Source organism: Vigna unguiculata, chromosome 7 (assembly GCF_037176805.1).
Source record: "Vigna unguiculata cultivar grain cowpea cultivar isolate G323 ecotype 2 chromosome 7, ASM3717680v1, whole genome shotgun sequence".
Taxonomy (NCBI): domain Eukaryota; kingdom Viridiplantae; phylum Streptophyta; class Magnoliopsida; order Fabales; family Fabaceae; genus Vigna; species Vigna unguiculata.
This window is the reverse complement of record NC_140798.1, coordinates 14,321,966-14,394,054: the sequence shown is the minus strand read 5'-3', so window position 1 is coordinate 14,394,054 and position 72,089 is coordinate 14,321,966. Positions and strand designations below refer to the sequence as shown.

Genomic DNA, 72,089 nt, shown 5'->3' with positions numbered 1-72,089 from the left:
ATTTGGAAGCAAAAGGAGGAAGCACTCAAGAATCAAGTAAACTAATGTCTACCTTAAACTCCACCTCCTAAAATGCTACCACTAGAATAGAAATCATTCATAGAGTTTAATCCCCACAATACCATAGAAAGCATAAGACCAACAAACTTGAATTAAGCCAAGAAAGAAAGCAAGAAAGAAAAGCTAATTAAGGAAGCTAAACCAAATGGAAGTAAAATGAAACATGACTGAAAGGAGAGCCAAGAAATGACAAGCAAGAAATTAAGGCAAGAAATAAAGGCTAGCACAATCAAAATGAACCTAGAATTGCACTAGAGTTGAAGAAGAAAACTGAAAAATAGAGAAGGAAAAGTGCTCATAAAACAGCCACTGTACTAATTGCAAATTTGTGCCATTTGAGGGAATGAAATCTAGTTCTATTGAAGGAAAATTTAAAGCAATTAGGAGTACACAATTAAGCAATCAATTATATCAATAAAGAGCACTTAAAACACAATAAACTCACACAAACAGCACTGAAAATGGTTTTTCTCAAAACTGGCAGTCTAGAAAATGTTGATTGATGCCTCAACTTCAGAGATTTTTCATATTTGTGAGTGATTCTTTTTTTTGTTATTTTCGTCTATCTCTTATCTTGAAGAGGCAAAAATCAGAAAAAAAAATTTGATCGAGCCATGTGTTCAGGATAAATCATAAACAGTAGGTGCGCGTTTAGTGAAAATTGAAAAATAGACTAGAGTAGAGTTGCTCACGGAAATGTGAAGATGTTCTATGAAATTCAAGATGAATGAACTTGATTATGATCTAGAATCAAGCATGAATCATAGAAGAACATCTAAGACACTCAAAAGCATAATCCAATCGGTGAAATGGAAGAAAAACAGTGAGACCTTTGCCTTACACATCCACAAGCATCACTTGAAGTTCATAGCTCAAATGTGTGATGTAGGACTTGGTTCTCATCAAGCAAGTGCAGAATTTAACAATATGAACAAAAATGAAGATGAAACAAAGTGCTTAAATATGACTTAAGAGAAAACACAACATAATGAACTAAAAATTAAAAGATGCACCGATTAAAATGAAGAAAAAACAGCAAGAATCAAAGAACAAGTGCTGGAAACAAAAAAAATGGAACCTAAAAACCCATATTCACCATTGAAGCAAGGAGTACTACAATTTGAATCAACAAGATTCATGTAGCCTCAATGACAATCGGTAGAAATGAAAGAAACTTGAAGAAACAACAACAAAAAGAGATGAACAAGACGAAAATCACAAGAAAAACACAAGATATGGAAGGAAACCTTACTCAAACCAACACAAATAATGAACAATGGCTTGAGTGGCTCTAGATACCACTTGATGGACCTTGGAGAACGAAAGTGGAGAGAAGCAAGTCCATGGTTGCAGCAAAAATGGGGTTGGAAAGGAGGAGTGGGCTCAAGTTTGGAGGCTCTTGAAGCAATGAAGATGATATGGAGAGGAAACCTAGAAGAGAATTCTATTCTAGGGAAGGAGGCTAGAGGAGTTCTTGGTAGAAACTAGTCTAGCAAAATGACTTTAGAGGCAATAGATGGAGTACTCTCAACACTTAGTCTATTACCAATCCAAAGTAACCAAATACAAGCATAAGAAGCTCTCATTTATAGTAGAGGAGCCTTCCTTAATGCAATGAAAATGAGAAAGGAAATGAAATGCAAATGTATGGCTTGCTCTCTAAGTTGCTCATGGAACCATTGGATGCAAAGGAGCTAGTATCTCGTGCTAAGTGTCCTCCTTCACATGTCTCATGCATTGTCACACTTGGAACCATGGGGAAGGAGTCTTTGGAGAGAAATTCTCGGCCAAGGCATAATTGAGTTTGAATTAGCATAATTTGCAAGCTAATCAACAAGTTTAATAAAGCATGGCCTAGCAATTGGCCCAAAATTAAAATATATTCTAATACTCTAATCATGCATCCTCTTGTTCTCGGGCCTTTTGGTGGACTTTGGGCTTGAGATACATGTGGACCATGGATTGGGTCTTGAGCATGATTTGGGCCTAGGCGTTGGCCCAAGCTATAAGCCTTGTTAGGATCACATCATCGAGATACACTCCCTTTGAGGTGATGTTTGGTCACCCACCTCCCACCATCCCTCAAGCATTGCACTTGGATACAACTAATGTAGCAGCTCATTTTGAGGTCCATTCCCGCGAGGAGATCATGAAGAAATTACACTCCAATCTCCTCATGGCTCAAAAGAACATGAAACGATGGGCAGACTCACACTGTCAAGATCTCAGTTTTGACGTCAGGGATTAGGTTTATGTCCGACTTTGACCTCGCCGCCAAGGCTCTATCATATGCCAGTACCTTGGCAAGTTGCAAAAACATTTTTTTGGTCCCTTTCACATGCTTGAGAAGATTGGTGTAGTTGCCTACCGCCTAGACCTCCCCCTTCTGCAAAAATCCACAATGTCTTCCATATTAGCATCTTGCGCCTTCATCGTGGTACACTTCCTTCCCCTCCACCACTTAAACTCCCTCTTGAGATAAAAGACCACTAACCCATTCTTACTCTAGTCATTATTCTAGATTGGAAGATGTCCTTTGATACCACCAACCCACAACAATTGGTCTTGATTAAGTGGGAAGGACTCCCTTTGGAAAAGGCAAGTTGGAAGCCCTGGTCTCAAATTCAGGCCCAGTTCCACCTTGAGGATAAGGTGACTCTCGATGGGGAAGGAGATGTTAGGCCCATTTCTAATACCACCAATGTTGGGCCCATCATAGAAGAACAACAAGACTCAGTGGATGCGCAAGAATGTCTAGAAGCTGCTGCCAGACCTCAAAGGATTAGGAACAAACCCCTCTAGCTCAAAGACTATGCAATCAATTGACCACGTGGCAAACTTTGTAGGAAACAATTAGGCAATAAAGGAGCATGTCTAACAACTTTTGTTTTTTACTTTGCACGTAGTGTGTACGGTGCTTTATAGGCACAACTGATGATTGGAAATAAGGATTATGACATTTGCCTCAACTTTCTCTAATATTTTCTCTTCCTTTTAATTATTCCTTTCTCTGTACATCATCTATCAAAGATCATGTCGGATTAGGGGCCACGATTCCTCACCCATCCTTAACAAGGCAGCAATACATTTATACCCATAATGGTCATTAAGAACATCGACAATGTAAAGGTGACAAATAAGATGAAACTAATCTAACATGGCAATTGAACTTTGTTGTGTAGATCCAAAATTGTCATTACATTTCCCCTTTGATTTCATGTGATTCTTCAAGGAATGACTACTTTGTGTGGAAATGAAGACGTCAATTTGCTTAAAGTAGGATGGATCATGCTTAATAAACCGTTCAGATCAATGAACTTTATTTTGTGCACCTTTGATTTTAACTTTTTGCATTGGAGGTATCATTAATGTCATTGCAGGACACACAATTTCAAGTAACTTTTGTTTGATTGTTACTTTTCCTGCAATGTCCACTTCGCTGAAACGATTGACCACCATGTCAATTTCCTTGTCAATTTATAACCTTAGAAGCGATTCAATTGAGAAATATTTGAAAGGCTTAATCTAGTCCACATTATATGAAGAATAGTCAGAGGAATCACCCCATGCACATATCGTGCTAATTCACAAGCACATGGTAGATCATACATTGCTTTCAACACCAAACCATAACTCCCACTATCAAATCCTATATGCATGACTCGTTCAACATCATCAACAATAAGTCCTAAAGCATGTCTTGATACAATTCCAACCAATCTTTTATACATGTTTCCCTTATACACGTCATTGATCAAATTTATACTTTTTTCAAAAGACGCCTTGATTTCATTATGTTGGAGGATGATGACATTATGAATTACATCCCAACACGAGCATAGGTCTCCCATAATGCTCCCTAGAACTTTCTTCAGGCTTTAGTGGGCAGACTCAACCCTATTAGAATTAACAAAAACAATATCATAAGTGAATAAGAAGAGATAACTAATGTAAATGACAATGAAACATACATGTTTAATGTTGTGTTTCCTAAATGCATAACTCGATTTGTCAATGCCTTTACAAAGAATTTTTTGTACAAAATTATCCAACTTTCATTGACATATTCATGGAATAAAGGCCATGAAATACAAACATGACGAAGGCGCTCAACACAATCAGTGAAGGTTGACTCATCTTAACAATACATTACATTTTCCCATGCTTCCATCACAACATCCCATGCGTCAACATAATTGACTAACATTTTGCACTTCGCTTGAACATTTTTTTAAATATAGAATCAACATAGGAGATTATAACAATTAGGAAATACAATGGCAATAACATTCATCAAAGCTAGATCTATGTCGCTAACAATTACTTGTGGACCACCCTCAGATGTCATGAATAATCCTCTAAGTCTTTCTAGAGATCAAGTAAAATTAGATTGTCGTTCATTATATATGAATGCAAAACCCAACAGAGAAAGTCAACCATGTAAATGTCACCCCAATTATCTCAAGTAATGGCAATCAATAGTTAGTTTTATAGTTGGTATCCGTCAAGAATACAATATTAAATGCATTCAAGAATTTAATGGAATCGGGATGTGTCCAAAACAAATCATTAATCACCTTAGATTTGTTTTGACATCTACTCCAATGGATGTAATTATTACGATCTAACAACATCATGAAGTGTTGTAATTTAGTTCTCAAACCTCTCAACGATCATTTATAAATGTATCTTGCATTATATACTCGTTTTTATCGTTGTGACATTACACTTATTATTTTCTTTGAAAGTGAGTAGAATATTTGCAGGCTTGACATGACTCTTAGACATATCAACAAGCAAAGAATGTTTAGAAGATTTTAACCTCCTAGCAATGGGTGGCCAACTAAAGTCTGAGACAAATCATGGTTATGATATCCGCAGATTACCTTCAACATCCAACCATCTCCATTACTAATTGGTTTGCCTCTCAATTTCAATGGACTATCACATTTTCTTGTGCCAGAAACACTAGGTGAACATCAGAGTTATACTTCTTATACTTACCACCCCTTTCACAACCCAATAAGACATATGTTTTCCTCTTAGGTTGACTAGTAGTTTTGTCAGATCTTATAGTAACAACAGCAAAACCAAGATCAAATGTTATCCCTCGAACCCACTAGATCAAATCATCTCGTGTGGAAAATATATGCTCAATCGTAAAATTACTTGTTATTTCATAAAAGTTAAAAGGATATCATACATCCTAGATAACTTTCACCACCTATAACCTAACATTAGTATCCAATACTAGTTTTTTGAATAATAACAAATATAAAAATAATCATGCAATAAAAAAATAAATATGAAACATAAATAAAAAATAATAATATAGCATAAATAAATAGTAAAACCGTAAAAAAATACTAATTAAAACAAAAAAAATAAAACAATAAAAAATATAAAAAGAAAATCAAAGTATTCATGAAACAATAAAATAAATATAAAACATCAATAAATAAAAAAATAAAACATAAATAAATAGTAAAACGTAAAACAAATACCATTTAAAACAAAATAAAAAATATAAAAAGAAAATAAAAATATTCATTCAACGATAAAATAAATATAAAACATATATAAATAAAAAAACAATAAAACATAATAAATAAATAGTAAGCCCTAAAAAAATACCAATTAAAACAAAACCAAAATTAAACAATGAAAAATATAAAAACAAAATAAAAATATTCATACAACAATAAAATAAATATAAAACATAAATGGATTAAAAAAAATATAAATAAATAATAAACCGTAAAAAAATATCAATAAAAATAAAATAAAAATTGAAGGAATTTGTACATTAAACAGAAGTGGATTTCTGGAAACAACAAAATTCCATTAAACAGAAGTGGATTTCTGGAAACAACAAAATTCCACTTCCATAAGCAAATCATAACTTTCGGAAGAGTATGAATATGAACAACACTTTCGGGATAGCAAAATAGTGAAAGTCGATATCCGGTTAATTTCACTTTTGGATGTCCGTCTTCGAAAGAGTGCGGACATAGAAACAGATCACTTCCGGGATAGTTAAATACTGGAAATGGACATTCGATTAAGGACAATTTCAGATATCTACTTCCAGAAACGTTGGAATTTGTTTTCCTATTTTCCGGAAGTTCACTTCCGTCTATGAGTTTTGTTTTTCGAAAATCACTTCAATGAATGGGACAAACCGAAAGTACACTTCTGGTGAATTTGCCAATCGGATGTTGACTTATAGAGAAGGTTAAAAACTATCAGGTCAATTTTTTTTACACCTCAAATATATACTTATCACACACCAAATAAATCTAAATCTAACATTAAAACAAAATGAATGCATACATTTTTTGCTGAAATAAAATGAATGAAGGTTCAGAGATGGTGAAATAGTAAGAAACTGACTCGACAATACACGACCAAATCAATGAATTGGAAAATTCTCCAAAAAACAACACTCTGCAGAAACAACACGATAACAATATGAAAAAAATTGGAGGTGAAAGTGAAAGGACAAAAGGAGGGTGCAACGCGTCATCAATTATAGTAAATACCACCTCACTTATTATGTTTGTTCATGTAGCCACCAAATTTTATAATTTAATAATTGCTTAATTATTACTTTTACTTAATTTTCTTTCTAATTTTACTTTAAATTTTGAAAAATATAAATGAAACAACACAAAACTTTGGAGATACAGGAAGAAACTCCGTACAAAAAATGTGTTAGTCTCACTTAATAGTGTAAAATGAGTTAAAATTTGTGACTTGTCTCCTTAAAGTATAGGTTGTCTTTTATTTTAAATTATATATATATATATATATATATATATATATATATATGTATATATTAAAAATTATACTTAATTGTATAAATACTTTTTTAAATTTTACTTAGTTAATTTAAATTTTTAATTTAATAAATTAAAATAATTATTACAGCTACATATTAAATTATTTTATTAATAATTGAAACTTAATTTATAAATATAAATAATAATAAAAATTATTTTAATTTTAATTTAAAAAAGGTAAGCATTTCGTATTATACCTCACTTCTTTTCTTCCTTCATTCGTGTAAATTATTATATCCCATTTTATATTTAATTAAAAAATTATTAAAATCCCTAGTTTTACATTCTTTTTTTTTCTTTTCTTGTGTCACGGATTCACTACAAAAAATAAGTAATCTTTCTTCCTTGGACACGGATTCACTATAAAAATAAGTAATTCTACTAAGGGTTTATTCGTTGGGGTTATGATAATCTTCGGTAAAAAATAAATTAGTTGAGGTTTTATAAACTCTCAAGTATCAGTTTTTTTCTTTTTAAATCCCAATAAAATTTAGATTCTATCTTCTTTTTTTTTATAATTATTGATTTGGTACCTCAACTTTTTCGTTAAATTTAATTTGGTATCCAACTTTTGGTTTGTTCAATTTAGTACTCCAATTTTATAAAGAGATTCAATTTGGTCTGCTCTGTTAAGTTGGAGTTAATATCGTGTTCGCACAGGACATGTGTCAAGCCATGAAATTTTTTTTTTAATTTTTCTTTAAAAAATTTAACTTTTTTAAAAAATATTTTTTTTTTCAAAAAAATTTAAAACTGCCATATGTCAGTTTATCATCGTGCCACGTGACAGCTTACAATCATGATGGTAATAGTTGTTTTCAATTTAGTACCGCAATTTAAATTTTTAGTTTAATTTAGTACCCAAATTTTTTAAAATGATCAAATTTCGTCATTTCCAATTTGAGACCAAATTAGTAACTAAGTTTAATTATAACTTATATATACATGTTAAAATAATTGTTTTGAATTTATACATCAAATCACTACACCTAAATATTCAAATTATTTTATTTTTTTACAAGTGTAAAAAATTTCATGTGTAAAAAATTACAAAGGTGAAAATGTAAAAAATAAAATAATTTAAGTATTTAGGTGAAATGTATATATTAGAAAAAGTTATTGTAACATGTATATATAGGTTGTAATTAAGCTTATTTACTAATTTGGTTTCAAATGGGAGATACCGAAATTGAATCATTTTAAAAAATTAGAGTACTAAATTGAATCAAAAATTTAAATTGGGGTACTAAATTGAAAACAACTATTACACTGCCACGTGTCATGATTGTAAGCTGTCACGTGACACGATGATAAACTGATACGTGACAGTTTTTAAATTTTTTGAAAAGAAAATAATTTTTTCTTAAAAAAAATATTATTTGAAAAAGAAATTAAAAATTAAAAAATTCCATGGCTTGTACGAACACAGTGTTAACTCCAATTTAACGGAGAGAACCAAATTAAAACTCTTTAGAAAATTAAGATACTAAATTGAACAAATCAAAAAGTTTGGGTACCAAATTGATGTTAACGAAAAAGTTGGGGTACCAAATTGGTAATTATATTTTTTATTTTTTTCATTTTTCCTCTTTTTTCTAATTTAAAAAAATTTAATTTCATTTCGTGTGTTACCTGGGAGGAACAAGAAGGAGAAGCGTTCTTTGCGAACCTCTCCACCGTTCTCTTTCGCGTTTGACAGTGCGGTGAGCGAATTCAATTCGATTCTCTGGAAGCCTTCCATTCTCACATACTCTGCGCGTTCTCTGTGAGCCTCCCATTATCACATACTCTCCCATTCTCACACAGCGTTTGACAGTGCGGTATGTTGAACGGTGTTTGACATTGCATCGACTCCGAGCGAAATGGACAACACACTATGCGAACTACCTCCCCCTCTGTACTGTCAAATCAAAGACAGATGCAATAAAAGTAATAAACACCATCTTTTGATTTCGTCTTTTGCTTTCAATTTCGTCTCTTTCTCTTTCGATTTCATCTCGTGCTTTTAATTTTGTCTCACTCCTATTTTTTCTTAATGATTTTCAATTTCAATTGGCGTGGTTTAAGTTTCTCTATGTGATGTGTGCATGAGTGTTTCACACCCTCTCTGCAAAATCACCGAGTGTGTGTTTTCCTCTAGTATTGTTTAATGTTATAATTGCCTTTGATTTTACAGGGGAAGTAGTAGTAGTTGTTGTTGTTGTTGTCTTCAAAGGTTGTTTCTCATCCATTGTTTTTTCTTTCGTAAGCACTTCTAGTGTCGGTTAATAAATAATGTTTTTGAGGGCAGAGCATGTAGTATTGCAACTGTTATTGATTGTCTTGTGTATAATGTACTTGATCAGTACTAGGGTGGTAGATTTGGTAGGCTGTTAATGGATTATTTTGGTTGGGTGAAATGAAGTACAGCATCAGGTGCAATGACAGTCTCATAAACCAAAGGAAAATTGTGCATCAATCATTGAACTAAGGTCAATTTTGGATCGCTCATTGAATTAAGGTCATGAAATATTTGTTCTCCCTAAAATGTAGGAAAAATTTGTGACGGAGAAAAAATAGAAACCAGTTTCGATGAATGCTTTTGAGCTCATATTTAGGTCTCAAAGCTTTAATCTTGCAAAGTTGTTTGAGAAGCAGACAGTAAGTAAAAGTTAGTATTCTTTCATGATTCTTAAGTGCAATGCATTATAAAGGTTTTATTTAAGTTAAAACTTACAAATCATTTTCAAAACTGTGAACTATTTGGTTTCTGGATCAACTTTTGATGGATTTATGTGTACCTAAGAGCCTGATTTGAATTCAGTTATCTCTTTATTGGCTAACAAAATACTATTTATGAGGAGATATAATTATTCTTCCAGGCTAATGGTGCTTGTTTCTTCATTTTGTTTAAACTCAATACAGAATGGGATTGTTAAGAGAGAAACACATTTTACGTCACAATGTCCTGCAAACGAAATCATGTCAAAAATTGAGGAAGTTGCCAAGCCTTTGTGATTAAGTGTTCACAAAGCCAAATATAAGGTGATAATTTATCTCAGAACACTTATTACCTGCATTAGTCTGCATTTCTATTCACCAAGAACCATCTCGCATGTGATCGATTATTGTAAACGAGGAACAGTAATACACTGAATTAGTCTAAAAACTTTCTTTATCATAATCATAAGGGATAAAATAATCGACCGTTAATTAAATGGTTTACTCAAGAGGAAAACAATGTTCTAACTTAATCTGATTTAAATTATGCAGATGAAGCTGCAAGGTGATAAGAGCGGAAGGGTCACCTTTCAGTAGCAACAGAGGTACTGAGCCATTCTTTCATTGCTGTAGCCCTTTTCTATGGTACTTAGTTGGTGAAAAATTGTGCGTGGCTAAGAATAATAATTCCGTTTTTTTCTTCTGTTACCTTATTCATCTATAAGAAGTTTAGTTTATATGTTTACCCTTATGGAAGAACTACTTGAACTGCATGTTGGCAATTGAATAAATAAATGTGTAGCATTTTTCATAATTTCTCTCTAGTATGTTCCCTTGACAATTTTGAAGAACCCAAATTGCTTACTTAAACAATGTGTTCTTTCCCAAAATAGACAAGCGTGCATGGAATCTCTCTTTTTTGTGCTTCTAAACCAAGCCAAGTTCATGGTTTATTTTCCCTTCATAACCCTTTTCGAGCCTATAAAATGCCTTCAAAATCTCACTTCTAATGTGCCCTTCTTCACAAAGTTTTTCCCTTCTCTCTGCAGTTTCATTCCAATTCATGTCTAGAGTCATGAAACCACTTTCTGTGGGAAGAATGATAGGAGAAGTGGTTGACATTTTCAGCCCAAGTGTGAGAATGAATGTGACACATTCCACCAAGAAAGTGGCTAATGGTCATGACTTAATGCCTTCTACTGTTATGGCCAAGCCACACGTGGAGATTGGTGGTGATGACATGAGAACTGTTATACCTTGTAAAATAATCACTCATTCACCATATCTATGTGTTAATTTCATCATATATATATATATATATATATATATATATATATATATATATATATATATTATTATGGCGGACCTTGCTTAGGATTAAGAGGAGCCATGGCTCTCAAACAGGTTTTTAATTTTATTGTTTATATATATTTTAAATTTATATATATTTATATATATATATATATGATTTATATATTTTTATTGTTTAAAAAGTAAAATAAAAACTAATTTTATGGACCTTGGTTAATAAAGGGATTAAGGTTTTATATGGTCATGAGGTTTATTCATAGCAAGTCATTAAAAAAGTCTGAAAATAAAAGGAAAGACACATGGAGAAATAGAGATCGGAGGAGAGAGAAAGAAAAATGCATACTCACAATATCTCATGAATCAGTATCCTAATATAATTTATATTTGTTAGATATATGATTTTCCCATTACGATATTTCTCCTATATTAAGTTCTTCCCCAAATTAATATGAACCATAACTATGATTTTAAGATTTTTTTTTATGAGATTGCCATGAACCCTAATTATATTTTTCTCAAATTAGTATAATCCTACAATACAAAATGTTGGGATTTTGTATTTTCCGCAGCATACAATAAATTAGTTAAATAGTTTTGAATTGGAATATAAATTAGAATATTCATTTCACGTGAATTCATTCAATTAGAAAAATTAAAAATGAAAAAGTGTAAATTGTAGTATGAGAATTGTTTAAGTAAAAAAAATAAAAAAAAGTTTTAATTAAAATAATTATATATAAAAAATCTAAATCGGCACTCTTGTATATTTAATTCAAGTTCCGCCAATAAATATATATATATATATATATATATATATATATATATATATCTATAACTATATATAAAGGGGATTCCCTCTTTTGTGTCCACATTTCATAATTCCAACTTTACCCTTTATAATTTAATTATTTATTAAATTTTTAAAAATTAACGGTTACTTTTACAAGTTTTTATAAAATTATTTACTTATCTCCTTTTTCTTTTTTTCTCTTACTATTCATCAACAGTTATTTTTCTCTTATTTTCTCCGTACATTTTATTTTATTTTTTATAAATATACTTTTATTTTGTTATTTTGTTTATTAAATTAATAACATTACAATATCATCAATTATTAATATAATTCAAAAAGTGCGTACACACAGGCGCGATAGCGCTTGTGTTTACACTAGTATATATATATATATATTCACTGGTTTGTGAATAATCAAACTTTTTTTTTATATTCTTTGTACTATGAATTCCGTTAAATTTACTAGAATGGTCTAAGATGTCCCTGGCACCACAAATGTCTCTTTTGGTTAGTCACTCTCTTACCCAATATTATGTTAGATTCTTATTATTATCAGTATTTCTTAATTTAAGGATAATGGTTATTATATGCTAGATATACCTTTACCACTATATGTAATAATATTTGTCAAGTTATATATATATATATATATATATATATATATATATATATATATATATATATATATATATATATATATATATATATATATATATATATATATATATATATATACACTAGTATTTCTATCCGTGCCGGGATATAAATTTTAAAATTAAAAATTATAGTATATTTATTAAATTAATTTGAAATTATAAAAGTATAATTAAATTTAATATAAATTTTATTTTATAAAATTCAATAATAATATTTTAATTGATTTTATAATAAAAATGTATTTAAGTTATTTATATATATTTTTAATAAAATGTATTATATATAACTATTTTAAATAATATATTAAGATTTAGTTAATTAAAATTAAGAAATCAAATTTAATTTTGAATGAAATATTGAGTAAAAAATGTAGAAGAATATAATAGTTGTTTCTCTAATAATAAAAATGATGGACGATATAGAAATTGTTGAGTAGATTTAATAAAGATACAAACATTAGACGATACAAAAGATGTGAAGAGTAAACGATATAAAGCTACAAATGATAGATCGTGCATATAAATGTAATGTTTAATTAGTCAGATAGTATTTACTCTTTTCATATGTGTCAGTTTGGTACTCACTTTAAAAATGTGTCAATCGAATCCCAACTTTTGAAAAAATATCTCAATTAGGTTTCTTTCACTCTTGTAAGTCATTTTAATTATCGATACCATTAATGGCGTTAATATTTTTTTTTCTCAAAGGGACCTGATTGAGACATCTTTTTCAAAGTTATGACCCAATTGACATCTTTTTAAAAGTGGGTATGAAACTGACATATCCAAACAAAAGTGAGTATTATCCGACTAATTACACCTAAATATAAATAGTAGATTCTTTAATTCTTTAAAGATACAAATGTTAGACTGCAAACAAAATATAAATAGTAAACGATCAAAACTTACAAAATGTAGACTATGTAGACAAATATAAATGGTACACTATGCAAAAATACAAAGGTTAGATATTTGATAGACTCTTCTATTGGAGTCCTTTTTTCATAATTCTTTTGGATTTTGAATTTCAAATTTTAACTTTGTTCTCATATTTTATAGCTTTTAAAATTTAGAATTTAAATTCAAACTTTATTACTATATATTTTGAATTTCAAATTTGACAATATATATCCTAATTTAGAAAAAAAAATATTGAAATCGAGATCATTAGTGATTTTTATATCTTTAAAAATTTTTAAAAATTTTAAGAATGTATAATTTTAACTTGTAATGATATACCAATGTCTATGTTATAAAAGTTATTTTTTAAATTATTGTTTAAGTTTGTGTAAAATGTCAAAAATATGTGAAAATTATTTTAAAATATTTAAAAATTCATATTTAAATTTTACAATTATTTATTTATTATTTTACACCATATTTTAATTATTTTTACTATTATTATTATATTAGGACTAATATGTTAATATATTATTATATTATTAAGAACCATAGAGCTTTTGTTCCTAAATATTATATTACTTGTTTATTTTCTATATCATATTTTTAACTTTTATTGTTTTTAATTGTGAATATTAATGTATTTCCATTAAATTTTTTTAATTTATCATTTTTCAGATTTTGATAATATATAAAATACGAACCTTTCTTATAAGTTAAAAATATTTGAAAATTGTTTAGAGACATTATAAGAATTTATTGAAAAACCTACACTATTTTACAATTTTTTTTTGAATGTTAAAATTTAAATTTTATTGATATATTTTTGGTTTAATTAGTACCACTTTCATTCTAAAATTTCAGTTTGGTAATTGCTTGTAGAGAAAATGTTACCTTATATATTTCGAATTCCAATTTTCACAATATATGAATCTTAATCTTGTAATAATATTGAAATTGAAATAGTTAATTATTTCCATATCTTTAAAAGTTTAAAAAAATTATAATTTTTATTTTTTACCTTATATTTTAATTATATTAATATTATTATATTTTATATTTACATTATTACATATTTTTATATTTTATAATATATTACTATATCATTATGGGTCATCAAATTTTTTGAATATTTGAATTTATATATTTTTATCAGAAATATTAAATTATTTATTACAAAAATTAAATTTTTGTATATATTTTTCATTTTAAATGTTAAATTTAATTTTTGTTATCACATACTTTTTCTTTTATTGTCTGTTACGATTTCAAATTTGAATCCAAAATTTATTAATATTATTATATGTATTATGATTATTTTTTCACAACTTAAAAATGATATTATTTTCAATGAATTAATTTTGAAATTTATTCTAAAAACACGGAAGGAATATATTACCTAATATTATCTACTGCTTGATGTTTAAAAATATCAACTATAAGAAAAGTTCAGTTTCGAAAGACATTAAATGAAAAAAAAATAGTTTCTAATGTAAATTCAATGTAATGTAATATTATATAAAAATATAAAATGATAATATTACATTAATCCTACATAAATATAAATTTATTCTTAAATTAATATTTAAATTTAATCATAAATTGATATAAAGTTAAGAATACAACCATAATCAGTACTATTAGATCAATCAGTTTTCAAACACATTAATAGAAGAAGATTTTGGTTTCCAATGCAATATTTTAAAATCATAATTGATATAAAATTAAGAATACAACCATAATAAGTAATATTAGATCAATCGGTTTTCAAGCACACTAATAGAAGAAGATTTTGCATTTTGTATTAATCATTAGCGATAAATAAAGAAGCTTATAACATCTCAAAAAACAACATGATGATATAAAATTTTTATATTTTTTATATACTTAAAATTGATAAATAATATTTTTCGGGAATGTCTTAAACTCTAATTATATGTTTGATTGATACTTCATGATTCATTGAGTCCCACAAATCATGATTGTTGTTGTTCATAATAAATAGTCATAATTCAAAATTCTTGGAAGACGAAAAGTTTTCCATTTATTCTTTATATTATTGACATTTATATTGAAAGACGTAAGTGTTGACTTATAAGTTTATTCAATAAGCTACATTGAAATTTAAGAAGATTTTTGAAAACTGTATAAAGCTCTCTTAAAAAGGTAGGTAGATTTTTAAAATATTTTCCATTTAAAATTTTAATACAATAAATTCATATATAACATTGCAATGAGAAATACAAAAAGTTGTTGGTTTATAATATTTAATGTTATTTAATGACAAAGACATTCATCTTTGAGAAGCCATAAAAATATATCTTGGATGTAGGTTGGAAGAAACTGAAAAGTTCTTTGAGAGGTTGAAAAAATATACCTTGGAAGTAGTGTTGGAAAAAACTGGAAAATTGTTTTAATTTTTCTTAACATCTTTATATTTTTTGAAGATGAAAAGTAGATTTTGAAAAATATAAATATATTTTTCAGTAAGCTAGGTAAAAAAAAAACAAAGTCTTAATTTTTAATTTGGTAATTAAATATATTTAAGGTAAGTAATTTTATTTGCATTTATTAATACTGTTACTAATTATTAAGAAACTATTAACTGATCAGATTTTAAGAAAAGTGTAATATGTAATGACTATTTTAAAAATAAATTAATAAAATACATAATTTTTCTGTAGAAGAGGAGAAAATATTAATACTTATATAAAAAATATTTGTTAGTTATAAATTTTTCTTCTACTTTGAAATTTTTAAAAGTCTATGTTATTATTAATGAGACAAATTCATGGAGTCAGAACTTTATTTTAATTTTGTTTGTTCAAAAATTTAAAAACTTGGATTATGCCTTTATAATTTGGTTTATTATAAAAATAAAATGTAGTTTATGATTTGCATTTACTTTACTATAAAAATTCTGAAATAGTAAATATTATCTTATCTAATAATATTTATTATTTTAATGAAAACATCGTTATAACTTTAATATAAAAATAACATTTGGTTTCAATTTTAAGAGGGGCAAAATTTTTCAATTTTAAACAAAATTAAGACTAAATTGAACAAAAATAATAAATATAAGGATCAAATTGAATATAAAACATTACTCTGACATGTGACACGCTTTTGGGTTGACAAGTGGACATTTTTTAAAATTTTAAAAAAATTACTAAATGACGCATGACAGTCACGGTTCATTACCGTTAATTACTTAAACATCATTGAAAAATAAAAGGACCAAATTAAAAAAAAAATTGATAAAAATTTGGACCGAATTGAAAAAAAGAAAATATTAGGACTAAATAGACAAAAGTAAACAAAAATAGGGATCAAATATATAACCTTTAATTTTTATATGATTGTTATAGTAATATTTTAATTAAAATTGATATTTTAAGTAATTATTTATTAAATTCAATTATAAATTATTAGATTTAATTATAAATTGAATATAATTTTTAGATTTAATTAAATAAAACATAATTATTTAAAATATTATTATAGTATAATTATTAAATTTTTTCTCCTATGTATGCTCTAAATATACTAATATTTAAAAAATTAAAATTTAAAAATATTTTTAATATTAGAAATATTTTAGAAAAATATACTGATACTTCTAACATTGATATTTAAATCTAAAATGTTTTATATTTTAATTAATATATGAAACAGAATAAGAATATAAAATGTTTTAGATTTAAATAAAAATTTTAGAAATATTAGTATCTTTTTTTCTAAAACATTTAATAATCATATTCTAATAATATTTTAAATAATTATATTGTATTTAATAATTAAATATAAGAATTAAATTATATATTTAATTAAGTCTAGTAATAATTGAGTTTCAAAATAATTAATAAAAATGTCAATTTAAAAATAATATTATTATAATATTTATATAAAAATTAAATTTTGTCAAGTTAGAATGATCAAAATTATTTAATTTAAAAAAAATGAGATTGTATTGAACAAAAATAACGAATATAGAATATAGAGACTAAATTGAACAAAAAGAAATAATACAACAATAAACTGACACATGACTCTGACATTGACACGTGATACAATACTGCTAATTTGACATGTGAACAATTTTATTGAATTGAAAAAATTAAAAATTAAAAAAAAAAGTGACACGTAACATGCACCGTTTACATGATTAAGTATTTAAACACCGTTAACACAAAATACCAAATTGGTAAAGTTTACAATCAAATAGAACTCTTAACAAAAATAGGAACCAAATTAAATAAACGCAACAAAAATGAAGAAAAAAAAATATCTAAGCCTTCATTTTTCCTAATAGCAATGTTGAAGCTTATAATTAGACATTGTTATCAATATTTTACGTAAAAGATTAATATAGTTACCATCGATTAATATGTCAATACTGTTGTCAAGTGTAAAAAATTTATATTCAAATAGAGGAAATAAAAATGAATTTAAGTCAATAACATGATAACGAAGGAATCATTTTAATACACTAATTTCTTTGTGGTAGATAACAAAGTAAGGTATGTTTGATTTGATAAAATGCTTTGGAAGGTACAAGGAAAGAAGGTCAGAGAAGCCTTGAAGAAGCTTCTGAAGATGGGTCACTTTCCAAATCTCAAGACATGAGTTCCTTCGAGCCAATTGAATCAGCTATGAAGAAAATGAGGTTTCAATTTGGTCATGGTCGTGATATATACTAATACCATCACAATGCTTCAAAGTCTTAAAACCCGGATAACACAACGTTCTCTTGTCTTTGAACTCACGTAATTTTTTTGTGCAATGTCTGGTTTAAATAGGCCACACCTTGTGTTGGTCTTGAACTGTATATTTATGACCCTATATTCCATTTCAGTTATTGGAGTAACCATTCTCAAATTATCAAAAATTTTAATTATTAGGTATCTTCTATCTTATCAAGAAAAGGTTCTTAACTAAAAAAGTGACATGAAGTATTTATGTCCAGTATTATATTAATTAATATAAAATAAATATTCCAAATAAAAAGGTTGAGCTAAATTCCATTTTGCTATAGCCAATTTTTTAATTAAAAGTTTGGTTTAATCCTATGTAAATATCTAACTAACACTAAAAAAATAATTGTTTTTAATTAGAATTACACTTAGTGTTTATGAGATTTTTAATCCCCACTTGTTTATTGTGGTTGATCATTTCTTCAAAAGAGTTAGTTGCTAATAGATTATTTGGAGTTTCTAGTAACCCCAGAATTAACGCAACTTTACCAGCGGTTTAGAAAACTTCCGGTACTGTTCGGAGTTTGAAACTCTCGTTACTCTCTGAATTTTAAACATCGTTACTCTGAGATTTGAAACATCGATACTGCCTATAATTTAAAATCCTGTTCCTAACAAACTCCATTATCTCCACCATCAGGTTTAAATAATTTTTATTTGTTTCATATTTTTTAATAATACATATATCCTGAAATAAAAGAAAAATTATAAAAAATAAAAATTTTAAATTTTTAGTATTTATAATTTGTATATATCATTCATAAAAGATTCATAAAAAGAATAAAGAACAAAGTTTACAATTTTATTATTGTGTAAATGATAAAGTATAAAAATTAAAATTAGTCAATCATTATAATTTTATTTGTTCTAAATCAGAAAAAAAAGACATGATAAAAAGATTAAAAAAATATTATTCTAATGTTGTATTTGATATTGATAATTTATTTTTCTTCGTTAAAAACACTTCTTTAATCAATCAGATACAGTTGATATATACAAAACAATAATAATTTTATAACTTTCTAAATAATGATATAAAATATATATTAAATTTTCCAAATAATATATCAAACATATAATAATTTAAATCTATCGGTGATGCGTGATACTAAAATTATAAACTATTATGTTCAATAAACTTGTGTTTAACGGAGACTGACAGTGTATATGAATTTCTGTTATATTACAATCTATTTTGTTAAATTTGTTAGTTTGTATATAGTCTGAAGTGGCTTTCCTGCTCTTTATGTTACCCTCTTCTTTAGTTTTTATATCTTCTAGTTCCATATGTTATACTCATTGAACTTTGACGAATAAGATAAAGAATTTTCTTTCTAATTCCTTGACAAATTCAAGATTACTTTCCATCACAAATTAATGCTCCTATACTTTTTTTTTAATCAAAATCTAACATTATTTTAATAAAAAAAAACTATGTGTATTTATTCTTGCGAAAACAAATAAGGAATATTAAATAACACAAATAATGTCTTACCTCAACCTTTGATCTCTCGAGCTGGCTCCTTCTCGGCTTGCACAGGTCATCTTCTAATATAAGCGGTTTGGACTCTTAAGGGCTTACTTGCGGAAGGGCTCCAACGATCAAGTCAGCAAAAAAGTTTTCAAAAGTCAAATATCAGATTAGGGAATTAATTAATGAAAAGCATACCTTTAATTGTTGGGATCCACTCGTACTTATAGAATCATTAAATGATTTTGCCCCTTCTTGTGGGCTGAGCCTTCTTTGAGTAAATTTGGGCCAATACCCAGATTCTCTATGGGCCTGAGTTGAACCCAAGTTCTAAATGTCTACAAGAGACTTGTATTTAAAGTTAACAGTCTTATATTCAACATGATACTTTATAGTAGACGACCTAGACCGCTATGTAAAACTTGTTTAAAAGATTACACATACACTATTATTTGTGAGGCTATACCTACCTGGTTTTGGCAGCATATTATCCAAATATGCCCAGATATAATACAGTATTCTTAAAAACGCAATCCATTCTCATAAAATTTCATTCAGATTATGCAATCAATATTCAAAATATTTGATGCAGAAAATATAATTTTAAAAACTCTAAGTAACACTGATAATTACTATTAGGATAAAGATAGTTTAACCCATATTTTTTTTATCCACTTTTAATCCACTCCTTCAATTACCATTAAATTATCTATTTTAATTTTTTTAAATAATATAATATAATGATCTAATAGTTAGTAGGTTAAAAATGAATAAAAAAAAAGGATAATGATTCAATAACTACCGAAATTTGACTCTTATGTTACTCCCTGACTTAGAAAGTAATTTTTAATTTTTTTTCACTTGCAAAAGAGAGTATGTCACGTGAGGGAAAGAGAAGTTAATTAATGTTAACTTTTTCAAGTCGTGAAAGTGAATGGAAATGGCCAAAAGCGATTTTGGAAAAAAATCATTCGCAGATCATTGAGAATGGTGTTGAAATCCTTCCAAACTTCACTGTGCCTACGAAATCTATATTTTCCTCCATGCGAAATCCACGGTGTTGGTCTTCTTCCTTGGAAAATCTCCACACTCCCTATGAAAGCCACCATCTTTGTTCCATTCCGTGAGAGAAGAGAAATGCAAAAAGGAAAACGAGTGGGAAAAGACAAATATGGGAGACGCAGAATAGTCACAAGCATAGAAAAAAAGGGTATGTCGTGTAGGGTTAGCTAGAAGTGGTGAAGATGAAAGTGTGAGGAAGAAGACCCCATTTTTTCGAAATCCCCTTTGGAAGTTTTTTCGTTACCATTAAACCCTAAGGGAATGGTGTACAAGTTTAGCACCCTAGCACCATACCCCATTTGATATTGATGTGCAAAAAGTAATGGGCAGGTTACCATGTAATACATCCAGGGTCACCCATTAATGCAATCACTATTATCATGTGTGAGGGGGGGCAATTGGGCACTTGTGGGCCAATTATTCCATAGGAATTTTTCTTATGAATAAATATACCTTCCATACATATTTTTGAGGTATTCCTAGACAATATAAATGTTTTAGTTGTGGACTTCCTTACAATAGAGTAGTGTGAAAAATGTTCAAGGTAGGTCACCACTTAATAAGTCAATGGTCACCAATAATTCCATGCAGAATTTATAATATATATATATAAGTTGGATTTCGTGGACCAATTATCTCACAACAATTTTTATTAGGTTCAATATACGTTGTAGACATGCTTTGAAGGTTATGTGAGTCACTATGAATGTTGTACAAGTTTAGCACCTTAATCGCAGAACCCATTTGATATTGATGTGCAAAAAGTAATGGGTAGGTCACTACGTAATACATCAGGGATGACCAATTAATACAACCAGTTATCACGTGTGGGAGTTGTGGGTCAATTATTTCACACGAATTTCTCTGAGGAGTAAATATACCTTCCATACATGTTATTAAGGTCTTCCTAGATAGTAAACATGTTTTAGTTGTGAACTTCCTTACAACAGAGCAATGGTGAAATGGGTATGCAAAATGTTCAAGGCAGGTCACCACTTAATAAGCCAGTGGTCACCAGTTATTCCATACAGAATTGATACATATATAAGCTGGATTTCATGGACTAATTATCTCGCAACAATTTTTATTAGGTTCAATATACATTGCAAACATGCTTTGAAGGTCATGTGAGTAATTGTGAATAGTCTAGGAGTTTAGCACCCTAACTGCATACCCCATTTGATATTGATGTACAAAAAGTGATGGTCAAGTCACTAAGTAATACATCATGAGTGACCAGTTAATACAACCACAATTATCACGTGTGTTAGGTGGGAGTTGTTCCATGTAGATATATATATATATATATATATATATATGTATATATATATATATACATATATATATATATACATATACATATACATATATATGTATATGTATATATATATATATACATATACATATACATATATATGTATATACATATATATGTATATATACATATATATATATATATATATATATATATATGTATATATATATATATATACACATATATATTGTGTGTGTGTGAGTGAGAGAGAGAGCTGGATTTCGTGGACCAATTATCTCGCAACAATTTTTATTAGGTTCAATATTCGTTGTAGACATGCTTAATGTCATGTAGTCACTGTGAATGGTGTACAAGTTTAGTGTCGTAACCACAAACCCCATTTGATATTAATGTGCAAAAAGTAATGGACAAGTCAACATGTAATACATCAAGGGTGACCAGTTAATGCAACTACTGTTATCATGTGTGTGAGCTGGGGAGTTGTGGGCCAATTTTTCCACACCAATTTCTCTTATAAGTATATTTTAGTGAGTGGAGTCAATTTTGGTGGAGCCTTTGGTGGGAATATAAATAAAAAAAAGAATCAAAATGGAACACGATATCCACCACACTACATCCTAGAGTCTCCTCTTTCTTGGCCTTTGAAAATCTGCACTTCTTTGTCTCATAACTAGAGCTGAAGAGGGAGATCTACTGCTGGGTTTGGATCTTTTAGGAATAAAGAATGAAACTTTGAAGAAATCTTTTGAGTTTCAGTGGATTTCGTAGACACGATGGATCCAACATCATTTTCAATGGTCTGGGAATGATTTTTTTTCAAAATCGCTTTTAACCATTTCCATTCACTTTCACAACTTAAAAAAGTTAACATTAATTAAAAAAAATTAAAAATTAAAAATTACTTTTCATGTCAGAAAGTAACGTAATAATCATTGGTAGTCTTTGAATCATTATCCTAAAAAAAATGAGTTAAAGTGTAATTATCATTACTATTATCACACGTCTTGCTCTTAAAAAAAACACAAGCCCGTGTGTACGGACGGATATGATACCGAAAGGAGAAGTCTTGGTTTTTGTTGTCATTGAAAAGCGTGTATTTGTTTATCCTCTTCTGTCCCTACGCACTTCTGTCGTCGTCTTTGACTCTGCCAGCCACCTTCCAAAGTTCGGAATCTTGACTGCCTAATACAGAACCACTTGAATTAAAAAATGCATTGTTTGACTGAACCAGTGATTTTATTTTTTAATTTTACAAATTACAATATAACATTAATTCAATAAATAAATAGAGTATGAAATAAAAGTGACAGCAGCATCCTTTGGGCATTCATGATAACACACCCAAAGATCAGAATGGCCGTGTTCTCCTGCATGCTAATTATCTTTCTTTGTTTTCCGTTTCTAAAATTTATATCTGTAGCCACCGCCCAGAAGCACGTATGTGATAACGGCAAGGGCAACTACACGGCCAACAGCACCTACAGCACCAACCTCAACAACCTTTTATCCACTCTCTATTCCAACACCCAAATCAACTACGGTTTCTACAACTTTTCATATGCCCATAACACTGACACGGTAAACGCCATAGGACTCTGTAGAGGCGATGTTGAGTCAGACAAGTGCCGCAGCTGCCTCAAAAACTCCACACTCGACATAAAACAGAGATGTCCAAACCAGAAAAAGGCAATTATGTGGTCCGATCTATGCATGCTACGATACTCTAACGAAACAATGTTCCATAAAATGGAAACTTTTCCTGGTTATTACTGGTGGAACTTAGAAAATGTAACGGAACCGGATCAGTTCAGCCAAGTGCTCGGGAACTTAATGAAGACCCTAAGAGGCATAGCTGCATCAGGTGACTCCCGTCGTAAGTATGCTGCGGCAGAAAATTCAACAAATTTTCAAAACGTATACGGTGCTGTGCAGTGCACCCCTGATTTGTCTCACCAACAATGTAATCAATGCTTAGAGGGGGCTATCTCGGAGATCCCAACCTGCTGCAATGGCAAGGTAGGTGGTAGAGTTCTTAGACCAAGTTGTAATATTAGATTCGAAACTTACAGCTTCTACGGAACTCCAACAACATTAGACCCGGTTCCAGAGTCACCTCCTCCATCCACCAATACCATTTCCTCACAAGGTACTTCTTTTTCTTCTCAATTTTCCATTTCACCCAAACAAACACCAACCCAAATGTCTTACCCGGTAGAGGATTTTTGTTTTTTCTGCAGAAAGTGGCAACACAACAATAATTGTCATTGCCGTAGTTGTGCCTACTGTTGTTGTCGTTGTTGTTTTGCTCATCTGTCTCTTCCTATGTTTAAGGAGGAGGAAGGCAAGGAAAAATCTTGCAGGCAAGTCTTGTGATATTTTTTTTTTGTTCAGACAAACAAACCCGAATGCAACCACCGGTGTATTGTTTGTTATTCGAACATATTCGAAAAACTAACTAGTTTAAATCCATTTCCCAGGTGAAGTTAAAGAACAAGATGATGAAGATGAGGATGAAATTAAAATTGCTGACTCATTGCATTTCAGCTTTGACACGATACGAGTTGCTACCGAGGACTTCTCTGATTCTAAAAAACTTGGACAAGGTGGATTTGGAGCTGTTTACCGGGTATGTAACCCTGTTGATTCAGACACACATCGTCAAAACATGCTATAATTAACCACAGTTAGCAAATTATTTACTATACCTGACAGAGATATATTTTCAGGGTAGACTCCCCAATGGACAGATAATTGCAGTGAAAAGGTTGTCAAGAGATTCTGGGCAAGGAGATACGGAATTTAAGAATGAAGTGCTTTTAGTGGTGAAGCTTCAACACCGGAATTTAGTTAGGCTACTGGGTTTCTGTTTGGAAGGAAGAGAAAGACTACTCATCTATGAATTTGTTCCCAACAAAAGCCTTGATTATTTCATATTTGGTACCTTTCATATATATAATTACACTGCTGCTCTATATTTCACTTCTTGCTCACAAACCTAATTATTCGTGGAGTTGAAACTGTTGGCCGCTATATGTGCAGATCCAGCCGTGAAGGCACAGTTGGATTGGGAAAAGCGCTACAAAATCATTAGAGGTATTGCTCGAGGTCTTCTCTACCTTCACGAAGATTCTCAGCTACGAATTATCCATCGAGATCTCAAAGCAAGCAACATTCTCTTAGACGAAGAGATGAATCCTAAGATAGCAGATTTTGGCATGGCAAGACTTGTTTTAATGGATCAAACTCAAGTAAACACAAATAGAATTGTTGGAACCTAGTAAGTATCAGAATATGTTATAGCTTGTTGATGGTTGAGAGTTCAATTTCAATAATTTTCACCAAATCATGAATTTGTAACTCTTTAAAGAGTTTTAGCCTTAGGCAATTGTTAGAATCTATCTGTTTCATATGGCTGAGTAATAACTCAAAAACTTTTAACAGTAATTCATTAGAAATTGAAACACAAGGAAATTAATAATCTTGTCCATATTGGTGTGTAGTGGATACATGGCACCGGAGTATGCAATGCATGGACAGTTTTCAGTGAAATCGGATGTGTACAGTTTCGGTGTACTGATTCTTGAGATTGTAAGCGGCCAGAAAAACAGTGGAATTAGTAATGGGGAGAGTATGGAGGATCTATTAAGCTTCGTAAGTCTTTGTTTTGTCACTGTTGATTACATGCTCAAAAATTGTTAATGTAGAAGTAAATGAATGATCTGATAACAAATTTTGCAGGCTTGGAGAAACTGGAAGGAGGGGAAGGCTGTAAATATTGTAGATCCATCACTTAATAGCAGTTCACGCAATGAAATGTTAAGATGCTTGCATATTGGTTTACTATGTGTTCAAGAAAATTTAGTAGACAGACCAACCATGGCTAGCATTATACTCATGCTTAATAGCCATTCTCTGAGTCTCCCTATTCCTGCAGAACCAGCATTTTACTTTAACAACAGAACTAGAAGCTTTCCAGAGATGCAGTCATGGGAGTATAATTCAAGGGGAACAGGATCACGTGAAGCGATACTTAAATCAGCTCAGGAATCAGAAAATGAAGCTTCAATTACTGAGTTATACCCTCGCTAAATGTTGATAATATTCATCATCAACGTTTCTTGTCTTAAACAATAATACAATTTTTCCTAGAGTGCAAAATCTTCGTTAAATACATCTAATCCTTTGCCTCACAGGACTAAAACAATTGATGTCACTTATCATCATCTTTGTTTATTAATGATTTTCTTGTAGTTCAATCAACTTGTATCTTTAATTAATATGCAATTTTGTTATTAATTATTGATGTAGTTACGAAATGCTCTCTCAAATATCCCAAAATATCCCTCTTAATAAGAATATGATAGTTTGCTTTGTAAAGTTATTCATGGGTAGAATGTTTTTGAGAGATCAAATTGATAGGTCGGTCCTTTTCAATGTTGTACTTTTTAATAATTTGATGTTCGATATTGTGATACGTCTGTGTAATAATTTCCTATGTGGTCGTGAGATAATGATATGATTTAAATATGGGAATATAGTAACACAATCAAGCAAGAATAAAATATTTCTTATAAAACTAAATAATACAAAGATGAAAGTGTTAAATCTCACCTTCATTAAAGATAAGAAAGTTTATAATTGAATACACAGTTGAATTAAGTTTAAATTTTATTTTTTATAAAATTTATTTGAAGTTTACTTCAAAATATGTTTGAAAACGTTTTAGGAGAAGTGATTTAACTTAATGGAAAAATTGATTTTGGTTAATAAAAAATTAGAAGGAATTGATTTTGTTTGATGTGAATTTATTATTTTCAATTGATTTTAAATATTGATTTTGAGTGTTTTTAAATAATTTATTAACATGAATTGATTTTAAAAATTGATCGGGATGTTTTGAAAGTGATTTATTGGAGTTTATATATGTTACTCTCTTTGGGAAGATTTATTCTTAGGCTTATCTTTCAAAGTTAACTTACACTAAAGTCTAAAGTCTCTTTTAAGAATAAGTGTATTTTTCTTTTTGCATACAACTTGCCGTTTAGCATGACTTTTAGATAGAAAAATAATAGGCTAAAAAATTATCAATTTAGGTAAAAAAAAATACTACTTTGTTATTTTATTTTAGTTAGAAAATATAAAATTAATTTATTTTAATTATATTTATGAAAATTTTATAAAATTTGTCAATTTTTTTTTTCAAAATATAAATTTTCTTTTAGATACTGCGAAAATAATTTTATCAATAATAAACAATAACTTCATAGAAATTAATATTTTTATGACATTCATAAACAAAAGTCGGAAAATGCTGCTTTCCTGTCCATCATCTGTCCGCGGCTAATTCATTCATAATTGACCATTGAAAATTCAACACAACATCATTATCACTGATGGAGATAGGTCTGACATAAAACTATTATTTAAGCAAAAAAATCACCCACTTCTTTGCTCTTAGTATATTCTAAACTCATCGTAGCGTAATTTCCTTCCTCTTCAAGTCATTTTCATAACCATGTAAAGAATGTTAAATAAATAAACTATCAGTTTTAATAATTTAAAATAAAAGTAAAAGAAACTTAAAAATATGTAGATACTTATTATCTCCGTGATCATATTGATTAAAAAAATTAAATATTAGTTATATTCATATTCAATCACCGTAAACATTCTTTATCAAAATCATAAAAAATTGAATAATATTCTTAAAGCTTTTGTTTATCATCTATTTCACTTTTGGTATTGTTTATTAGCATATTAATATAATATTTTTAACAAAACTAACTTTTACGTTATGTTTGTATTGAATAAATTACTGTTTATGCATATGCAAGAGCGATTGTGTAATTTGTTTGTTTCAATGAATTTGGGGTGAAATGTGAGTGACGGAATAACCCTTCTCAAATATCACTCTCGCAAAAGTGAGGAGAATGCAAGGGAAAACCATTCAAATTGATGAAATTATGTGGCCCTCATAATTTGATATATCTTGTTTTTTACTTTTTACTGTAAGAGGAGCTAGATTCCCTAGAGAGATTCCTGTCCTGACTAGGGATGTCAAAAAAATCCGTACCCGTGAATATCCGCGGATAAAATCCGAAATAAATAGAAAATGGATATTAAAAATGGATACCCGCTACCCGTGGGTATGGGTATTTTTGATACCCGCATGTTAACGGGGCGGGTACGGATATCATAGTATCCGTACCCGTGGATACCCGTATCCGCTAAACTTTAATTCAGAAAAATTATTACCCCACAAATGAGTCAAAACATTATGAATCTTCATTATATTAGTAAAAACTTTAATTCAGAAAAAGTATATATATATATATATATATATATATATATATATATATTAGTAAAAACATTATGAGTCTTCATTCAATAATGGTGGTCAGATTCTTACCCCACAAATGAGTAAATTACTTCCATATACTGTAGAGGCATTGATGTGTCTTTAAGACTGGTTATGGACCAATATGGAAGGTAATGAAATTAACATTTTTACTTAGTATTTTAATTAAGTGATTGTTATAAATTTTTACTGAACTCCTTATGTTTTAAGGCTCTTCTAGATTAAAATTGGACAACATGAAACTTTATACAATGTTGCAAGGGGTGGATATTGATTAAGTTAGTAATTTCTTTAATATTTTATTCAAAAATAAACTACAATATAAATTGGTAGTGATTTTTTATTTGTTTGTTTTTTAAGAATCAATCGGAGAAAGGGAACTAGTCGATCCAAACAATAATTATGGTTAAATAATTATTTTTTAAAATATTTTTGTAAATATCCGCGGGTACCCGTGGATACCCGCGGATATGAAAAAAATAGACGGGTACCCGCATAACGGATACCCGACGGATATGGGTACGGGTACGGGGCGAATATTTATTTAGCGGGTAGGGTACGGGGGAACTACTACCCGTACCCTACCCGCCCCGTTGACATCCCTAGTCCTGACCTTCAATTTTATGTAACTATTAAAATATAACTATAAAAATTACAATTAAATCAAACTATTATTATTAATAACGCTAAGTTTCGTTTTCCATCAATTTCTTATATAGGAATTTTTAAGATACTTTCCATGTAAGAGTTATATAGCAAGAATCATAAACTTAATACCTAAATTTTATAAGAAGCTTTTGTTAAATTAAAGTCATGCAATATAAAATTTGTGATGGTATATTTTAATACTAAAATTTTTGTGTTTTAAATTTTAAAATTGAAATATGAATAGAAATTTACAAAAATGTATTTTATAAGACACATATCTTAGAGTAAAAATTTCAAAATTTATTTTGAAATAATATATAATGAATAAAGTAAAATAAAATAATATAGCTATTGGAGATGGACGTACATGTGAAAAAAATATTACTCCATTGCTTTGTTTTGTTTTTAATATATATTCTTTCACACTGGCGGAAGAAAATGGACTTAATTTATTGACCTGAATTGACTTGGAAATATAATGTAAACTAGAGCGCCACCAAACCTGACTAAAGTTGACCAAGAATACTAACCCCACAAATTCTTGTATCAATAAATATAATTTATATATCACAATTTCCAATTTCTTAATTTAAAAGGGGTGAATTAAAAGTGGATTAAAATATTATTATTCTCTAATTTGGATTTTTTGTTATTTTATCATTTCTTTTTTAGATTTTAAAATTATTAATTTGAATTATTTTATGATTTTCTTTTTAAATTTTTAATTTGCATTAATTTACTAATCATCTACTATTGAAGCTGAAATTATTTTTTAAATATTAAATGTTATGTTAGATTTACGAAATTATACAGTTTCAACTAGTATGTACACGCTATATTTTGTTTATTTCATGATGAGTTCCTAACTACTACCAAGGATGGAGGTACATGACACATATTTAAAGAGAATAAAAATGTTTAGAAGGGGAGTCTCTTCACCTTCTTTTGATTTAGTTTTATGTTGACTTGATTTTGGTTGACTTGTTGGTCATAATTGACTTGACTTAAGTTGACATGTTGACTCTTTGATTGTTTTGTTTTGTAGGAAAAAGCTAAACCCAACTTGGAGGAGGTTAACACATGCTAGGAGTCTCTTTGGAAGATTGGAGAGCCATTTTTACCTTCTCTTGTAGAAGGTCAAAGGTGCCACATGTGAAGGCTTGGAGACATGGTTAGGGTTGTCTCTTTTTCAAGACACCTCATTTAGATCTAGTTTCTCATATTATAAGTAGAATAAAATATATATTCATGTAAATTAAAACCATTACCTCCATTACCTATAACATGTACAGTTCACACTCTACTCGACTCACATCCTACATGTGGTCGTTGAGCGATCTCCTTTAGTAGAGGGATATGAAGAGACTTCAAAAATAACTAGTTGTACCAAGTTTAGTGAAAAATGGCTTCTAAGAGTGAAAATTGTGTTTCATGCCCCGTAAATGCTTTGAAAAAGTTTCAATATGATGAAATATGTAGGATAAATGCCTATAACTATCCAACAATCACAGATTCACGAAATTGTTAGGAATAGTCCAAGTGTGAATAAAAAAGTCTCACATTGGATAGAAGAGATAAAGTTAAACACTATATAAGAATAAAGACTCATAACGTCATTGTCTTAAGGTTTTGAGGTTAAAGTGGTGTCAAATGTCTTATATGTGTAAGACTAATGTCATATAACCATATAGAATCACAATCTCTTAATAACTATAACCATAACCCATATATGAATATATATATATATATATATATATATATATATATATATATATATATATATATATATATATATATATATATATATATATATATATATATATATAAACCCATATATGAAAATCTCTCAATGACTCACCCTTGAAAGGAGATTTTGGGAATAGTCCAAGTGTGAGTCAAAAAGTCTCACATTAGATATAATAGACAAAGTTAAATACTATATAAGAATAAAGACCCATAATACCATTGTCTTAAGGTTTTAGGATTAAAAGTGGTATCAAATGTCTTATATGTATAAAACTAAAGTCATATAACCATATAAGACTATAATCTTTCGATGACTATAACCATAACACATATATGAAATAAATATATATAGCCCATAAGAAATCACTATCCAAACCATACTTTCAAGTAAGAAAACTAAGTCAATTATGCATATCTTTGTGTAATCATGGGTCTGAATGTGTAGTAATGCATAAACACGTAATCTTATCATTTAGACATAATTAATACGATGATAATGAGTTAATAAAACGGAAAATTCACCTAAAGAACTAATGCAAAATAAATTTTCTAATTGTAGCTAGTCTAGATAGCCTAAAATGCAGTGCATGGATGTGACATACTTACAATTGTTACAAAAATCAATAACACACGTAACTTATAAAACATCGTGATAGTACTTGAAATTTATTAAATGAAGATTGGTCATTTGAAGATAGAAAATAATACACATATCATATGGCTTTTGTGAAGAGTGCTTCCGAACAACTAATGTCATTAAAACCTCTTATAATATTGGTTTCACCAAACATCTTAATATAGCCATGATAATGAACCTAAGTAGCAGGACAATTGTTGATCGTATCAAATAAAGAAATTATCAGTGAAACTGGTTAGGGAGACGATAAGAAACAAATCGCTCAAAGAGAACATAAAAGTTGCATTGTTGCCCAACTGTCACTGTCGCTCAACTCTCGTTCAACTCCAAAGACAATGGCTCAAAGCATTATAATCGAAATAATCTATCATAATTACAAGACCAGGGAAAAGATTCAAAACAAGATCACCAATCTCAAAGCAAAATTACTCAAATTGGTGATGGAGGTGAAAGGGAAGAAACCTGCAAGTAACCGCTCTGAGTAATTGATCTTGTTCTCAAAAGCAATCAGAAGAGTATTGAAGCAAATGAAGATGGAGTTGAAGGAGAAGTAATGAGTTCTGAAATTAAGATGGAGACGAAGCTTTTACTTATAACATAGTGATGAATGCTATGAATGACAATGAGGATCAATAAGCAATGAACATTGAAGATTTTCGGCAAAGAAAAGATTGGCCAAAATGAAAATATGCAAAAGAAGCATAATTATATTTGCTTGCTAAACGAAAGGTTTTTGGACGTATAGTTCGCACACCTGAAGTTGTGAAACCTGTTGGGTACATATGGATTTTTGCGCAAAAATCAAATTAAGAATGATGAAATTGTTAGATACAAAGCACAATTGGTTGCTCAAAGTTGTTCACAAAACCTTGTAATGATTTGTGAAAAAAACAAATTCACTAGTATTAGATGCAACATCATTGCAATATTCGATTATCCTAGTTGCACAACAAGGTTTGCATTTACATCTAATGGATGATGTTACAACCTACTCGTACGGTTCTTTTGAGAATCATATTTATATGAAAATCCTTGAAGGATTTTATTTGCCCAACAAGACAAATTCTAAAGAGGGTTATTCAATAAAATTGAACATGCTCTTTTATTGATTAAAGCAATCAGGACGTGTATGGCATAACTGTCTTATTGAGTACTTATTAAAAGAAGAATATAGAAATGGTCCTATTTGTTCTTGTATTTATATGAAAAGATCCAAAAATAAATCTGCCATAATTATTGTTTATGTAGATGACATAAACATCATTGGAACTCCTAATGAGCTCACAAAGGCAATTGATTACTCAAAGAAATAATTTGAGATGAATGATCTTTGAAGGACAAAGTCTTATTTGAAATTAAAAAATTGAGTATTTAAATAAAGATGTTATTAAGGTGCATGATAGTTCACAACACTAGGGAATGAGAGGAGCTTCTTCCTCACATAGAGTTTGCATACAATAGGGTTGTTCACTCTACCACCTCCCACTCTCCCTTTGAAATAGTGCATGGCTTTAACCCTTTAACCCCTCTAGATCTTCTTCCCCTTCCCACTCATGAGGCATGGACATGCCAAGATGGGCAAGCAAAAGCTAATATGATCCAAGACTTGCATGCTTAAGTCAAGGACACCATTGAAAGGAAGGTAAAGAAGTATCAAGAGGTGGGAAACAAAGGAAGGAAGGAAGTCCTTTTCAAGGAAGGGGATTGGGTGTGGCTTCATTTGAGGAAGGAAAGATTTCCTACTCAAAGGAAGTCCAAAATTCTTCCAAGAGGGGATGAATCTTTTGGCCGAGAATCCTTGGCATTTATCTACACTTGGAGGTAAGAAAGCTAAGCATGAGCAAAGCAAGGAGAGTGTGATGGTGGCATGGAGCGTGTGACATTGGTAAGAAGAGTGTGACATGCCACTTGGCGTCATCAAGGCTCATCTCCTAATCACACGACCTCCAATCAAGCTTCTCCTCCAAGCTACATTCTTATTACATCTTTGTTGCATCTTTATTTCATTTAGCCGACCATGTTGCCTATAAATGGGGTCATTCTACTCTTATAATGGTTACTCTTGAATTGCTAATAGATTCTAGTGTTGAGATCACTCCACCTTTCTATTAATTTGAGAGCACACATCGCTATCCTTCTCCAACATTTCCTCTAGCCACCTTCCATTTCAAAGTTCCATTTCTACTCTTTATCTTCATCAATCTTCCATTGTCGAGATTTTACAGCACCTTCTCCCCCATTTTCGCTGCATTGCTATGGATCTCCTTCCACTTCTACTCCAAGGAGCTCCATCACTTCCTAGACCTATCCATGTGCACCTATGTTGACCTACCTTCTAGAATATGCTAGGTTTATTTTGTAATCCTCCTACATTGTTGTTTTGCTAAGAGGCCCTTAGACTCTTCTATTTAAGGGGACTTCTAACACTTGTAAAGGGGTTGAACATTTTAAGGAATTTATACACTTTGTGTTTCAACCTTTTTGTGAGAGCATTCCTCCTTAGGGAGTGGATTTCTTTCAAGCCTTATCTTGCCTTGGCAAGTGGCGGCATACACCATTCATCTTCAAGGTTGCCATGGCTTCTTCTAGCCTAGCCTTGTAGTGGTGTGATCGCTCCATCCATTCCATTTTCCTTGCTTTTCATTTTAATTTTCTCCCCTTCTTTGTTTCGGTTTTCACTATTGAATGCGTTTCCTTTTGATTTTTCAATTATAATCAATCCATTCTTCTCTTCTCTAGAACCTTGGAAAGGAACCTTCACATCTAGATAACTTGCTATCTTAATGTCCAATGGGGATTTCCTTGGTTTTCTTAATCAATCATCACCATATTCATTAATCTTATAAAAGGAACAAGATAATCCTACATCACTTATCATACAAGAATTTCCCCTTTGTTCAAGTCAAGAAGAAGATATTATTGAACCCTTGTAGGTTATCAAAATCAATAGACCGATGATTTGTTAAAATTGGAATGATGGGGAACTAAACCAAGCATAGACGTCAGAGATTGAGAAAAATAACAAAAAAAATCTAGAACAGGAGAGAGGATGAAGATAGAAAATTCACTTACCAAGGAGATAGAATAGGGAGACACAACGGTGAGAGATGTTGAATAAAAGAGAAGAATCGATGAAGGGGTGTGTGGGTGTTTTCCTTAAGAGGAAGAAGGACGAAACCTTAACCCCTCCTTTTTAGCCAATTCCAGCATCCACACAATGTTCAACGCGTCTTTAACGAAAGAGAAAAGGCAAAGAACTTGTTCCCAGTAAAAAAAAAAAAAACTTGAAGAGGTTTCGATGGTGAGAGATGAGAGACACGGAGGTGGAACAAATGAAAAGGGTTGGCTTGAAACCTTAATTGCAAATGCACCTCTTCGGCTCTGGACTACACCAGTCAATGCAAATGCCACGTCATAGAGGTTAAAAAAATTGAAAATTGAAAATCAAAATGTCACATAATGGTGATATGTAGACAGGTTAAAAAATGGTTAAATTTAGTGGGTTAAAGTATCATTTTCCTTCTAACTATAGGAAGAGAAGGATTCATTTTAGAAATACATGTATAAATATGTGGTGACCGATTGAAATCATCTTAATAAATTATTATAGTAAAATGATATTTTGACAATTAAATTTTGAAACTTTCTTTCACAATCTAAAATAGTATCTTCTAAATAGTTTTGAAATATAAAAAAATAAAAAAATAAAAAATCAATTAAAAAACATCAAGTCAATTTGAAGATAAAAATATTAAAATTTAGTTATTAAAATCATTTTTTATTACTATAACACAAAAACCCGTTAGGCTCATGAAAGCTCAAGTACCCGTATGGCTGAGTAAATTATTATAACACAAACACGAAAATCCATAAGGACAATTCAGACATGTCCCGTACAAAATGGTGGTGCTGGTAGAAAATAGGGGTTGCAGAAAGCAATATGTAGTGTCACCATATTGACCAATAAGATCAGCTTCCCAGACAATAATACTAATTTACTCATGTCACCATACTTTTTATTTTAGTTTTGAATTTCACTATTGTAGATTTGATAAAATGATATATGTTGACAGTATTACTGCTGAATATAAAAACAAATTAATTATTGTTTTTACTAAATTTATACAGAGTATTTCTAAAATTGAATACGAAACACTCAAAAGTTAAATTGTTGTGTCCTAGTAAAAAAAATTCCAAATTCTAAAGAAAAATAAAAACAAAATTCACTTAGAAAAGATTTAATTTTCTTAGTTACTATTTCATTTATATATTTTACAATTCATCGGTTTAACTCTTAAAAATCTTATATTCCATCTCAGAAACACTTGGTATCAATATCATGAGAGTAATTACAGAAACAAGAAGCATCAAATAAATCTAATCCAGACAAAACTAAAATCTAGAAGTGATGATTGGTGAGGTGCCATGTCAGCATCTTCAATCGATTTTCACAAATCTGGCCACTCTCTCTCAGACACAATCCTTTACAAAAAGTGAAGAATTATCATCACAAATGAGTGGCTGTATTTGTTACACACCAAACATATTTTTGGACCACAATTTTATACCCCTTTATGCTAGAGAGAGTGTTGCTGTGAACTGCATCTCTCTCTCTCTGGCAATGGCAACTCTGCACTCTCTTGCATTGTCCTCTTCCTTCTCCAATTCACTTCACAAACCACGCTCATACTCAGGTACCATCACCCTCTTCTCACTTTTCTTCTCTAACATCGCTTTTTCAATTTTCCTATCAAATGTGAGTCTGAGAAAAAAAAAATCATTGAATAAAAAGACAAGATTAACAAATGGAGGTGGCATTGCATTCTTTTTCTGTTTCTGCCCTCTTTTTTTCTTTTAATTCCTGATATGATGCTTCATTTTTCATTATACACTTGAGTACAATTTTAGAAATTTTAGCTCTCAAACTTGTACGGATTTGATATAGTTCCATCTTGAGCACAAAACATTGAAGACATGCAAAGAGGTCATATGTTGGTGGTATCTTTTGATTGGTAGAGAAAAGTGACAGTAAAACCAAGAATCTACAAATGTTAACAGTTTCAAACTACACTGCACCATTCTATGTTTAAACCAGTTGTTGTATCAACTTCACTGAGCCTTCTTACCCTTGATACAAAAATATAGAAGTTAATATGTTTGTGTATGCAGTCCCATGTTCAATTGTTCATCAAAGTAGAAACTCCTCATTCAATGGTAAAACTTTGCGGATGCCATGTTTGAGGTTACGCTTGGTAACACAAAGCAGTGGCATGCAGATGCCTGTTGTGATGATGGTGAAACCAAAGATACAGTTCATCCAGGGAACTGATGAGCAAACAATTCCTGATGTGAGGCTGACAAAATCAAGAGATGGAACAAATGGCATGGCCATCTTCACATTTGATCAACCTTCAGTTTTCGATTCTTCAGGTGAAATAGGTGATATCACTGGATTTTACATGATTGATGAAGAAGGAGTGCTTCAGTCAGTTGATGTAAATGCTAAATTTGTGAATGGTAAGCCCTCAATAATTGAAGCCAAGTACATAATGCGGAGTCCAAGGGAGTGGGATAGATTCATGAGATTCATGGAGCGATACTCTAATGCAAATGGTTTGCAATTCATCAAAAAATGACTTTATCTTCTATTCTTTTTCCCTTTCTCAACTGCAACATAGTTTATGTTCATGTATAACTTCAATTTCCATACTCATCATGTCTTTTCTCACACCAAGATTTTATGAAATTTTGCTTCTCCTGCAACTTGGAAAGGTCATCATCATCATTCAATCACTTCCTTTCTGCTATTCTGTTTTCAATAAACAAGAAACTGTCTCAAGAAATATGCTATTCATATGTTTCCTTTTAATACCTTCTTCATGGATTACTTTGTAAAGCCTTAAATCAAATTTTGATTCCTATAAAAATCTAATTGCTGTATTTGATCCTCTAATTTGTTAAAAATAATCAATTTTGGTCCACCCTGATTTATAATTTTGAATAAGTTTTATATGGAAATCCTTTTACAAATTAATCTACAGAAGTCTGTATAAATAAACTTATCCAAAGGGCTATTAAGTAGAACTCTTTACATTAGAGCGCACTAAAGACAGAGAAAGGTGTTTAAAAATAATATATCTATTAATAATAGTTTAAACAGATTAGATAGTTCAAATACTTCAACAACAGTTCAGTTTAATTTAGTATATTTAAATTATAATATAGCTAAATTCATCTCAACAATTATAATTCAATTCAGTCGAATCACTTTTAGGTTTCCTCATCAGTGGCATTGTGACTAGATGCACCCAAATAGTTTCGGAGTGTTGCATGTGTCCTGAATATGTAAGACATCTTAATTCATACAAAGTTTATTCTCAGGATCAAACTCAATAAAAAAAATTACCCATTCAGGATTATTTTTAAGAAAAATAGACGAGTGTTGGTTGAATTTTTGTTCTGCACAATGTTTCACTCTCACTGATTTTGTATTTCATTACTTGTGCATCTTGCAATTCTTTTAGTTAAAAATTAAATGTTAATTAAATATAACCATAAACAGTTTTCTAATCGAGTATCTTAACTCATCTTTCTCTTCATCTCACAATTAATTTTTAGAGAAGATTAGAAGTGTTGAAATCAGGGACAAAACTACAAAATTTTCATGTGTTTTAATTATTGACTTTTTAAATTTCTGTGTTTTTACCTTAATGTTTTGGTTTCGGTCATTGGCAGATGTACACGTTTTTATATTATTGACCAAATTCATTCCTGGTCGTTTCATTAACTTATAAATTTATTGATCTATTAACTTTATTTTTTTAATCTAATGATGGATTAATTTATTTATCTATTAATTTCTGAATTATTACTTTTAAGTCATTAATTGATTAATTTATTAACTAAATAATAGATTAATGCATTAATCCATTCATTCATTAATTTACTCATTTATTAATCGTGGATTTATTAATTCATGAATTCGTTAATTTCATTATTTATATAAGTTATGAATACCCAATATTAAGTTATTATTTTATCTTGAATCCTAGCATATAGAAGTTAAATTTTAATTTTTTAAAAAAAGTAGAGTTCTTATTTATTTTTAGCCAACGTATCAATTTTGAAAATTAAAAAAAAAAATCATTTAGATTTCGTGTTGAGGAACCAAAATTCTAAACTCTATGTAAAAGAACTACAGTGTGAATTTCATGGAAGGAAGTTTAAAAAGAAAAAATAAATAAAATAAAAGCTATTGCCAAAATCAAATCACCAATTAGTCTAGCCTTACATGTTCACCAACCTTGGTCTATCAGTAATGAAAGCTGTGCAGGATCTGCCTCTCCCAGAGACACTAGTATTTGGGTCCCCCTTTCAACAATGTGAGCACATCATTGAAGTTAGTATTTGCAAAAGGGTGTCATCTGTTATCTAAAAAAATACAGCAAATTGTAAAAAGTATATATAAGTGTGTGGAAATACCATCAACCACCACTAACAGAGTTGTTTTTGTTGTTTTGATCTGTTCACAGCTCATTATTTTTATCTCTCTAATACATTGCACATCTTATTTCACACGTCTCATTCTTCTCTTCCCATCTCAGTCCAATTCTAGAAGAAATTGAAAAATATTAAACATGAACAATAGTCAAACTTCTATAAAACAGGCTAACCATGCCAGCTTTTTACTCTTCCTTGGTTTATCCAGTTGTTCTCGATTTCTTCTGTGGACAAATAGGAATAAACTACACGCAAACACACAGGAAAGGTTTATTAAACAGAGAGCTAACAATGATAATTTATCAGCATTACCAGCTAAACATTTCCATTAAGGACAAAAATAACATTTAGCAGACTGTCATATATCAAAAAACACTAAACATCTGAAAGTATGATGAAGTGTTTCCTCAAAGCAAAATCTACACGTCAATGCAGTTCGTTTCAAATATAAAAGCAATTATCAAAACTTTTCTGCTACCGACTATTTATTGGTCATTTAACAATCACTGATATCCATTGGACACAGTATTATGTAATACCATGGAATTTTATACTTTAGTTAATCAAATCTTAGATTTAACTAACTACCAACTTTTTGACAAAAAATGTAGATACGGGAGTTATACAGACTAGAGAGCATCTTACGTGGGGAAAAAATTCTCATGCATCAATTTGACTATGCTCATTCTAATAAAATGAATGAATCAATTTAACTACGCTTATACATTTCTCTACTTGCCTCCACAGGTAGCTAAACAATGCAGGGGCATTCAGCAAAATTAAGTAACCCAATATACTAAAATGAATGTATTTAACTATGAATAGAGGAATCAGACAAAGAAACAATGAAAAAGTAGAAAATAATAGAACGTTTACTTAACTGAAAATGATCAAATATCTCAACAATTTTTTAGAGTGTGGGTGTGGGTGTGGGGCTGATGCACAGGCGAAATGATAATTCAACTGGGCTATCCGTGACTTCAACGGTTAAACATGCTTGGGTTTACCATTAATTGTAATAAATGTTTATATTTCCTATATGAATCAAATGAATGAAACTATTACATGAAAGGAATTATTAAACCTCCCAATGCATTCTACGAACCACTGAGTGAGGAGAATACACGAAGCAGAAATCAGAAAAAATCTATAACACAAAAATGTGTAAAGCAAAAGAATATGTCTCTATATTGGGGGTTTCACTGGGGAAACTTGTCCTTAGACATATTCAGCATTAAGTTCACAGCAAGACCTAGTAATAATTTGTAAGTCCTCCCCAATTCAAATCATTTCGGAGTCTGCATTGAGCCTAACTGCAGCACCCTGCAGTTTTTTAACCCCTTCTTTACTCTATGATTGATTTACTTGCTCATTCTTCCAAGAATTTTTTGCAGCTTCAGCAGACGAATCATTGGAATCTCCACTACCATCCTTTGGTTTGGAGAAGAAAGGATCCCATTCATGAGGTCCCACCTCATGCTCTCCCTCAGGCAACAAAGCGTATTTCCAACTGTTCTCCTCAATGAAGCCGTCATGTGTGCGACCTTCAATGATGTCCTTCCTCAAATTTGTAACCTTGTCAATTACTGCTTGTACAGCAACGTCAAATGCATCTTTAAGAGTTTCTAATTTGGAGCGAGGATCAGCATATACTAGCCTTGGAATGAGACTAATGACCTCTTCTCTCATGATCTTCACTTGTTCAGGAGGTATCTCACTAAGCCTTTCCTCTATACTGATATTCCTCTTACGGATATCATCCTCTGGAATGAAGACAGAATACTTGGTGTAATTCTTGGGAAGATGCCAAGTATACTGTGTATATGCTGAGCCAGGATGGAAGAAGACGGGTATACAACCAGCCAACATTGAGTCAAAAGCAGATCTTCGTGTGTATGAATCACCCTGGGGTTGCAAGCAGAAAAGCGAGCTTTGAAACATCTTCATTATGCTGTCGGGAGAGTGACATTTGCTTTCTCCAAAATCACATTCCAACAGCTTACAAACCTTTGACCTTCTGCATTGATCAATTAACTGACCCCTGATTGATTTGGGGTTGCCAGGACGGGGAGCACCAGCAAAGGAGAAAAGCCACTTCCTCTCTAGTTGCCTCATTCTATCCTGCCAAATGAACACATCAGCATCCTTGGCTGGGTGGAAGTATGTAGGATACGGAATCCCAAAATCATTCGCATTCCAAGGACTGGACTCAACCACAAGCATGGACATATTCTTTGCCGCTGGTAAAAACAAAAGCTTATTGCCCCAATCTGATTCTTCCTCAGACAGTCTCCTGAAATCCCACGTTATCCTTCCTGCAACAAGAAAATGGTCTCTGCCATTATTTATGCTCCACTCTGGCCTCTTCATGAGCCACTCAACCAGATCAAGCGAAGCTGCATCCCTCATTGAAATATTATAACCCCAAAGATAGCGCGCAATGTCAAATCCAGCATAGAAGGGTACAAAAACCGCAGCAGCAACAGAGGAATCATTTGTCAAACATTCATACTGTTTCATCCGATTGCTGAATATAACATCAACAGCAAACTGATTGGTAGCATACCATCCAGTATCAGAGAAGACCCCTTCAACATTCTCAAGGGGCGGACCAAGGCCAGAATTGGTGGTGAACTTGCACATATTAGTCCAAAGACTCAAACTCCTGCATTCCTTCAGCATATCCTCGTTGAACCTGGAGGGAAGATCATGCACATAAATGTACCTCCCCCCACAGGGATCACTCTTGTTTTCAGCAGCTCTCATTGCTGGCATGAAAGGGAAACTCTTCTCGGTGTGAGTGTCACTACGTCGCACCTCAGGCTGAGGGAACCCAATCTTCCTAGGAGGGGCCTGCACTTGAGGGGAATCCATTACATGGATCGGGGCAGGTTGATAATGAAGGGAGACAGGTGTTGTGGACAGGGTTGAGTGCTGATCAACATCAGTATTGTAATTACTCTTGCTATTGCTATTGTTATTATCTCTTGCAAGCACCACAAAATGGAAGTAAAGGAGCAAAAACCAGAAGACAGCAGAAAGGGATGCCAAAAAGCAAAGGCGGGGATTCTGATTCTTTGGTGCCCCCTTCTCCGTTTGGTCAGAGCGTCTTCTCATCGCATTGCAATTGAAAACCGCTGACTCAATCAATTCATAGGACACAGAGCCAAATCACAAAAACCTAAACCTAATAACAGAGATTCTGAATACAGAGTAATCTGAGAGCTCAAAAGAACAAGACATGAGAAGTGTACAACCAAAGAGGATCACAAGAAAAAGAAAGGAGCAGTTAGAAGGGAGAGAAAAAGAAAACGTGATTGAATGGATGAGAAGTAGCAGTGTTTGATTGAATTTGATGCTCTCTTAAATGGGAACGAGATTTGGCGGAGAGAGAGAGAGAGAGAGGAATCTAGGATTTGAGGGAGTGAATTGTGCAGAGAGAGGGGGGTTGGCGCATGTTAGTAACGTGCGCTGGGGTTGTGTTGTATGTCGGTGTCGCATAGGATTGGGACGCGTAGGGTTGATGAGAATGTGAGGATGTTCCCATCATTGCATGAATCTGTTGTAATAACTCCGACTTTATTATTTTTTCTTTCTATTTTAAAAAACAAAGTTTGTATGGTTTCTTAGTTTTTAAACTGAGAAAAGGGGAAGAAATGGTAATTCTGAACAAAATGAAGATGTGATTAGGCAAATTGTTTGACGTGAGCGTTGATTGGCGCGGAAGGAGTCCTTTGCATAGGCGCCGCCCACAGTTACGCCAATTCCAGCCGACACCTAAAGCTAGATCGTAAATGAACCGTCTCACGTTTTTTCACACTCCGTTCCAATCTCGATGACAAATCTTTCTATCCAAAACTCGAGAAGAAATATTTAAATTGATTGCATCTAGGGTGTAAAAACTGACCCCATTACGGATCGAGTAAAATAATCCGACTTCATCAGGGTGAGAATAAACAGATTGAATTGAGTTCATATTTATTTTCTCATCTAATCTTTAATTCTAAATTTTTTATTGAATTTTGATTTTTAAAAGATTGATTTAATCGAGATTTATTCTAATTAGTTTTATCGAATATGAGATAAAAAACATGTTAAAAATAGTTTTTTAGTTGTATAAATGTTTTTTCTTGAATATTTTGAGGTGTATTAGTGTAGCTGCAGTTAAGTTGAGCTCATGGAAATGTGGAAATAATCAATTTCATGACACTTTAAAGATACATTCAAGAATAGAAAATTATCAAATTCACAAAAATAAGTCAAGTATAACATCCCATTTAATAGATAACTCTATTTAAATAAAACATTACATATTATAATATCCAAGAGCGCGAGACTTAGAATATAAGGATTTCACAACCATCCAAATATCTAATAAAGAAAACTAAGGCACACCATGGTACCACTAACAAAACAGAAAGATTCAACAAATGTAAAAAAACTTGCTCATAAGCAAGGCATTACAAAATGATGAAAACTCTTCCAACGTGGGTCCAAGAATGAGCTCCACTCCATACCATACCAACTAAGTTGCAACATTTTCATCATCACTGCGATTACTAGGGGTTCCCATATCTGCTCACACTAAATGGATTGGTGATATTTGCAAAAAGGAAAAACCACACACAAGACAAACACATGCAAATAGAAGGGAGCTAGAGTAAAAGGGTTTTTATCATACAACTAAGCATACAATTTAAAGGTCAAGCACACATAAATCAACTAAGCATGTCATAGCAACCCACAAGACTTTAAGACTCAATTATCCGGATACATATAATTAGTCGGATTCACCGGATGCTTGCACTTGTGGTGACCTCTTCTGCTCTGTAGAACCATTGCCAATGGGTTTCACCCTACCACGCACAAGGTCAACCTTCAAACATCTAAGGCCATTATCCTGCCAAAGATTAGGGCCTCTTGCTACTCTCACCACTTGAGTCAGTACGCTCTATGTGAGACTAACTGACTCTTTAGAGCTTCAGGATGCAATCCTTGCTTGAATCCTTACTTAATTATATATTGAGGCATCACCACGAAACCTTATTAAGAGGTTTGTGGAATTACGTCCATTACTTGAGGCACCACCTTGAGCTCTCACCAAGAGGGTCATGGAATTATGTCCACTACATGAGGCAACACCATGAACTCTCACCAAGAGGGTCATGGAATTACGTCGATTACACAAGACACCACCATGGGCTCTCACCAAGAGGGTCATGGAATTACGTCCATTACACAAGGAACCACCATGAATCTTACCAAAAGATTCATGGAATTACATCCAACTCATACCATAGTCATGCTTCACCAACCAACCATAGATTTATCATGCATACCAACCAGCCAAAATCATGAATCATGCATTTACTCATATCAAGCTCATCGATTCTCGTCCCATCGTGTCATATAGAATACATACCAAGCATCATACGTAACCTTTTTAAAGTAACAAACCAACCAATCATTAGAAACAAACATTTATCCAATCAACAATGTCAATCTCGCTCAAGCTAAGGAGCTCTCGCTCAGGCGAGAGGAACCCCTCGCTCAAGCTACCAACTCTCGCCTGGGCAAGACTGCAAATAGAGTGCACGTCGAGGTCTCGCTCAAGCTAGCCCATCTCGATCAGGTGAGACTACTCTCGCTCAGGCGAGTGGCCTTCGCATAGGCGATCCCTCGAAACAAAAAGGGGGTGAGCTGTTAATGTTCTCCCTCAAGCGAGAGCTCCTCGCTTAAGCAAGAGCTTTTGTAAGACCTGTGAAAATTAATTAATTAAATAAATAATTAATTAATAAATGCGGGTAGTGGGAGCCTTAATGACATTAAATTCTGACTTGTATGAAGTGGAAAAGTACTAGTTCAAGTGGTTGAGAGTGCTTGGTTGTGTTGAAAGGACTTGGGTTCAAGTCTTATGTATGCCATTTATGTGTTGTTTGATTTATTATTAATTTTAATAATATGCATGATTATGTTGAGTGATAACATAATTATAGAATTATGTGAATTATCATGAAATATTAATTGGTTGAATGGTTATGCATTGATTTGATGATAAGCATGGTATGGGTTCGAACCTTGGTGAACTCAAATTTGACTTTTTTTTTACTAAAAATTAGTTGAGGCATGAATATGAAAGGGTAGAGAAAATTCTAGCAGGGCAGCCAAGAGGGGCTAAAAAACAAATAAATAGTGGCCTTTAAATAGCAATTAAACTCATCATTAAACTTATTTTCGTTTTAGCATTAAAAACCATCAATCAAAGATAGGGCATTGGTGCTCAAGGGAAGACGCATAATTCCAATTCTAAGCAAAAGAAAATTCCAAGTTAGGGGAGTTAAACCTGTAATCGTATGTTTTTGATAATATTGCATGATTTTGATGATTTTATGCCATGAATTTCGTGCTGCATCTGAGGTGAATTAGGGGTTTAGGTGTTTTGGTATTGTTTTATTGAAATTCTTACCCAAATGTATGAATATGATGGGCTTATGCACTGTATATGTTGGTTATGGTTCCAATTTCGATTTTAGGGACTAAATTGGGTCTACATTATGTTTATATGTTTGTTGCACTGTTTTCCATTGTTTGGTATGGATTGGAACGAAGTTGGACATTTTTGCTGGTGTTTGTGTGCGTAAACAGTGCAGAAGTTTGCTATTCTCGCTCAAGCGAGCCAAGCTCGCCTAGGCGAGATTAGCAGAGAATTGAATCTGTTTCTGCTCGCGCGTCTCGCTCGAGCGGAGATTTTTTATCTTGGGCGACAGGCTATCTCACTTAGGCGTGTGTGTCTCGCTTAAGCGAGAACTCGTGAGTTTGAGTGGTTTTGCTCGAGCATCTTGCTCAGGCGTGGAACTCTGTTTTGGACGAAAGAGCGTCTCGCTTAGGCGAGAGCCCCTCGCCTAAGCGAGAATTTGAGGATTGATGTGGTGCTTTGTTTAACTCGCCACCTAGGCGAGGTACATGTTGTTCTGGTGAAGGATGGTCTCACCCAAGCGAGAAGGAGCTCGCTCAGGCAAGAGTTTGTGGACTGCTATTGTGCAACTTGCTAGCTCAGGCAAATGAGCCTAGCTTAAGCGAGATAGGCTTGTGTGTTTGGACGAAGTCTTTTAGCCTAAGCAAAGAAGAGTACTATGATGTATTTCAAGGAAATCGATAATGTTGTAACAAATTGGTTTGTGTTTGATTCGAATGCGTGGTCTATAAGGCTTCTAAGATATCTCAAAGGTGGGCTTGCTGGTGTTCCTTGAGTTGTGGCTCGGAATGTATCCCTTGAGTTGTGGCTTAAGATAGGGGTTAAGCACGTGGCATTCTCTGAGTTGTGGCTCATAATGACGTCCCCTGAGTTATGGCTCGGGATAGCGGATGAACACGAGGAACTCTTGGGTTGTGGCTTGGGTTGGCGAGTGTTGCGGGTGTGAGTGTGCTGGTTGTGACCAGTACGGATGGGTCCAGATAGATTGCCCTCCTCAGTAATTAGCTGACGAGTTTGGTAGTCTTGGGACGTTACAGACTATGTTCGTATTGGGAACTCCACCTGGCATTACGGTGTGTGATCTGTAACATGGTTTCCCGCATGTGCTCTATCGGTTATGGCCGATAGGTATGACAGCAAGACATCTTAAGGTACTCACAAGAAGATGTAGAACACGGTCAACATGGTTGTGGCCATGTGGAAGGAAAGGATGAGATTCCTTTGATGTTCTGTATATTAAATTATGGTTGTGGCCATATGAGATCAAAGGGTGAATTTTCCTTTGATATGCTTATGATATAAAAACATGGTTGTGGCCATGTGGGATGAAGGAAGGGAATTTTCTTTGGTATAATTAATTGGACATAAATATTTTATATACATATGATTGTTTGATATTAGCTCACCCTATCTGCTTGTGTGTGGTGATGATTGTGTACACGGTACAAGGGAGCAGATGATATTGCAGGTGGTTCTGGTGAGGCATAGGCTCGGAGCGCGGGCTAGTATGGGGACAAGATTTTACCAGAGTTTTTACTGTTTTGTATTTTAAGGATTTTGTAAACTCCTGGATTAATCTAGTGTGGTTTTCTTATCTATTCGATTTTATGAATTGTGAATTGAAACAATTATTATTGTAATAAGTTTTAAATTTTCCGTGTTTTTGGGAAATGATGTTTTATTAAATGAAGTTATTTATATTTTCTTTATTATAATAATTAAATTTGTAATATCTGGTCGGGATGTTACAGCTTTCGTTTTGAGCGACCAACCCGCTCGCCTGGGCGAGTTCAGCAGAACTCACCAGCTCTCACGCATGCCAAACTAGATTCAAACAAGAAATATACACCATATAATGTTCAGACCATCACGACAACAATTTAAACATGCAAGAACACAAGGACAGTCCAACAACAGGTAAAATAATCATAAATATGTGAAACCCTAGCTTCCCTTACCTGAAAAACGCTAGCAAATCTGTACCAACACTCGAAGAAGAGCACCACGGAACGTGGCAGCTTGCGAAACTGGAAAAACAACCAAGGAGGACGAAACTGAGATCCCAGTTGAGGTTACAGTGGAAACAAAGCTTCCAAACAGAATAGGAAACGAAAAAGGAACAAGGGTCTAGAGTTCTACTTACCTGAAAGTAGAGTTCGATCACCCAACGGAGGAACTAGCTCAAACCCTGACAGAGCTCTGAAAAGAGAGAAGAAAGGCTGAAAAAGGGGTTTTTTGCCAAGTGAATGCAGAATGAAGGGAAACAAGTGGTTGTAAGGGTCTTGGGTTACCCTATGGGTGGTCTTAGGCTCAACAGATGAGGCTAGGCCCTTAAACATTAAGAGCAGAAAAAGTGAGTCTTACATTCTCCCCAACAACAAAAATTTTTAACCTCGAAAATTCACTAATGTGGTAAGAAGAAAACTATGTTTTCCCCATTTTCTCTGACAACCGCCACATACACATGACTGATATAACGATTCCAACACCTATAGTCACTGGAAACTTTGCCTTTGTGCTAAGCGATATGTGTTCAACAGTGTAGATTGGTTTAGTCACTACTCTCGAAGCAACTCTTAACCTCCAACCTCAAAACTGGAATGCTCCTTCATACCTGACCAAGCAACTTGTATATGATATACTGACTCACCTACCATATGCTCTCCACTACCTCTTGTAGGTTTTTACCAAAGTCTCAGATGACTTCAAGTCTCAAACTAAAGCATGTTAGTAATTCACTTCACATCACCTTGTTCTCTCCTTTAAGCATCACTCTACTAACTTGATCACACTTGACTTCTGTCCTACTGCCCCACCATCAACACTCTTGACCACTTTCATGCATAACGACACTCATAACATCTTGCTTCCTTTGCTAATTTCAACCAAGGTAACAAAGTTCAATACCAAGTTATTCTATTTCCAATTTAAAACTTTCAACTGTTTCAATCACCATATCGTTTTGGCATCCTATCCTCATTTTTGATCCCTTAACTTATAACCATCATTCCACAAAACCTCATAACCATAACTTTCATTGACTTCAAATCTCTAGTTTGTTTTGTACCAAGCAACTCTACGATACACCTTGAACTAAGATTGCCCGATTTGCCTTTTCCCCCAACCCTTTTGAGAAACTCACATGTCCGTGTTAGGTAACTAGAATAATGAAATCACCTTACACCTTATCTTCCCAACTCAGACATTTATACTTCTCCACCAACTTTTACTCTTACCTTGTCAAGCCTAGATCTTGAGTTTCCTTCTAAAAATAAGCACCTACTCTTACTTCCTTACTTTTAGGTTGGCACCCTAACTTGAAAACATAATTCAACCATCTCCTATTTCTCTGGTCCAACTTCCTCTGTGCAACTCTACACTTCCAACTCTGAATGATCATTAAACACTCTTAACTGATACTCACAAGAACGAAACCTTTTATGTTTTTAAAGAACTGGTCTTTGTAGTAACCACTAGGTCATGAGTAAGATAGTTCTCCTCATGCACCTTTTACCATTCATAAGCATCACTTGCCACCATGCTGCTGCACTACTCTGGTCCATACACAAGATCACTTATTTGTTTACACAAAATGATGATCCTTTCATGTCTGCCATGACTAGGAAGCAATCGTCGTTGAGAAACCTTCCTCAAAACCTCTATAAAACTTGCAAAACTCTTTAAACTCCCCTTTTTATAGCCTTAGCATTCCATTTTCTCAACATCATATCCACCCTTTTTAAAACTATATGTCCTACTAGTCACTCCATCCTTAGTCAATACTCTTCTTGAACATTCTGAAGACTCTCTTCGCACTTGGGAAACTTGCCGCTAAACCTTGATGATATCGTCAACCTGTTTGAAATTTCTTACCTTCATCACGTTTCCACTCTTTAAAACCATAGGCCCGAAAAGTCAATCCTCTCTTATCCAACATTTACCCTTGAACAATCTATCTTACCACTACCTCTCCCCTAAGATTTTCCAAACTTGCAGATAATTAGGTTATCCTACTGAGTCCACACCACTACATCCCTAACAACCCGTCATCTACTTCTTTTACTTTGCACTTTGGGCATGAATATCAAATTGGGAATATTGGCATTGGTTCCACTTTAAACACAGACGCATTAGTGAACACCACCCCTTCCTTGGTGGAAATTCCAGTACCTGTTTCGAAGCCACGTTTAGGAACCTTTCCATGACTGAGATCCTTTGTGTCTAATCTTCCCTTGCTTTTGTTAAAAACCTCTGATTCTCATGACACTATGCCTCCACCTTTCAACTTGTCCCTCACTTGATACAGAACCACTGACTTGTCTCCTTGAATTGAAGAACATCACTTCGTTGGGTATCACATCCAATAGGAATGAGATTTGAAAAAAACAACCAATTCATCCTTGATGTTATATCCCACCCTCACCAAGGGAACAATTCAAATCGACTTAAATTTGAATCCTTTGATCACCACATGACAAACCACAGACTTGAGCAGTCTTCACTTGACTATAACTGTTGTGAAACCACCATCTTGATTCTTACTCCCTCTTGCATATGACCCTGACTCGTTCACCATGCTGGCGACATCAAGAGGTATACGACCCCAAGAAAAATTGACCCTTAGTCCAAGCATCACCTTCGTAATCTGCATCTTGGAATGAGATCATTCGTGCTAACCACCTTAGCATCACCCATCGTAGACATCATGTCAACAACTCAAAACTTTTCTTTTCATTTCTTCCGTCATTGCGCTCTGACATACGATGGGTTGTCCTTCCATACAAGAATAACCTTTAAAGATTCGTCTCTCCTTTTGGTACGCGGAACCTTGCACCTTATATCCAAGGTCAAATGTTCTATCCTTCTGTTTCCTATCCACAAATTGTTTTTCCCCTTACCTAAGAAACATCATCTTTCCTGACTGATCTGTAAACTCTTATCCACCTCAGCCTTCTACTAAAGGTTTGCCATCTTTTCACACTTCACGGTCTTCTCCTTTCTTAGCTTTCTCACTGTTAAGCAATCTCACCACTTTTTGCAACCTAGGATTTGCCAATTTCGTCTCTTCCACCAATCCAAGAAAGCACAAGATATGGCCATACGGCTATATCCGATGACACTTCTTTTAACACTGTGTATCCACATAGCTTTGAACCTCAACTTCGTCGGGATGAAGAATCAAGTCAATTTCCTCAAGCGATGTTACACTTGTATGCACTGATATTTTTCATTGATCTAACCTTTGAATTCAACTCCTTTTGGAAAACTTGTTGTATCTGTTTCCAAGAACCTATCCTTGAAGCTCCCTTTGACCAAACATTGTTTTACAATCTCTAACATCTTCTCCCATATATTAACCCAAAACTTAGCTTTCCTATCTTTAAGGCAAGAAGTTGTCTCAAAGACCTCATCCAACACTTGTAAAGGTAAGCAGGCCAAGTTGACATTAAATCTGTATTCCCTTATCTCCATAGATACCAGACATAAAGCACAAAGGCGTAACAAGACAAAGTAGAACATACAAAGCAACACTCCATCATCTACAGACAACCAAACCTTTTGTTTGTCACCCTTCTTTCCCCAAACCATTAGAATTAAGAAAGGAAAACAACCTTTGATCTAGTCATGAGTGTGCACCCTCATTACTTTATCAAGACGTTTTTTGTTCTTAATACTTCTGGTTCCACAGTCAAACTCGACTAAACTTGACTACTTAAGCCTGCGAGACATGACAAACCCATAACCCTTGGGTCATCCTAAGGACGAACTACTCTGATACCATAAATGTAACGTCCCATTTAATAGATAATTATATTTAAATAAAACATCGTACATATTATAATATCCAAGGGCACGAGACTTAGAGTATAAGAATTTCATAGCCATCCAAATATCTAATAAAGAAAACTAGACCACACCACGATACCATTAACAAAACAGAAAGATTCAACAGATGTCCAAAAACTTGCCCATAAGCAAGGGATTACAAAATGATGAAAACTCTTCCAACGTGGGTCCAATAGTGAGCACCACTCCAAACCATACCAACTAAGCTACAACATTTCTATCGTCATTGTGATTACCAGGGGTTCCCATATCTCCTCACACCAAATGGATTGGTGATCATTGCAAAAAGGAAAAATCACACACAAGACAAACACAAGCAAACACCACGAAACCTTACTGAGGCACCACCACAAAACCTTACTAAGAGGTTTGTCAAATTACGTCCATTATCTGAGGCACCACAATGAGCTCTCACCAAGAGGGACATGGAATTATGTTTATTACATGAGGTACCACCATGAACTCTCACCAAGAGGGTCATGGAATTACGTCCATTACACAAGGCAGCACCATGAGCTCTCACCAAGAGGTTCATGGATTTACGTCCATTATACAAGGCACCGCCATGAATCTTACCAAAAGATTCTTGTAATTACGTCCAACTCATATCATAGCCATGCTTCACCAACCAACCATAGATTTATCATGCATACCAATCCTATGCTCATATTCAACCAACCATCCAATCATATTTCATACGCACAATCATACCAAGCTCATGCCAATACTAATCCAACCAGCCAAAATCATGAATCATGCATTTACTCATACCAAGCTCATCAATTCCCGTCCCATTATGTCATATAGAATACATACCAGGTATCATACATAACCTTTTTAAAGTAACAAACCAACCAATCATTAGAAACATGCATTTATCCAATCAACATTGTCAATCTCACTTAGGCTAAGGAACTTTCGCTCAGGCGAGAGGAACCCCTCGCTCAAGCTACCAACTCTCGCTTGGGCGAGACTGCAAACAGAGTGCATGTCGAGGTCTCACTCAAGGTAGCCCATCTCGCTTAGGTGAGACTACTCTCGCTCAGGCGAGTGACCTTCGCTTAGGCGAGCCCTCGAAACAGAGAGAGGGTGAGCTGTTGTTGTTCTCGCTCAAGCGAGAGCTCCTCGCTTAAGCGAGAGTTTTCATTTTGAGTGACCAACCCGCTCGCTTGGGCAAGGTTAGCAGAAGTCACCAACTCTCACACATGCCAAACCAGATTCAAACAAGAAATATACACCATATAGTGTTCATACCATCACGGGAACAATTTAAACATGCAAGAACACAAGGACAGTCCAACAACAGGCAAAATAATCATAAATACGTGAAACCCTAACTTCTCTTATCTGGAAAACACTAGCAAATATGTACCAACATTCGAAGAAGAGCACCACAGAATGTGGCAGCTTGCACTAGAAAAACAACCAAGGAGGACGAAACTGAGATCTCAATTGAGGTCACAGTGGAAACAGAGCTTCCAAATAGAATAGGAAACGAAAAAGGAACAAGGGTCTATAGTTCTACTTACTTGGAAGTAGATTCCGATCACCCAACAGAGGAACTAGGTCAAACCCTAGTAGAGCATTGAAAAGGGAGAAGATTGGCTAAGAAAGGGGTTGTTTGCCAAGTGAATGCAAAATGAAGGGAAACAAGTGGTTGTAAGTGTCTTGGGTTACCCTCTGGGTTGGTCTTATGCCAAATAGATGAGGTTATGCCCTTAAACATTAAGAGCAGAAAAAGTGGGTCTTACACCAAGCAGAAGAGAGAATGAGCAACAAAAATTGGACCTTGTAGTTTTCTCTATCTTTTTCAAAAAAGAAAAACTTTGATAATTCATAAATATGTATCATAAAAGATAATTTGGAAAAATATATCTTTAAATATTTTATTTGATATTTTTAAATAATTATCTTATTTAATCATATCATAAAATATGAAAAGATAATAACTATCAAATCTTTTAAAATATAACAAGATCTTCTTAAATCTTTTTAGATCTCCACAACAAACAAATATATCTTGAATATATTGGATTGTTTAGAAGATAATTTAAAGAGATTGCAAAAGGCTGATTTGGAAAATTAATGTAAATATTAGTGGGTGATAATTTATCATATATCTTTAAGTAATTAATTTATTTAATTATAAAAATTTATCAACCAACTATATTTGTCAAATAATTTATATCTCTCCAAATATTTTTAGATATTCAAAACAACTATAAAGATAAAAGAGATTTGAGAGATTTTAGCAACAGAAAAGTCCAATCCAAGTCTTATATGAAGAGACCAAGGGGGAGTAAAAGAAGAAGCTCGACACCTCAGAGTTTAGGAACTCTTAGGGGGCCTAATTTCCTTCTCTCTCTCTCTCCACATTCTCTTCTTCTGTTTATTTTATTTTATTTTATTTTTCCTCCATGAAGAGCTAAGCTTCAAGGGTTAGTTCCACGGTAATTTCTTAATTGGATTGTTTGGTTAGAATAAATTTGTTTGTTCTTTTGATTCTTGTTGTGATTTATTTTCATCTGTGTCTTTGGGTTCTTAATTTAATAAAAGTAATGATTTTTACATTGTAGCAAAGATGACACACTAATATGAACAAAAAGCAATAGTTCCTAATTATTTTTTGAATTTTCCAGAGAAGATGTGGTATTGGAGCCGAACAGGCCGCCCACCTAAGACCCGCAAATATAACATAACCAGATACATACTAGTATAACAAAAATAATAAGTACTTAAAAGACTAAGAAGGCCGTGAACTTCCTAAATCGTTAAAAGGGCAAAACACTTATATTCCACATATACTAAAGGTCACCTATGTCAAGACAAATCTGATCAACAATTTGGAACCATCAACCAAAAGGAAAGAAGATACGAATGTCCAGCTAAATACATCAGCAAATGACAAGTAAATGGACAATGAACGACAAAATAGTATGTCAGTATATTCACGAACCTCCACTAACTAATAGATAAAAATAGAACCAAGTGAAATACGTCCAAAAAGGAATTGGGCCTACAAAGTAGGCCTAATTAAGCCTGATTAAACCCAATCAGACTTGGTCAAGGCCAATTGAATTTGGTCAAACCCAATTAAACTTAATCAAAACCCAAAGCTTGGGCCCACGAAAGAATCCAGTAAAGTGATAAAAAAGATAATTAAATTTCTATAAATATAGGTGGACCATGTAATTAAAGGTATGCAATTCATTAGCACCCTAATATGAGATTTGACTTTGAGAGTTTTTATTGACTTGATCGTCGGAGTCCATTTCTGCAGGTACTCCCCCTACCCTTGTTCCATAACTTGCACAAGGCAACAGATGACGGAGACTTGGCGAATAATAGGAAAATTAAACAAACTAAATGAACCATTTGAGTGAGATCTACAACATTGATTACGTTCACTGAAATGACACATATTGTTGCGATTGTGAATAGACCTGTAATGATTATTTGAGTGACGGTTGGAGCGTTACTGTAAGGAGTGATCAATGTACTGTGGGGTTGAATTATACATGGTGGTATGAGAAGTAGTGGTTTGCATCTTTGCCATACCAGATTCCTTGAGAGTTAGCATAAAGCGTTCCTAGAGAAAGGAAGGCAAAAGGTTGCTCTAACGGATTAAGATGACTACATCATGGGAGGGCTTAAACAAACCAAAGACTAGGTGTAGTGCCAAATGATGACTATTGAGCACCAACATTTTCCTATTGATCAAAGATTTGTTTGAGTGACTGAAAATATTTTGAAACATTGGAAAAGTCATTCATGGAAGTGGAAGAGAAATCTTGCTCGAGAGCAACAACACAGGAATTTTGGTTGTCCTAAAAAATGGTAGCTAAACGATTCTAGGTAGCCATAGTCGTGAAGCCTTTCTCCATGACAATGCCAAAGAGATCAAAAGAGATGGTAAAGTAGATCCACTAAAGAACAATGGAATCAAGAATGGTCCAATGGTAACCCGAGCATAAGTTTCAAGAAGTTCAACCCATATAGCATAATGATCCTTCTACATTTTCAACATAAAAGGGATGTTATTTTTTACAATAGTGATTGAGCGTTGAATGAAATTCAGGTCTTTTCGAGGAGGACTTTGGTGAAGGAACCACAGGTGACTAGTGAGGAGCCAAGATCGAAGTTGGTTGAAGGTAGCGATTGGGCTGGCAGGTGGCGACAAGTAGTTGTTGGGACTAGGAGACAACACGCGAGTGGGAGAGGGAAGAGAGGGGTGGCTCACCACTACTAAAAGAGAAAGGGCAGTGCACGAGTTGGAAAAGAAAGGGAGTGAGGGTGTGGAAGTAGGTTATTGGTACAGATGAAAGGAGCGACGATGATTGGGAGCAATGGTAGCATAAGAGAGAACCTTAGAGCGTGAGACGATGTGAAAAAGAGAACAAGAGCATGATGTTAAACACAAAGAGGCGAGGTTTGGATCAAAAAGAGACTCATGATACCATGTTAAAAGAATGGACTTTAAGCTTAATTCTACCCTACAAAATTGGTTTGTAAAGTGAGGTTAACACCTACTTATATACTCTAAACTAACTTTATCACTAGTCGATGTGGGACTTCCAACACACCTCCCTCACATTGATGTATATGCATCCCATGCATGATAATAGACAATAATGAATGGTCTGATAGAGACCCGATAGCAGGTGGAACAATATGTTTAACAAACAACAAATTTTGCTAGGATAAACACTATATAGGATATAATTGTTTCTTCTATATTCATAAATATATATATATATATATATATATATATATATATATATATATATACACACACAAAAAAAACTCTTGAGATGAAAAAAATAATGAATATCAAACTAATATTTTACTATCAATAGACAACATAGAGTTACCTTTTTTTATATTAAAAAACGGAAGAGAACTAATGAGAAATGAGAACACATAGAATGAATTTGTGTCTAACTTTTTTTTTTCAAAAACAAAAGAAGATATATAAGGGTAGAAGAAGAATACAATATGTGAGAAACTTAAAAGACAATGAGAAAGAATAAGAAAAATATCTCAATAAAATTTATTATTCTTATTATTTTGTTTTATATTTTATTATTTATTAACATTAAATATTATATTTTATAAAAGAAATAAAATATATCTAAAAAATTATTAAAAAGAAATTAAATAAATTTTAACATATATATTTTTTAAATATTAAAAAAATTTGGGGGGACCATGGCCCCTACAACCTTTCTAAGATTCGTCCTTATTCTTTATATAAAAATTGGACTGGACTTTGTTTCAGGCTTTTTTGTTATTGTAATCTTCTTTTTGATAACTCCAATTATCTTCTAAATAATCCAATATTTTCAAGATATATTTGATTGTTGTGGAGATCTAAAAATATTTAAGAAAAGATATTTGCTAGATTAAAAAATATATGGCAAATATTATGTTTTGATATTTATTGATATAGTTAAATAAGGTAACTATTTTAAAATATTAGATAAAATACCTAAAGATATATTTGTCTCAAATTATCTTTTATCATAAATATTTTTGAATTATCAAAACCCTTTTGTGAAAAGAATAGAGAAAACCGCAAAGTCCAATTTTTGTTGCATGTTCCCATTTCTTAGCTTAGCCAATTTCAGTTTGGCTCAGCCAAACTTTTTAACTCTTTCATGTTTTTCTTGCCCCATTTATGCAATGCTTGACTCTGCTTTTTGGGGTTTTGATTACTATTCTTGGATTTATCTTTAAGTTATCATGAAGCTTTATTCAATTTTTTTCGACACCTCTATGAGCTCAACTTATTTGCAGTTATAGTAACAAACTCAAAATATCCAAAGAACATCAATGCAACTAAAAAGCAATTTTAACATGTGTTTGTATCTTGTGCTCACTAAACCCAATAATAACAAATTCTAATCAAAAAAATCTTTAAAAGTACAAAAACCAATTAAGAAACCACGATTAAAGGCTAAATGAGGGTATAAATATGCACTCATCAAACACAAATTCATCATAGAAACACACTTAAATTACATAAGCACCAATTAACATCTGAATGAGGGATGAGAACATATTTACAGAAATTGACATGAGACTCGGACTTATTGCAATGATATGCAAACCAATAATTAAGAAAAACTTATGTGGATGAAGATCTAAAATGTGCAGACATTAGTTTTGCATCACCGAGATTGGAACACTTTTTAACCACACCACTTGTTGCTTGAGATCTAGATAAGTGGAAGCTTAGAGTCACCACTTTAGATGCTTCGTCAAGATAAGACTCTCACAACAAAAGTGAACTGATCGGACGCTACAAAGACAACATTTCATTATTGTATATTCCAATCTGCTTATGGTACAAGAGCAACTCTCTTACTTATAAGAGAAGTTGATCTTATTAAGTAGCTAATCACTTTTTAATCAAAGATTAAATGTGAGTATACTACAAGCTATCCACTAATTAGAAGCGCGATATGCAAGTTACTCATAATGTGAAATGTACGAAAGAAGATACTAAAGTGTGCGTCAAAAGAAGCTTGCACTCTAAATTACTAAAACTGCCATGCGAAAAACGTAAATGTTGGCGTTGGGCATTTGGAGATGTGAGCTAGGCACGAAAAATCACTATCGGGAGCCTTATGATCTAGCTACCTCAAATGTAAAGGATTCCCTAGAATATGCTGAGACATGCTCTTGGTGACTCGTCTATCGACCAAAGATAAATCATCATAATCATCTACACTCATCACACACATAATATTTGATTTTCTTAATTGATATGGTGATAAAATGGGCATTTACATATATTTTTCATTCTTGTTTCAATATCCTTGATTTCTTACATGTTTTTCTTTTAAATTTTAATTTTCTTTTTATTTATTAGATAATTTAAAAATTTAATATTAATTTTATAGTTTGGTTAGTACCTCATCCTTAAGGCGAGATAAATATCTCACTCTTAGGTTTCACACTTCTATTACTGATCCAAGTTCAAGCTCAGGGGGGCTTGTGGTTCATACCTTACCCCGAGGACAAGATTAAATTAATTATCATGATTTACATAATAGTTATGGGCATACACAATATGGGAAGTAGATTGCCCAATATTATTTATGTTATGAAATAAAGCTACTAATAGAGAGAATAATAGAAGGAAAAATAGAGAATGAGAGAACATGGGACAACTTTTCTGTGTATTATTACTGATAGAAAGAGTTCTATTTATAGATATAACATGTAACTCATAAAGGGAAAAAAATCAACTAGTTAATACAAATATTTACATAAAGAGTAATGATTCATATGAGTATTAATTATATTAATCATATGAGTAACTATATCAAATCAATGGACAACCATTAATTCATAACATTCCCCTTGAGTGTCCATTGAGAAGAGAATGTGTCTCATTAAAACCTTAGTAGGAGAAACCCTTTAGAATAAAAACCTAATGATGGAAAATGAGTACAACATTATGCATTCTTCAATACAATATTGTTCATCACATATTTTATCTCTTCCCCTCATGTAAACTTACATTATTAAGATGACGAAGTCCGAATTTGTGAATCATTTGCTCAAAAGGTTTTCTTGGCAAAGACTTTATATATAGACCTGCTAGATTTTCACATAAATGAATCTTTTGGATATCTATATCATCCTTTTAATTGAACAATACATTATTGTCTTCATATACGGTTGTTGATTTCATCCTTGTCGGGATAACCATAAGTTTCTTGCACATGTTGAATTATAGACCTTAACCAAACACATTCATAACTTATCTCATGTAATAATAAAAAATTTGTATGATTAGACGATGTTGCCGCTATGGTTTGTGTTAAAAAACGTGCAACAAAATGATTAGCATTTGGACAAAAACCAAGAGGGAGGGTGAACTGGGTTCTTAATAAAAATTTTGCTTTTAAAATTTTCCCTTTTAATATCAAAGATCAATTAAAATTCTTTCCTTTATTTTAATAAACAAAATAAAATAAAGAGAAATAAAATAAAGAGAGTAGAGAAGAGACAATTGCACAAAATATTTATATTGGTTCGGATCAAAAGACCCTACGTCCAACTGTTAATCTCTCAAAAACAAGATTAACTCAATCACTAAATACACCAAACTTACAATCAATGATAAGAAAGATTAGGTTTAGAAAACACCTCTCTTGAATCACATAAGAGATGAAGAAACTTCCCTTGAAACCCACAAGGGATGAAAACACCTTCCTTGAATCACACAAGGAATGAACACTTTCTTAGAATCACACAAAGGATGTATGGCTTCTCTTAGCAACAGCAACAACACTCAATCACTCAAGATCCCACTTGATGAAATTTATCACTCTACCGACACTAGGTTTTTCAAAGTCTTTCCACAGAGAGTTATCACGTATTCAGACTTCTCTAACTTTTGTGTTTTGATAATAAAAGCCTACCACTTTATTTATAGAAGCCTATTTAGAAATTAGGTTAAGAATATGAAAAGTTAAGTCACAACTGCCATAGATAATCAATTATCATAAGTGATAATCAATTATTCCATAGTCGTTTTTGAAAAACATTGTTTCGCATTGATAATTGATTATCCTCTGAAATAATCAATTATTCCATAGCAGTTTCTGAAAAAATTTAAAAGAATACTTATGATAATCGATTATCACATAATCGATTATCATAAGTGATAATCGATTATCACAACGCGTTTGTAAAAATAATACTTTCTCTTAGTGCTCTGTTGTTTGGGTTCTGCCTTTTGACTCTTGACCTACTAATTTAACTATCTTAAATAATGTAAACATATTACAAGACTTTAAACAACTAAACTCTTAAGTCTTCAATTAATCTCTTGAATCAAAGCATTCTTTTAAGTCTTCAACATTTTTCCATGCATCATCATCATCAAGTCTTCCATACTTCTTCATAAGTCATCATCATCATCATAAAACTCTTTCTTGAAGGAAGATGTCCATCTTTTTCTTTTTGTCAACAGTTTGTTTCATATACCATCATTAAATAATTGTGCTACCACAAGTGAACAAATATCCTGTTTGTGATCAACCATTGTGACATGGTGAGGATATAAAAAATAACATGCATATGCATAACCCATTAGGTTTGATTCTGAATCATTTGGATAAAATAAGCTCATATTCATAGTACCCATAAGGTAACAAAGTATATGTTTTACTCCAATCCATTTTCTTCTTGTAGTTGAAGAACTATATCTTGCTTAAAAAATTTACAACAAATGCAATATCAGATCGAGTATAATTTACAACAAATGCAAGAAGATCTTCATCATTTTCGTGAGGTCTAAGAAGAGTTTTTATCAACATCTAACGACCTCACAACTATTGGAGTGCATAATGGATGTGACTTGTCCATTTATAACATTTTAACCACCTCAATTATATAAGCCTCTTGATGTATAGAAACACCTTTATTTAAATACTCAATTTATAATTTCAAACATGACTTTTCCCTTCAAAGATCCTTCATCTCAAATTCTTTATTTGAGCAATCAATTGCCTTTGTGAGCTCATTAGGAGTTCCAAGGATGTTTATGTCATCTACATAAACAATAATTATGGCAAATTCATTTTCTAATATTTTCAGATAATTACAAGGACAAAAAGGATCATTTCTATATCCTTCTTTTAACAAGTACTCAATAAGACGGTTATACTACACACGTCTTGATTGCTTTAGTCAATAAAATGTCGTGTTCAATTTTATTGAATAACCATCTTTAGAATTTTCCTTGTTGGGCAAATTAAATCTTTTAGGGATTTTCATATAAATATTATTCTCAAGAGAACCGTACAAATAGATTGTAACATCATCCATTAGATGTAAATGCAAACTTTGTTGTGCAACTAGGATAATCAAATATTGCAATATTGTTGCATCCAATACCATTGAATATGTCTTTTGACAAATTAATATAAGGTTTTTTGTGAAAAACTTTGAGCAACCAATTGTGCTTTGTATCTAACAATTTCATCATTCTTAATTTGTTTTTGTGCAAAAATTTATATGTACCCTACGGGTTTCACACCCTCAGGTGTGTGAACTATAGGTCCAAAAACCTTTCATTTAGCAAGCAAATCTAATTATGCTTCTTTGCATATTTTCATTTTGACCAATCATTTCTTTGTCGATAATCTTCAATGATCATTGGTTATTGATCCTCATTGTCATTCATAGCATTTATCACTATATTATATGTAAAAGTTTCGTCAATGTTAACTTCATTTTGTTTCCATATTATATGATTGATGACATACTTTATTGAGATCTCATCATTTTCAACAATTTCAGGCACTTGAGGTTCTTCTGGAACCGAACCATTAATTACGTCAAATGAATCTTTTAGGATTTCAACCTTTTTTAATTAGGTCATCTAGCATTTTAATTTATTTTTCTCATTTGAGAATTTTTATCTTTGAACCAATAGGCTTACCACGCTTCAAGTGTGTCTTTGGAACCAACATACCTACCATGTTTCAGGCGTGTTATGAATTAATATCAAATATATTCAGAGCATTAGCAGTTGATATATATAATTTGATTACCCTTTCTGTCAATAACAACATCTGGTAATTGATTGACTAATTTTGTAAATGAATTATCTTTTGAACTTCTAGTTCACATTCTTTTGTACGAAAATCAAGATAATATAATGATAAATCATTTCAACCAATATCTTTTACCAGTTGTTTTGTTTCTCCCCCTAATGTTGGAAAAACTTACTAATCAAAGTGGCAGTCGAAAAGTCGAACTGTAAATAAGTCTATTGTTGGTAGTTCAAGATATTTTATTATTGAGGGAGAATCATATCCAACATATATTCTCAATTGTCTCTAAGGACCCATCGTTGTCCCTTTTGGTGGGGAAATTAGAACATATATACCACACCTAAAAATTCTAACATGAGAAATATTAGGTTACTAACCAAAAACCAATTGTATGATAAAGAATTTGTGATAACTTGTGGGCTTGATGCAAATCAATAAGGCAACATGCAAGATTGCATATCCCCAAGTAGCTATCAGAAGATTAGCTCTCATAAGTAATGGTCTTGCAACCAAGTTTAGATGTTTTAGTAATGATTCTACAAGTCTATTTTGAGTATGAATATGTGCTATTAGATGTTCAACTTCAATTCCAATTGATATACAATACTCATTAAAATCATAAGATGTAAATTCACTAGCATTATCAAGATGAATTTTCTTAATTGGATAATTTGGGAAGTTTGCTCTTAACTTGATCAATTGTGCTAATAACTTAGAAAATGCCTGATTGCAAGTTGATAGTAAACAAATATGTGACTATCTAGTTGATGCATCACCCAACTGATCATAACAAACAAGGAATTCATTTTGATTCGTAAACTTCTGGTTACCATGACATGCATTTTAATTGTACTAATATATGCGTAGTATAAATCATCCAACTAATCATGTAAAACAAGGCATTCATTTTGATTAGTAAACTTCTAGTTTACCATAACATGCATTTCAATTGTATTAATATATGTGTAGTACAAACCATAAAAGAATGTTGATATTTCCCTAATACATTTTTTTTCACTTAATCGTAGAGATATAAAGATATTTCGTATCTTTTTCATTGTTTGTCTCAATATAATCCATTTAGACAAATATCCTTGAAACTTAATAAGTTTCCATTTAACTTCTTGGTAGAAGTATAGTATCTCTTCCGAAGCCTTCAAATATAGTTGTAGTACTATAAATAATACTAGCATTGATGTCTCGCATTACCAAACAAGAGAAATATCTACTACTCTTGAGAATTGTATAAGTTGTTGCACTATGAATAAGACACATATCCTCATCATTGGTACTAATGTCAACGTTCATTCTTCATACAAACAAATATCAATATGAGAATTTTTTTTTTAACACTTTCATAACCAATGAGGTGATCAATGCTTCCATTTGGTTTAGCAAAGAAATTAATAAGAATCATCATCCGCATAAGCAAAGTATGTTTTTATGTACTTCTCATTATTTGTAAAATGCTTTAGAGTACTACAAGTACAACTCAAATGGTCTTTACTACCATAACGATAATATATACTTTCATCTTATTTGTTGCCAATGTTTTCACATTTTTCTTTTCTCTTTTTCACATTATTGTGCCACTTCTAGTAACAAAATGTGTCCTTGAAATTTCCTTTATAACCATGTCCATAATCAATATCATGATCATGAAAATATAAATCAATTGTTGTTGCATTCACTTATGGGAATGGAGCAGAACCAATTGGACAGGTTTCATGATTTTCTATCAAAAGCTCATTGTTTTGTTAAACCATAGAAAGACATGAAATAAATTCAGAATATTTGTGAAATCTATTTTGACAGTATTGTTGTCGTAGGAGCAAATTAATTGACCATATGCTTTATTTCTTTCTTTAATGGTATCACCAAGACCCATTGCATCTAAATGTATTTCAACATTTAATATCGAATATAAGTCATTCTTCCTCATAATATCAAGGGTCACAAATTCAAAATTTGTAAAGTTTGACATGATTAGAATTAACACATAAAATAATAGTAATAATAATTATCATAATAATAATTATCATTATAATAATAATAATAAGACAGAAATGAAGACTGATAAAATCAAATCATTCTTACGACAAAAATAACAATGTAAGATAGAATTGTAAATGAAAAACAAATTAGGAAGAACCTAGATTAAGACAAGGAGAACATTTTCCTCATAGATAAAAAGTTTTCACTAACCCTCAATTGGTTGGAGCATTGTGTTGATAACGTGTTATGAAATAAAACTAATAATAGAGAGAAGAATAGAGAATGGGAGAACATGGAGCAACTTTTATGTGTTTTATTACTAATAGAAAAAGTCTTATTTATAGATATAACATGTAATCCATAAAGAAAACAAATCAACTAGTTAATACAAATATTTACATAAAGCTAATGATTCATATGAGTAATTGTATCAAATCAACGGACAATCATTAATTCATAAAAATTTAAACCATAATTAGAAAAAAATAAATAATTTTTATTCTTTTGAAATGTCACTCTAATTTTCTAAAGACTTAAATATATATTTGGTCTCTATTTTTGTTGTTTTTATTCAATTTAGTCCCTATTTTCGTTTTGTATTCAATTAGGTCCTCATTTTCGTCAAATTGTGGTCAATTTGGTCTTTTTTACTAACGGTGTTTAAATAGTTAATATTTTTGAACAGTACATGTCACGTGTCAGCTCCTAATTTTTTTTGGTTTTTTAAAAAAACTTTCAAAATTTTTTAAAATTTTTTTAATTTCAAAAAAATTGTTCATGTGTCAAGTCACAATTGTACACGTGTCAATGCTAGTGTCACATGTTAGTTTGTGGTAGTTATATTTTTTTTTTTGTTCAATTTAGTCTCTATATTCGTTATTTTTGTTCAATTTAGTCTTAATTTTTGTTAAAATCAATTTTGTTCCTTTCAAATTGACACTAAAATTAATATCTTTTTTACAAATTATATTAATATTTTCTCTATATTTGAATTTGTTATTTTTTAAATTCAATTATAAATTATTAAATTTAATTATAAATTGAATAAAATTTTTATATTTAATTGTTAAATAGAATATAATTATTTAAAATATTATAAGAATATAATTATTAATTTTTTTTTCTAATACTTATATTCTAAAATAATTTTAAAATTGATATATAAAAATATTTTAAATATTCAAAATATTTTAGAAAAGTAAACTATTATTTGTAAAATTAATATTTAAATATAAAATATTTTAGATCTTAATATCTAAAAATACAATAAAAATATTAAATATTTTTAAATTTAAATGTGAATTTTATAAATGTTAATATATATTTTTTACATTTTAATAATTATATTTTAATAATATTTAAATAATTATATTCTATTTAACAATTGAATCTAATAATTATATTCAATTTATAATTAAATATTATAATTTATAGTCAAATTTAAAAAATAATTAATAATAATGTCAATTTTAAAAATTAAATGGTTCTATTTAAAAAAAATGGGACTAAATTAAACAAAAATAACGAATGTAGAGACTGAATTAAACAAAAATAACGAATATAAGAATTAAATTGAACAAAATGAAATAATACAACCACAAATTGACACGTGACACTAGTATTGACACATGACACAATTATGATTTGATACGTGGATAATTTTTTTAAAATTAAAAAAAATTAAAAAAATAAAAAAAAAAACAGGAACTGATATGTATAGTTCAAAAATGTTAATTATTTAAACACAAGTAGTGAAAAGAACTAAATCGACTACAATTTGACAACAATGAAGACCTAATTGAACACAAAACAAAAATAAAGACCAAATTAAATAAAAACAAAAAAAATAAAGACCAAATGTATATTTAAACCTTTTCTAAATTAAAAGATATGATAAAAAAAAAAAAAAACTGTTCTCCATTCATCCATGCGCAGGTAAGATAAAAGTCTCATAATAGGATCAATCACGACTGAATCAAAGATGCCAGCAGTGTCTAATATTGTGTTCTATTAGCTACAGAGCAAGGTTTCTTTATTATTTTAACATATCCCTTGAAATGTACCATTTGTATTTTTTTCTCTCTGGAGATGTCGAAGACAAGGTCAATGGGAGGTTGATTTGAAGATATAACCTGCCAACGATCAAAAAGTGCATAGAAGAAAACACTAGAAATAATAGATCCTACGACGTTTAAGTTCGGGACTCAACATGTATCTGGATTTTATTATCATAGTCAAACATGATCACGTATTCTACAGATTAGGAAAGGAAGATACAAAAGCCTTTCAGACCTTCTTTAAATAGTGAAATGAAATGGAGGAAGTACAAGCAAGACAGAAAAATGATTCAGGATCAAAATATCGAAAGAAACTTATGGCCAAGCATCTGGAGTGACTCTTTCACTGATGGTAGAACCAAATTGTGGGCCTCCTTTCCTATATGAGATAAGAAACTCAACGGGGTATCCCTTAAGCTTATGAGGAACAATTCCAAGATCATTGAAAGTCAAAGCTGCAAATTTCATCAAACAAAAGACATAAGAGACAGTTCTATAATGTCTTGGAATAAAAAAAGCAGACTTCGTGATTGAATTCAGGAACTTACCATTTTCTGAAACAACGGTATCTGTAGTTAAAGCCTGGATCTTATCTAGATTTAATATCTCAGGAGTAGGTAGCGGAAAGGGGACCTTGTTTAGTAATATTTCTCTTGGTGTTGCCAATGCCTGAAATCAATCATTGGATATAATGTTAGCATTTCACTTACAGATTTTAAAGACTATCACTTTGAACAAATCTTACGAACAATATTGCGCTGCTGCATGGATGATACCCTAGTTACATATATAAAATGGAACTAGATACATGAGAGAGATATCAAGTACAAGCAATAACCCACAAGATCAAATTAGGTTCATTGGTGGCTTTCCAATGGTAAGTAAACGTCGACAAATTAGAAGGGGGTTAACACACCTTTGCAATGGGGAAAGGCACCTTCACGTAACGAGGCCATTCTCGGATTGTTTCAAACATAAGCTCTGCCTGCAATTATCGCAGATTCAACATCATTCAGTAATCCCTTCACCCAAAACAAATAAGCACCTTTTATTTTTACCACGCATGAAATAGAAATATTATCAACAAATAAAGAAATAAAGTAATATAGTTTCCTTGTGTTTGCGACAAATTTGCGTCACTTTTTCTTAGTCTTGTAAATTAAAACTGTATTTTTAGTTCCCCAATTTCAGAAAAAATTTGGGTCACTTTTTCTTTCGACCTCCAAATTAAAGATTTTCTTTTAGTTCCTGTGTTTCAGAAAATGTAGTTCTTCGTTCGCCAATACTGATTGACGAGGTTACACTCGTCGCAATAACATATGTAACTGAAATAATAATGTAAAAATTCACTATTTTATATTTTTTTTACTAAAATGTCTTTTTTTTTATCCCTTAAATTAAGGTTAAAATTTTTAATTCTCAAATAATTTCTCTAGTCCCTAAAATTGAAAAAAAAGTTATTTAACATCTCTAATTCAAAACTAAATGTGAAACTTTTGTTTCATTTGACTTCAGGGATGGAAAATTGGAAAAAAAAATTTACCCACGCCTACGTCAACCTTCGTGTTTTGTATGAATAGGTTTAAGTACAACATGTTTTCTAACAATTTTAGAGAAATGTTTTACAACAAATTTAAATTTCCAAATTTAAAGTATCGGATCATGTTTTAAGATAAATTTGTTTATGATTTTAAACTCCCAAAATCTAGTGAAGCAAAAGGAAAAATTGAATCTAACACATTCTAGTCATACCATAAATACTATACTTTAATCCCAAAATAAAAAATTAAGTCAACACTTCATTCATCACAATTTGACAAAAGGTACAAAATAAGAAGGGAATCGTTGCGGTCCTAGTAGCAACCATTTAAAGTTACAACACAAGAGGGCAAAAAATAAGAGAAGATATTTCAAACACAGTTAAAATTGTCTTCCTCAAAATTAAACATGTTTTAAACTACGTCAACAAATTTTCAACGTCACCTCTGAAAAAAAAATTTCCAAGTTAAAGACTTATAAACTCACTTGAAATTTGGGGAATAATTTTATTCTAAATTCAAAGAACTGAATATTTTAAAATTTGAGAGACTAAAAAAAAGAAAAAAAGATACTTCAAACAAAGTTAACATTGTCTTTAACAAACTAAACTCGTGTTAGATGTGTCAGTAAATATTCAACATTAACTTTGAAAATCAAAATGAACTCTTTCCATATTAGAAAACTTAAAAATTCACTTTAAATTTGGGGGACTAAATAATCACTTTTAATATTTTGAAAATTGAGGGACTTATAATATCAATTTTACATTTGAAAGACTAAATAATCACTTTTAAATTTGGGAGACTGCAATAAAATTTGATAAAAATTTTAGGAAGTAAAAAAAAATTAAATTAAAAAGTGAATTTTCATGAATTATTTTAGTGGCATAGGTCATTACTAACGTTGATGTTACTAGCTACATCTGCAACGAGTGTAACACCGTTAGCGACGAGAAACAAAACAGAACATGCACAGTAAAGAGCCAGAGTAAGCAAATTTTAATTTGGAGGACTAAAAATAATAAGCCAATTTTGAAGGACTAAAATTATATTTAAGCCAAATATGAAATATAAAATAACAACAAATAAAGAGCTAGAGTAAGAGGTTACCAAGTCATGCACAGTAAAGATTTCTGGACCACCCAATTCATAAGTCTTTCCCATGCTAGTGCCGTCATCCTTCAAGACTGTAGTAAGTGCAGCAGCAACATCAACCACATAAACAGGCTGGATCCTGCAATAATTGCATTTCAGATGAAAATCAAATCAAATCAAATTCAACACTAACAGAACCACTAACGAAACAATTTTGCATTGTGGTAAGATTGAAGTTCAAAGTGATTGCTTGATAGGTTAATACATACTTTGTGCTCCCATTTCCAAACAATGGAATAAAGCCATACTTTTTCGCAAAATGAGCCCATGGGTTCAAAATCCGATCCTCTGTACCAATCATAACAGCCGGTTTCAAGATTGTGGCCTGTAGGGGTTAAGATTAGAATTCTGACATTAATGCTGGTAAAGCATGAAATTGCCCCCATATACAACATTCCAGTGCAAAGTAACCACATATTTCATCTTATGAAGTCAAATGTTTTTCACTTCGTGATTTACATGAAAACAAACAAGTACTTATAGGGTTGGGGTTTAGGGTTGCACTCAAACTGCAAACTTGCCCAACCCAATTACATTTAACTGGGTTAGGTTGATCATTGCGTTGGATTTAATCTAGTACAAACAATTATAATTGGATTGCGTAATGGGTTCATAAATTTCAAATGCAATGAACCTGACTAAACAATACATATATAATAAAAAATAATATTTAACTAATAATTTAATATTTAACCATATGAATATAATTTATATATGTCTTATAACTGTTGGTACCTTATAATTATAAAGAAACATTTGAAATATTTATTTTGAGATTTTTTCTTAATTAATGATCTCTTTCAAATTACTCAACCCGGTGACCTAACCCAATTAAATTTAACTGGACTTGGTAAAAAATTAGATTAAACTTGACCCAACTCAGGCTACTTACACTCCTATAACTGGTTATCATGTATACAATCCATCAATACTTACAGTGTGGATGTTAGAGGGAAATGAAGGGCAGAATTATTTTAATTTTACTGGTTTAACAATTTTCCAGGTAGGGGAAATAAATAAGCACAAATCCATCCCCACCTATCTGTCAGAACTTATAGTATGGCTACAATTCTTCCCTTCCTACATTTGTCACCCCTCAGGTAAAACTGAGGAATTTGGAGGGGGAAGTCGTTCATGATTTTTGGCCTTTGCGAACTAATTGTCCCAAAAATACATTTTACTTCTCATATCTATCATTACTAATTATAGTGTATAAAAGGATATATCTTTTTACTTAATACGTGGGATATTGATAAGAAAAACTTCAAAACCTTTCAAAGAATGCATCAATCAATTTTCCATTTACCATGCCGTTATATAATAATAGAAGCCAAAGAAAGACAGTCAAAAGTCAATACTTATAACTAATGTACTAGGGTGCTTAAAGAAATATATTGCCTCGCATCTTTGACTTCCATCATTCAGAATAATTTTTTTGCATTCTTTGAAGAACATCATCAATTAACTCCATCCACAAACCCATTAAAACAAGAATATGAACTTTTGAAATTGAATTTCTAGAAGTTTAATATACATGTGAAAATTGAGTCAACCATCCTTATTTATAAACATTCACAAATTGTGTAAGGTCCGACCCTTTTAATGCTTATGAAGAGAGAGCCACATTTTCAAATGACAAGGTTATATGAAAATTCAACATGAGAGGATTCATTCCCTAGACTTTCTTGTTTAGCCTCAATGTAAATGGATGGAATGAAAAGTTGATGCTCTTACCTATGATAAAGGAACTAGAAATAAATTAGTCCAGACAATGAGAAAACTAATTGTACCTCAGGTAATTCCCTTAAAACCACTTCCTCAGCAGCGGCTTTGGCTCTAAGCATCCTGGATGGAGATGATGGAGATGCGCCTAAACTAGAAACTTGGATAAATCTCAAGATACCACCATGCTCTCTGGAAATCTACAACAGCTCAAAGATCAACCATACAATTAATAAAATTAAAACACCAGGTCAAGTTATGATAGGAAACCACACTTTAAAATTATACAAATAAAAAAATTACACTAAGCCAAGCCTGGCAAGGCTCCATATATAATAGTTCATTTTATATGGACTAAATATGACAATTGTGTTATGCTTCAGAATCAAGACTCAAATCTAATCACTAAAATAGTTCATAAAACTTGCAAGAAGCTTCTGTGCCAACATGAACACCATTGAACATATAATTTCCTCAGGCAAGCTCTCATTACTCAACCTAACACACTGCACATCAATACAATTTTAAATCCACTGTAAAATTGTCCTGGAAGACTTGGTATTACAAAATTCAAGTTTTATGACAGATTCCAGTATCAGAGTATAAGGCAATGTTCAAAGATGACAAGTAAACACTGATCCAATATATCCCTCTATACACTCTACACAACTGCAGCCCCCCATTTTTCGGGGAGGTGGATAGAGAGACCAACTGGAATAGTTACAAAATGAGACTCAATATGCACTTTGAGACACGGGCACACAGAACAATTTAGACATGTCCTGCATTACTATTTGACAGAATCCATAATAAAAGATAAATACTTATGAAACTCTCCTGCTAAACTAGACATTTTGACTTTCTCTTTCACTTTTCTCTCAAAAATTCATGAACATCTTAAATTCTACACTTATTGTATTAATTGACAACAAGAGGATACAACTATCCATTTTCTTTTCAAGAACTAGAATGAGCTATTGTTACCGCAAATCAACATCAGTAAACAAGCATGAATGTAAAGTAAAATAGAAAAATATATGTTTTAATCAAGAGAGAATAATGAGCTAATGATTACTTCAATTGTTAACGTAGTTATATAGGATCATAGGCTGACAGAAAATGTAAAAGAGCATACCTTAGCAAGGTTCTCAGCCATGTGATAGTGCACCTCTTCAAAGCTGTAGTTTCTTGTCTCATAATCCCTTCCTGCCAGCAACGAAATCAGGAGGAACAAATATGTGATTAAGAAAAAAAGAAATCTTATAGAACAAGATATTGGAACGTTCAAAGAGACAAATTACAAGACGAGACGTATACCAATCAGATTGATAACAACGTTGGCCTTGGCCATCACTGCTTTTACTGAACTTTCATCCCTTGGATTGTATTTCATGGGTACAATCTGACATATTAATCACTGGAAGGTTAGCACAAATAGCGTAAGGAAATAATCCACACAAATAGAAGAATGAACTTTTCCATTCCAACCAAAAAGAATAAGAAGGCAAGAGAGAGCTCTACATGTATACAAACATTATCTTAACTACCTGTCCCAAATCCCCCATCAATTTGAGATGACGGGGACAATCTTCAGAGCCTCTGAAAGGAACTAGGACTTGAGATCCCATTTTAGCTGGATGAGGGGAATGATATCACCAAAAGGATCAACACAATACAGTTAAGAGAAAAAAGTTAAACCATAATAAAATTCATTACGCAATATTTATTCAAAGAAAAAATAAAAAATAAGCAACATGCTGATAAATTTTCTTAAAGAAAATGCAAATCCTAAAAATGTACATACCAAGTTGTTGGACAACATAACGACCTAAGAATCCCGTTGCCCCAAATACTGTAGCAATGATGCCACTGCAAAAATAATTTTTTTCAAGAATTATTTAAATTAAAAATTCCAAGCTAAAATAGAGAACTCAAACGGTAAGTAAATCAAGTAGAGAAGATCAAAAATAGATTCAGTCATCGAAAAAACCAAAAGAAAATTTTAA

General features: G+C 31.8%; 3 protein-coding genes, 1 long non-coding RNA gene and 1 pseudogene across 4 annotated transcripts in view; 3 read left to right on the top strand and 2 right to left on the bottom strand.

Annotated features, from left to right (window-relative positions):
• The first annotated feature begins 8,541 nt into the window (after window positions 1-8,541).
• On the top strand, window positions 8,542-10,952 carry LOC114192620 (uncharacterized). The gene is made up of 4 exons (XR_003606122.2): window positions 8,542-8,831; window positions 9,807-9,926; window positions 10,155-10,207; window positions 10,652-10,952. It is a non-coding gene; the product is annotated as an uncharacterized LOC114192620 (long non-coding RNA).
• A 12,186-nt stretch (window positions 10,953-23,138) lies between these two features.
• LOC114191896 (cysteine-rich receptor-like protein kinase 26) lies at window positions 23,139-26,144 on the top strand. Its single transcript, XM_028081343.2, has 7 exons — window positions 23,139-23,974; window positions 24,066-24,188; window positions 24,306-24,454; window positions 24,555-24,765; window positions 24,868-25,105; window positions 25,329-25,479; window positions 25,567-26,144. The coding sequence occupies exons 1-7, from the start codon at window positions 23,158-23,160 to the stop codon at window positions 25,915-25,917; spliced, it is 2,040 nt and encodes a 679-aa protein (XP_027937144.1). The 5' UTR covers window positions 23,139-23,157; the 3' UTR covers window positions 25,918-26,144.
• A 9,601-nt stretch (window positions 26,145-35,745) lies between these two features.
• On the top strand, window positions 35,746-36,980 carry LOC114190987 (photosystem II reaction center PSB28 protein, chloroplastic-like). The gene is made up of 2 exons (XM_028080094.2): window positions 35,746-35,911; window positions 36,387-36,980. The coding sequence occupies exons 1-2, from the start codon at window positions 35,839-35,841 to the stop codon at window positions 36,851-36,853; spliced, it is 540 nt and encodes a 179-aa protein (XP_027935895.1). The 5' UTR covers window positions 35,746-35,838; the 3' UTR covers window positions 36,854-36,980.
• Window positions 36,981-39,696: 2,716 nt separating this feature from the next.
• Window positions 39,697-42,290, bottom strand: LOC114190986 (xyloglucan galactosyltransferase MUR3 pseudogene; annotated as a pseudogene).
• A 23,517-nt stretch (window positions 42,291-65,807) lies between these two features.
• Window positions 65,808-72,089, bottom strand: part of LOC114189676 (NAD(P)-binding Rossmann-fold superfamily protein) — a 7,721-nt gene continuing 1,439 nt past the window's right edge. The window contains exons 3-12 of the mRNA XM_028078310.2: window positions 71,888-71,952; window positions 71,631-71,716; window positions 71,401-71,485; window positions 71,219-71,289; window positions 70,152-70,283; window positions 68,571-68,686; window positions 68,317-68,440; window positions 66,585-66,653; window positions 66,217-66,337; window positions 65,808-66,123 (exon numbers count right to left, since the gene is read on the bottom strand). Coding sequence (XP_027934111.1) covers window positions 65,984-66,123; window positions 66,217-66,337; window positions 66,585-66,653; window positions 68,317-68,440; window positions 68,571-68,686; window positions 70,152-70,283; window positions 71,219-71,289; window positions 71,401-71,485; window positions 71,631-71,716; window positions 71,888-71,952 — 1,009 coding nt within the window. The 3' untranslated portion in view covers window positions 65,808-65,983. The remainder of the gene's footprint in view (window positions 66,124-66,216; window positions 66,338-66,584; window positions 66,654-68,316; window positions 68,441-68,570; window positions 68,687-70,151; window positions 70,284-71,218; window positions 71,290-71,400; window positions 71,486-71,630; window positions 71,717-71,887; window positions 71,953-72,089) is intronic.

What these genes read in the sequence shown, in the direction of transcription:
- LOC114191896 (XM_028081343.2), top strand. Translation starts at nt 23,158, where the DNA reads ATGATAACACACCCAAAGATCAGAATGGCCGTGTTCTCCTGCATGCTA. An exon ending in CCTTGATTATTTCATATTTG is followed by an intron (nt 24,766 to 24,867) that starts GTACCTTTCATA and finishes CTATATGTGCAG; the next exon opens with ATCCAGCCGTGAAGGCACAG. An exon ending in AATAGAATTGTTGGAACCTA is followed by an intron (nt 25,106 to 25,328) that starts GTAAGTATCAGA and finishes ATTGGTGTGTAG; the next exon opens with TGGATACATGGCACCGGAGT.
- LOC114190987 (XM_028080094.2), top strand. Translation starts at nt 35,839, where the DNA reads ATGGCAACTCTGCACTCTCTTGCATTGTCCTCTTCCTTCTCCAATTCA. An exon ending in CAAACCACGCTCATACTCAG is followed by an intron (nt 35,912 to 36,386) that starts GTACCATCACCC and finishes TTGTGTATGCAG; the next exon opens with TCCCATGTTCAATTGTTCAT.